The sequence below is a fragment of the Papio anubis genome, chromosome 7 (genome assembly GCF_008728515.1).
Source record: "Papio anubis isolate 15944 chromosome 7, Panubis1.0, whole genome shotgun sequence".
NCBI lineage: Eukaryota > Metazoa > Chordata > Mammalia > Primates > Cercopithecidae > Papio > Papio anubis.
The window spans coordinates 72,573,913-72,646,001 of record NC_044982.1 but is presented as its reverse complement, the minus strand read 5'-3'; the positions used below and the strand labels follow the sequence as shown (position 1 = coordinate 72,646,001).

General features: G+C 41.8%; 1 protein-coding gene across 1 annotated transcript; it reads right to left on the bottom strand.

The window, feature by feature from the left end:
- Positions 1–26,001: 26,001 nt before the first annotated feature.
- On the bottom strand, positions 26,002–53,541 carry EGLN3 (egl-9 family hypoxia inducible factor 3). The gene is made up of 5 exons (XM_021941110.2): positions 52,843–53,541; positions 33,255–33,374; positions 31,180–31,316; positions 28,794–28,867; positions 26,002–27,675 (listed from the first exon to the last, which is right to left on the bottom strand). Exons 1-5 carry the CDS (start codon positions 53,197–53,199, stop codon positions 27,644–27,646), a joined length of 720 nt encoding a protein of 239 aa, XP_021796802.2. The 5' UTR covers positions 53,200–53,541; the 3' UTR covers positions 26,002–27,643.
- Positions 53,542–72,089: the final 18,548 nt, after the last annotated feature.

The following is a 72,089-nucleotide window of genomic DNA, read 5'->3' as shown; positions in this document are numbered from 1 at the left end:
CACAAGAGAATGTCTGGCAGCAAATCAACTCCCTCCACTAGTGAAATACCAACCCCTGCACTAAGCAACCTTCAAAGTCTTTCCATGGCAGGGGAAGGCATTCAAGGCAGGAAGTACAGCACAGGCAGTTAAATGCGTAAGTTGTGCTCCCTTGATTTTGTAGTGTTAGAAAACTGGGCCATTCCATTACTACTAATAATGTAGGCAGAGAAGCAAAGACAAGAATGCTTTGCTTTTGAAGATAAATCCCTACAGGAAAGCTTCTTTGCTCTGTGTAGGTAGAAACAGACAAAAACTTGCAAGAAGATGGTCGCATCCTCTAACACTTTTATCTCCTTGCTGCCTAGCAACTTTCATAGATAGAGTGTGGAGAGGAAAAATTCTCGTGGAAGCCTGAGAATAAGCAGGCACCATGTCTGCAATGTCATGAAACACAGCCTCTGAAGAGCTGCCCTATGAGAGAGCAGGCTGCTCCCAGTTAATAAGGCTTGGGAGAGTGTCCTTACCTCTTCATGTAGAATCTGATTTCCCCTTGGCTCTTTTGGCTTCCTCCTAGGGATGCCAGAAGGAGGAGGAGGAAAGTTGTTGTGTTATTTGAAGCCAAAGAAATATTATGGTTTAAAAATGAGCAAGAACAAGCTTAACTGTATGTTTCCACCACCTTCTTATACCAGTATCTCAATGTCTCAGTCCCTGTTTCAGTTGGTGCTAATCCAGTGACAGGGAGAATAGCTTGCTCTTCTAGCTCCTATAAAGCACTCTAATCTTAAACCAAAATTTGACTCTCAGAGATTCTGAGAAAACAGTAATAAAAGACAGGAAAAAGAATAATTCAATAAAGAAAATTTCCTTCAGCAAGGATCAGAAGAATCCACTAACTACAAAGCAAAGATTAAAAAAAAAAAAAAAAAAAAAAAAAAAAAAAAAACACCTAAATCAGTCAGGCGCAGTGGCTCACAACTGTAATCCCAACACTTTGCGAGGCCGAGGCGGGCAGATCAGCTAAGGTCGGGAGTTCGAGACCAGCCTAACATGGAGAAACCCCGTCTCTACTAAAAATACAAAATTAGTCGGGCGTGGTGGTACATGTCTGTAATTCCAGCTACTCGGGAGGCTGAGGCAGTAGATGTGCTTGAACCTGGGGGGGAAGATGTTGTGGTGATCTGAGACTGCTCCATTGCACCCCAGCCTGGGCAACAAGAGCGAAACTCCATCTCCAAAAAAAAAAAAAAAAAAACCTAAATCCAAAATACATGTATCTAGAGACTGTAGAGAGTTTCTGATTTTCAGATCGAGTAGGCTAAAAAGTATAGAGTATTAGAAAATTAACATTAACGAGGATGATCTATATGTACACAAATAACTTTCTATTCTGTAGAAAATAAACACTCTCAAATGTTTCTGTAACAAAATTTGTTCAGGTATTAGATTACTGAAATCCTTATAAGACTTGTGGTTTTGAAATTTTTGTTACGTTTCTGTTTAAAATATGTAATAAACCTGGAAAAAGTAAAAATAAACACAAATATACTAATCACTTGGAAATTTTTCCAATAAAATTCTTGATTCAGAAAAACAACCCTGCAGTTAGAGACTATTCAGAAATAAACAATGAAAATATTAGTAAGAATAAGCATTAAATTGTTATCAATACTGTTTCAACTACTATACATTTAATCCTCATAATAACACTATGATAATAACACTGTGTCAAACACTGTTTCAACTACTTTACATTTAATCCTCCTCCTGACACTATGAGGTAGTTCCTGTTTCTCCATTTTTCAGCTGAGGAAACCAAGGCACATAAAGGTCAAATAATTTGCCCAAAGTCATAGAACTAGTAAGTAGCAGGGTCAGAATTTGAACCCAGGCAGCCTGGTTCTAAAGCCCACATTCTTAACCACTACAATGTATGGCTTCATATAAAAACCCACAGGAATGACAGAAGCCAAAAGGAATAAAATTCATACTCTTAACAGCTTTTCATATTTAAAAAAATTGATTAGTGAACCCAATTTGCAACATGATGGCAGACAGTAAATAACCTATTGCCTCCTTCTGCACTAAATGTCTAGAGAGAAGGAAAAAAAAAAAAAAAAAAAAAAAGAACAGAAAATAAATTGCGGAAGTGGTGTTGCCCTGGCCAAGGATTAGCCAATGTCTCTGCTGATGGTGCAAAGGTGAGAAGTGCAGCCCTGTGTATGTACACGGATACAAGGTAAATATGGGTGGAATCATGGCTTTGACTAGCAATGCCTTGAGTATTATAGCATCAGTACATATTGAGTCTATGATTTCTGTGCATATTGAGTCAAAATTGAGTTCGAAGTCACTAGATCTCTAATGATTTTAATTACAGTAACTGGCTACATCTCTGTAAATGGAAACTGCTGGGATGCAGTGGTTAAGAGCCAGGCTATGAGTGTCAGACCTTGGCTTGACTCTACGGCTTGGCCACCTGCTAGTTTTATGACCTTAGTGGAGTTACTTAACCTCATTTCCCTCTTACATAAAATGGGAATAACAATAGCCACCTCCAATTCTATCATCTCCCAGGGTTGTAGTAAAGACTAATTAATTATAAAAACACTTATGGTGCCTGGCACAGAAAAACTTCCTTCTCTCATTTTATATACATTCTATATACATACAGCACTGCAAAGTAACATTTGGCCTGCTTTATAACCAAAAATGGAAGCATACTAACCCTTCAAAATCAGAAAGCAGGCAGAAATAAATTGTTAGAGGAAACTGGAATACTTCAGATCATCTGTAATAATGGGCTAGGCCCTCTTGAAAACAGCAAAAACGAACCTCAAATCCCTGATTAAAACATTAAAAGAAGAAAGAAGAAATGCACACCTTTCTTAAAGGTAAGAGCAGCTAACAACACAGAAGTTATTAGAACAAAAGTAACTCTGGAGGTAAGTAAGTATAGAAAGCCAGTTTGTCTGGAAGGGATTTATTGCTCCCACTAGATTTGAACTTGCATGTTAATGCCTTTTGGCTATAAAAGGGACATATGTTAAAGCCCAGACCCACATAAGGTGGCAATGATCGCAGCAGTGGGCTGTCTAGAGCAGCCACTGCCCCATGATGCCAGCTGCAGTGGAGGAGATGCAGCTGGGGCTGTGCACTCCATGGACCTGGCCAGAGCTGGGAACAGGCCCTGCTCCTTTGAGTTGACAGGGCTGGAGCTTTGCACTCCTTAGGCACAGCAATGACTGTCCAGCCACAGCTGCAGACCCAGGCATCCCTATGCTCTTGGGGGCTGGGAGCAAGCAGGAATCCCACCCTCCCAGGCACAACTGCAGCTGCCCAGCCACTGCTGCAGATCCAGGCATCTCTGCATTCTCAACAAAGTGCAGAGAAGGCTTAGAAGTGCCTGCTCCCAGGTCGGGTGAGGTGGCTCACGCCTGTAATCCCAGCATTTTGGGAGGCCAAGGCAGGCGGATCATGAGGTCAAGAGATCAAGACCAGCCTGGCCAACACGGTGAAACATCATCTCTACTAAAAATACAAAAAATTAGCCGGGCGTAGTGGCGGGTGCCTGTAATCCCAGCTACTTGGGAGGCCAAGGCAGGAGAATTGCTTGAACCCGGGAAGCGGAGGTTGCAGTGAGCTAAGATCATGCCACTGTACTCTAGCCTGGGCAACAAGAATGAAACTCTATCTCCAAAAAAAAAAAAAAAAAAAGAAGAAGAAGAAGAAAGTGCCTGCTCCCACTGTCTGCCCTCTCCCCACTCCCAGTACTCACTTCAGTCTAGGGGAGCAAAGTTGAGGCCAAGCCCAGGTGCTGTTGCAACCCAGCCAGGTGTGAGCAAGCTCAGGGAAGCACTGACATGACAGCCCCCTGCTGCCTTGGCCTCCTCTGGACTTTGAGCACCAATGAGCATGGGAGGGAAGCTAAGGGGGTTGCTGAGAGGAGCTTGGTGCTGCCCTGCAGGCACCCATCAGCATGAACAGCTTGGGCACCTTAAGCAGCAGTAGGGGGCAAACAGGCTTCTGGGTAGAAATGGGCAGGTCCCCAGTGAAGCCTCACCTTCAATCCAGGGAAGGCCTAAAGCCTAGGGACCAGGCTGCCATTCCTGCAGACAGGAGTGGGAACTTATGGTACTCTTTCTGGGCCCACCCATGGAGACCCATGAACCAATCAGCATGCACATCCTCCCCTCTGAAGCCTATAAAAACCCTGGACTCAGCCAGACTCAGAAAGACATCAGGACAACCAGCTGCAGAGAGGTGCTACCCACTCCAGGGTCTCCTCCCTACTGAGAGCTGAACAGACATTGGGACAGCCAGCTGTGGAGAGGAGCTACCCACTCCACAGTCTCCTCTCTGCTGAGAGCTGAACACTCATCAGGACACCTTGGCTGCAGAGAGGAGCTACCCACTGTGAGTCTCCTCTGAGCTGTTCTATCACTCAGTAAACTTCCTCTTCTCCTTGCTCACCCTCTACTTGTCCAGGTACCTCATTCTTCCTTAGTGTGGGACAAGAACTTGGGACCTGCTGAATGGTGGGGCTGAAAGCTGTAACACAAATGGGGCTGAAACACACCCCTTGCTCACCACATTGCATGCTACAAGAAGGAGAGAAGAGTTGTGGCCCTTCAGGGAGACCAGACCTAGAAGCTCCCCAAGCCAGGGCTGTGACACCCTCTTTGGGGCTCTGCAGTTTCTGGCATCTCCAAGCTTCCAGGTGCCATGGCAGCTGTGAAAGTTGCTTGCAGGTCACCTGATTAAGCTGCAGCCTTGTAGGGAGTTGGCACCCATGCTGACACCTGGAGCTGCCTGCCCCACAGCATGCCTGGCTGTGTGCAGTGGCTTGGACCCCACACTGGCTCACTCACCTCACCACTCTGCTTACACTTTACAGGCATGGGATCCAGGCCAGGAGTGCGAGCTGAGCACAGCCTGCCAGGCCAAGTGGGCCCAGTGGGCCCAAGCAAAACTTGGGCAAAGGTGCCACTGGTCACAGAGGTTTCTGGCTGGTGAAGGGATACCCCAATGATTCCATAACAGCAAGTCTAATGGAAGCCTCTCCCCTCAATAACCTGAGGGCCCAAAGCTGAGAATGAACCAGAGGAATCCAGGCCTCCTGTGAGATCTTACATCCTGTGTAATACCAGAACCAAAACCTCTGGCTAAGGTGGTCCAGGACCAGATTTTCCCTCTGGTGCCTAGAAGAAGAAAACTCAAATGCTCTCCAGAAGACTGTAATTTTTTCTGGTTATCCACTTGTTTCAAGAGATATTTCCAAGACAATAGTCAGTAACCAGTGATGAGGATACATATTAAACACAAGTCAACATGAGGGGAAAAATCATTATCAGGTGTGCACATGCACACAAAGATACACACACCACCCCCCAGATTTTGACTGTCTATGAGAGAACTCTGAGAGAACTCTGATTATTAGGTTTAAAGAAATATGGAAGATATGCTTGAAAACATCTGCAGGGAGCAGGAAACTATTACAAACCAATTTAGCAAATAAGGAAAAGAACCAAACAGGATTTCTAGAATTAAGAAATGTGATGACCAAAGTTAATAACTCAGTAAATAGCACACACATACACACAATCAAAAGAAGTTATCAGAATGTATTCCAAAGACATAAACAGATAGAAAATGCAAAAGATTAAGAAGGCAGAGGTAAGGTCGAAGGCACTCAACGGGGGTTCCTGAAGAAGAGAGTGGAACAGAGACCACATTTGAAAAGACAATGGCTGAGAATTGTTCATAACCAATCCAGATTCAAGGAGTTCAGTGAATTTCAGTTGGAATAAGTGAAAATATGCCCATGCCTAGACACAGCATAGTGACACTGCTGGAAACCAAAGATAAGGTGAGCATTCCTAGATGAAGTCAAAGAAAAAAACAACCAATTTTCTTCAAAAGAGTGTCAGATCAACAGCAATAAGACAGAAAATGGTGGAATGATCTTTTCTTTTAGTAGGTTGAAGATAACTGTCAACCTAGAATTCTATTCCCAGCAAAAATATTTTTAGAACCAAGGTGAAATGAAGATATTTTCAGACAAACATAAACAGAGTTTGTCAACTAAATAAAGGAAAACTTAACCTCTATTGCTCAGGTAGAATTAACAATGATGCAACATGAAAATTAAGAGATGTGAGAAGGATTTGCAAGTTCATCTAAATAAAGATTGAATGAATATAATATGTCTTCAGGGTTTGAAATACAGAAATAAAATACATAACAATAGTATATAAATTGGGAGAGGGATATTTAGAGTTAAAATATTCCAAGATCATTGCATTTTCCAGACGGATGGTAAAGTTATCAAAGAACTTTAAACTTCGATGCATGCTGTAATTTCTAGGATAACATCTAAAAGGAGAAGAAAAAGAAGGTAGAAAGTCTAAACTAGTTGGGGAAAATATTGAATTATAAAATACTGAAAAATGCAAGAAGGCAGAAAATTTAACAAACAGGGTAAGTACAAAGCGCAAAATAAAATGTTAGATCTAAAAATCAACCAATGATCACACTTAAGCTACTGAAACATACAAAAAAATGAGGAGGATTTCTACGAGCTGTTACAGGTAGTTTTCAGGATATATTTTGAAGTGAAAAAACAAGGTGTAAAAAAAATTGTCATCTTTTGTGTAAGAAAGAAGAAATGGGAATATATATAAGTTTATTTTTGCAAAATAAAACAGAAAGGATGAAATAAAATTTGCTACCTAAGTGGTTAGAATGGAGAGAAAATGGAATCAGTTCTTGAGTATACTTTTTTATATAGTTTTGACTTTTGAACCATGTTAATGTTTTATGTATTTAAAAAATACATTGAAAACAAGAATGAGGAAACCCTAAAATCAAATGCAAACAGAAACTAAAGAACATAGCTATATGTCATATTGATACATAATTACATAGAAGGAAAAAAATAATCTAAATAACTTCTGAACATAGCACTCTGACAATACACCCTCAGTGAAATACAGTTTAATCTAAGGACAAAAAGAAAACTGCAAAGAAATCTTAAATTTGACTTACTGAGTTCGTTGTTGATGAAGCAATTATGAAATATTTTGAATTTCTTGCAGGACTGAGCAAATGTATTCTTGAGAACCCAGGTTTTCATTGTGGGAGAAGAGAGGTACAAATGTCAAATATGTGGAGAAAAGAAAAGAAATGCTATGATTTTAGAATGGAATCGAGGCATCATTAGTTAGTTCTTGCCACAGAAAGGACCTAGAAGCAATTAAATCTCTACAAGGAACACACCTAGTATCCAGATTTCAGTTTCTGAATCCATTCTCCACTACACAAGAGAAATGAACTGATTACAGGGCAGAGACAGGCTAGGTAAAAAGGAAGATCTTATACCAGAGAGTAAAGAAGTGTTCAAAAACTGGTGGGTACTATCAAAAGGACACAAGATCCCTTGACACAGGAGCTTCAAAGAGCTTTCACGGCCAAATATAGTATCATTTAAATCTTAAAATGAATCATGATAGGAATATATTATAACACTGAGTAAACAAAATCATTCATGAACCCATGCTGATACTAGAAATTTATTTTTTAAAAGATGAGGCAAAGGAGAAAGAAGGAGAAGCTCTTTCTTAGAGTAGACTACCAACTAACAAGTGTAGAAGCAACGATAGCAACAGATTCCTTTACAGCCAGAAAAGAAAAAAAGAAATCACCAATGGATGATAAAATATTGGGTAAACAACTGTTGGGAAGCAAAATGTGGAGAAATCTGACAGAAACCCACCGTAACCAATTGACCAAACTTAATATTACTAACAGTAAGGCCAGCTGTGTCACACACATCCCTATTATACCACACTGATAAGGACAGAACATTACCTATCTGTGTAGTACTCCTGCCAAAAATATATACCTAGAGCTAATCATGAAAGGGAAAAGCATCAGACAAATCCAAATAGAAGGATATCTATAAAACAACTGAGATGGATTTTAAAACACACACACACAAACACATACACACACACACACACACAGAGAGAGAGAGAGAGAGAGAGAGAGAGAGAGAGAGAGAAACAGAAAGAGAATGCCATGAAAAACTTTTAAAAAAGAATAACAAATGAAAAGGGGCTGGGGACCTGTCCCACATTACAGGAGACTAAAAGTAAATGAAATGTAGTTCGTGACCTTTGGTTGGATCCTGGGTAGCAGGGATATTGATAAAAATCCTTAATGGGACAATTAGGGAAATCTCAATATGGACTATATATTAGATGATAATATTATGTCAATATTAAAATGTTAGAGTGGATAGTTCTATCATTGTGAGAAAAATGTTCCTGATAGTCAACTCTCGTATAGTTCATAAAATTACGTATATGTATATATATTTATGAATTTTATGTATACCTAAATATGCATTTATGTAGAGACATATTTATTTAGAGAGAATGGGGTAAAATGTTAATAACTGACAAAACTAATTGGTGCTTACTATACTTGCAAATTTTCAGTAGATTTAAATTTTTCAAAATATAACTTCTATTAAAAAATTTAACTGAAAAATAATTAAACTGAAACATTTATCCATTTAAAAAACAAAGTTTATTATTTGAAAAAATCCAACTATGTGCAGTTAAGAGCCACTTTTAAGCCTAAGGATGCTCAAAGATTGACACTAAAGATGATTTTTTAAAAAGAATGCTGAAGTGGCTCTATCAATGTCAAATGAGAGATTTTTAAACAAAAAGCATCACCAGAGAAAGAGGATCATCTCAATGATTTTTCAAGAAGTTCAAATCACCAAGAAGATGTAAAAAGCTCTATAATTATATATGTTTAATAAAATGTTTGCTTTTCAATAAAGCAAAATGAATACAACTACATGAACAAATAGAAAAACCTACATTCATAATGAGAGATTTCAGCCTAAATCTCAGTTAATGATAGACCAAGCAGCCAAAGTAGCATTCAGAGGAGAGGAGTAAAATCCAGACATGCAAGGACTTTAAGTTTAACATCCACGGATATTTTCTGAAATACTGTTATAGGGTGTTTTCTTGCTAAAGAAAAAATAATGAATACAAAAGGAATACATGGAATATAAAAACAATGGCAATCTAGAAGGCAGTAAAAATTCTCTAAAAATTCTTTATTACAGAAAAAAACCCAGAACTAATATCTGAGATTATCTTTATTTGAGAGGTGGATGAAATACTGGAAGAAAACATGCAAACATTTTATGCAAGAAGAAGCTATACATTCTGATTAGAAGATAGAAAAATGTTAAATAGATGTCAAAAATTTAAGGTTAACTACTAGAAAAAAAGTCATATATTGTTTCTGAACCCCTAGAGTGAAAAACAGGAACAAGAATAAAAGCAAACAAAAAACTGATCAAAGACAAAAAGAAACAAAACAAACAGGAAAACAAACAAGGTAAAATATGGCATGTCAATCTAACACACAGTGCCTATAACAGATGGTTTATGTGAGGGGAAGTAAAGATATGGACTATTTATAAGAGATACCCCTAAAATGAAATACTATCTAAAAGTTGAAAATAGATTGATGGAAAAAAAAATTCTACCTAGAAGATGAGCATAATAATATTAATAGTTGCTTGAACTCTATGTTGTCTGTTATCACCAAAGGAAAAAAGAGGGAATTTTTAAAACTTATAATCCACAAAAATCATAACAGTCACAAAGAATTGTGCTTTTTCTCCAGGACTTCAAAGAATATAAAGCAAAAAGCCTTGTAAAAATACAAGGTGGAGAAAATCCAGAACCACAATAGGTAACACCCTTAGAATCCATTCCCATACTTACTCTCCAGGTTTCTCCTGATAGGTGTATTAGCAAAGTCCTGCAATTTGCTTAGTGTCTGAGTTATCTCCCTGCCCAATCCTAGTATATATCTGTCCTTAGAGCATGCTGAGAATTGACCTTAGTTATAGGGCTAATGGAACAAGGGATGGTCGTGGTGGGTCTTGAGAAGAACAAACATCCCCTTTCAAGGCATCTGCCCCAAATGAGGTTATAAAGGTTTTCAAGCTAAAGAAGTCTAGTCTATTCAGACAATGAAGGCCAAGGACTTTCACTGGCCAAGGAAGCTCAGCATGACTTGGGGTTTCAGGATTGTCAGTTTTATCTGAATCCAATCAGATATTCCAAGTTTCAGAATCCCATTCTTTCCCAGTCAATGCCGTAAATTTTAACACAAGAAATTTTGCAACACTGTGAATTTAACTATCCTAATTCCACAACCCATGCAATTAAATTTTATGTCTTATTTTCAGAAGTAGCAGCTCTGTGGTAATAAGAAACAGCAATTATTTTAGGGCTAAGATAGAAGCTCTCTGGTTCTCAGACTGTCACTTGAGCTGAAAGACATTAGAGGACCTGATTCCATCACTTTCTCTGTGTAAATACTCTAGTAAAGTCAGGAAAATCCACTCCACATCACAGCCCATGTAGTCATCACTACTGCTGGAACAGTCAGGTCAAGCAATTGCTTGGGATTCCAAGGAATCTGCTTCCTTTGACAGTTTCATCGCAATTAAACACAAGGACACAAGGGCTTAATTGTGATGCCACAGCATGCAATAGATTATTCACATCTCATTTCCAATTGGCAAGTAGCTGAGCATTGCACTTAGGCCCAAACAAAGCCCTCAAAAACCATGTATGTACGTGTGCACGCATGCTCGCTTTCAGGAGGAGCAGGAGGGATCTCCAGATACCAATTCTGTATCAGTCAGGGTCTAGGCAGGAGATGGAAACTAAGTAATTTGAACAGAGACACTGTAACATGAAGATATATGTATAGGGAGTATATGTTAATACATAAAAGATGTCCCAGGGCTGAAGAGGAGCAGCTGAGGGAGGAAGGAACTTGGAAGGGCAGACCCTTCACAAGGCTGGGCTGCAGCCCACTGGATGGTGGGCTGGAGCTGATCCAAATTCTGGGGGCTGAGGCTGGTTGGTGATCAGGAAACCTCGCACTAGGTGCCACAGGCCGAGCACACAGGCTGAGGACTAGCGCTAAAACTTGCTAAAGGGTAAGTGCCACCTGGTGCCCTGCAATGTATGCTACTGCAAAGCAAGGAGCAAGCCGAAATAGGTGCACACTGAAAACAGAAAGAGAGGTCCCTTCCTCCTGCGACATCCCTCCAGCACCCTCTACTGACAAAGTTTAACACTCTGTGAGATGGCAAGGGAGAAATTTTTCCAGGGCCTAGCTCCATCATGCAGGTAATGAAGGGTGGATATGGAGTCAACTGGTAACTGTTTAACTGTTGCACTTTTCAGTGGTTAAACAATTGTTTAACCATTACACTTTCCCTTCAACCAGCTCCACAGCTGTTCAGGGCTCTGTGCCTGGAAGAGTAACCCAACCCTCGTTCTCAATGGGGCTGAACTCCATGAAGTGCTGCCTGAGGAGTGTTGCTAGAGCTGTCTCTTAACCTTTATTATGGGGCACATTAGTCCAGGGATGGAATCCAGGGTAAGCCTTGATATCTTCCATCCTGTTTTTCTGAATCTTTTTTGGGCAACAGTGACTTTTACTTGCCCTTGGTAGTTTCATCGAATACTCCAGCCAACACTGGTTTTTGTTGTTCATGTTTGCCTACTTACCTAGTAGTAATTATTGAAGCCATAAACGGCCAGGTGGTGCTTTTAATATCCAAATTCAACAGAAGTATCACTGTACCTCCTGGTGGAAGTGTATGTCCTTTGGGCACTAAAGCCTCTAAGCCAGCAGAGCCCAGATTCATGGGGACAAGAAACATTTTGTAAGTTATTATGTAACCATTAAGAGTGGAGGCAAGGTGACAAAGGAGGAAGCTGAGGGATCTAGAGGTTAAATGATATACACAGCTTGCACAATTATAAACAGCTGAACTGGAGTTTAAAACTAGGTTTGACTCCAAAGTCCATGTTATTTCCAATACATGTTGTTTCTGACTCTCTGCCAAGCTACTACGAAGTAATGGTAATTAATTAACACAATTTCATACCCCAAACATCCGGTACTGTCTCTCAACGTCTAAGAGGCCCACCTACATGTCACACACACAACACGGATGGTTGTGCTTAGCTTCCTGCAGCATTCCCTGCCCATTTGTGTGTTTATCATCCAAAAAGCAGCACCATATACCCAAGGATGTCAAAATCGAGTGTACTTACCTTATCCCAGAGCTGAGACTTTTCCAAGCTTGAAAATACTGTAGCAAGGACTGGTTCTCAGGTCCAGAATGTTGGCAGTTGTCCGACCACACACTTCCAACCATGTGGGCAGTGGACCCTGCACTAGTCTGGCTTAAGTGTGGTTAGGCAGAAGGAAGGCACAGCTGGTAATGAGAAGGGGCAATCAGGCATCTGATGGAGGAGCGAGCTGACCTCTAAAGACCCCTCCAGTTTCAGGCATAGCAGTTTGTTCAGTAAAGCAGCAGCAGCTGTGGAGGAGCTCAGCCCTTATAGAGGGTTAAAGGTCATCAATGCCCCTTCTTCACAATCTTGGGATATCTCTCTTTTACAGTGATCTCTACCCCCATGGAAACACATGGCTGGGGTTTGGGGAAAACATTAACTGTGCACCTGATAGCAGTAATTTAAGCATACCCTTAGAATGACCCTGTATGGCAGATGCACCTGAATGTGTGTTTCGAGCTAGGGAATCCAGGCGCCCAACCCGGAGATTTGTTCCTTGCCTATGGTAAGACCATTAACGTTTAACTACGGTAAATACAGAGTCCTTCTTTTTATTTTTTATTAAGAGGCAGCTGGCCATAATTTAATAGGGAAAGAAATGGCCATGATGTAATTATTCTCCTTGAAGACGAAACTTCATAATAACATTACTTTCATTTGTACAGGTCATCACCAAGACCAGGCTCCTACGTGGGTTTCAGAGACATGATTGAATTTGTGTAGCTATAAGTGCTCACACAGGGTCAAGTATTACTCATATACTCATTCCATTTTCCCAATGAGTCAAGTGCAGTATAGAGGCAGAACGCACCTTGGGAAATGCGAAATGAGAAGAAGTGCCTTCAGCTGCTGCCCCATGACAAGGTGCCTCCCATTCCTCCACCCCTCCATCCAAGCTTCCTAAGCCAAGGTCTTATTCGGCTCTACTTGGGACTGTCTGAAACCCCTATTTCCTGCTCCTCATGCTCTCGGAGTCCAGGTGTCAAATGGCGAATCTGTTTCACAATCACTGCACATACAAGGAGGCAAATAGGTAGCTTCTCATTATTTAAATCTTTGGAGATAAGACACTAACTTCTTCTACCAGGGCAGTAGTTTCACAGTGTTTGTATTTATTAAACAAGCATGAATAGAATATGCTGGTCATCATGTGGCAGGCACTGTTGTAACCACTCCACAAATATTCACTCATTAAGCCTCATAAAAGTCAACAGGAAATATGTTCTATTATGAGCCCCATTTTATAGACAAGGAAGCTGAGGCACAGAGAGGGTAAGGAACTCACCTAAGGTTACACAGCTAGTAAGCTTAAGGCCAGTTTCAAAGGTTCAATACTTTCACCTATATGCTATAGGGTTAATGCACCTGATAGTAATAATTTAAGCATACCCTTAGAATGACCCTGTATGGCAGATGCCACCTGAATTCGTATTTTGAGCTAGGGAATCCAGGCATGCCCAACCCAGAGATTTGTTATTTGCCTATGGTAAATATCTGAGCCCTGGGTCCATCCCATGGAACATGGGCTGTACAGGGCATTGAGGCCCTTAGTTTTGGGTTAAAAGAAGGTGGCTAGGTAGAGGTTGTTGAGGAGAGGGTGTTAAGTGAAAATGCTACATAAACAGCAGGTTTGCAGGTGGTAGCAGTTCTCCTGGCCAGCCCACTGCCACTGGACTCTCTCCCCCGTACATAAGCACCTAATAAAACCCCATGTCTCATTTGTTGGTGCTGGGGTTCTTCTTTCACCTCTTAAACCTGGTGCCTTCTCTTATTAAGGTTAGTGGGGTTTCGACACAACATACCCACAAATACAAGTTTGGCTTTTACCATTCTAAATCCTCGGAACAGCAAGCCTACTCTCCACTTAAAATTAGAGGAGAGGTCCCTATTGCAGTCTCAAGAGATATGAAAGAGATGTTTGGGCAGAACCCAAATAAGGATGTATCATTTCCTTAGAAGCTAAGCCTGTCTTAGGCCTTTCTGTTCTGTTTGTTCCAAACAAGCAGTGACAGCAATCTCAAACTTCCCCTGTCATCTGAAGTCAGCCAGTATGCCATGTCACCATCTCTCCTTGCTTGCCAGTAATAACCAATGTGGAACTGACAATACCTAAGACTGTTACCTTTCCAATTTAACACAAACGAGAAACCTGTCCCTGCTGGGGACTGGCAAATACAGTCCATGGGATGAGACTGGTAAGATCTGTAGGGTCAGGGAGAATGCATCTGCCCTGGTCCCTCAGTCAGAGCACCAGTCCCCGGCTCCTTTCCTCTGTGTGTTCTGCAGCCACAGTCCAGGCAGCTGTGGGGGCAGCAGAGCCCAGTAATAAGAACGGAGGGAAATTCAGGGACACTGACCCTCAGCTGAGACCTCCACAAGCTGATGTAACAGACCTGTCTTCACCAAAATGTTTAACACTCCTGGAAGGATGAAAAAGTGTACTTTTAGCAAATCACAACTGTTCACCTCTTAAGTGACAAGTAATTTGAATTGCTTCAGTTCTGGTTTTTTAATGTAGTCAAATTTATTAATTATGTCTCTGAATTTTCAGTTATATTTAGAAAGGCTTTATGTACATCAAAGTTAGTGAGGAAATCACCCATTGCTTACATGCTATCACTGTTTACATTTAAATTTCGAACTCATTTGGAGATTTTTCTTGCCTGTGGTGTGAAATATGGGTCTGATTTTATTTTATTTTCCTTTTATTTTTAGTCGGCATGTAATAATTGTGCCTATTTATGGGATACAGAGTGATTTTCCATACATGTATACAATGTATAATAATGAAATCAGGGTAGTTAGTACATTCATCACCTGGAACATTTATCATTTTTTTGTGTGCTATGAACATTCAAAATCCTGTCTTCTAGCTTTCTGAAAAACATACACTAAATTGTTGCTAGCTATATTCACCCACAGTGCTACAAAATGCTGGAACTTGTTCTCCCATCAGCTGTCACTTTGTATCTGTCAACCAGTCTCTCTTCCCCTCCCCTCCCTACCAGCCTTCCTAGTCTCTAATAACCACAGTTCTACACTTTACCTCTATGAGCTCAATGGTTTTCTTAGCGCTACATATGAATGGGAACATTTGGTATTTTTCTGTGCCTGACTAATTTTACTTAAAATAAGGTCCTCCAGGCTCATTCATGTTGCCACGAATGACAGGATTTCATTCTTTTTTGAGACTGAGTAGTATTCCATTTTTTCTGTATATACCACATTTTCTTTATCAATTCTTCCACTGATGGACATAGGTTGCCTCCATATTTCTGCTATTGTGAATACAGCTGCAATAAACATGGGGATGCAGGTATCTCTTTCATACCCTGATTTACTTTCCTTTGGATAAACACCCAGTATTCATTTCTGTTGTTTTGTTTTGTTTTGTTTTGAGATGGAGTCTCGCTCTGTCACCCAGGCTGGAGTGCAGTGGCACAATCTCGGCTCACTGCAACCTCCGCCTCCTGGGTTCAAGCGATTCTCTTGCCTCAGCCTCCCAACTGCGTGGAATTACAGGCACCCGCCACCATGCATGGCTAATTTTTGTATTTTTAGTAGAAACGGGGTTTCGCCATTTTAGCCAGGCTGGTCTCAAACTCCTGACCTCATGATCCACCTGCCTCGGCCTCCCACAGTGCTGGGATTACAGGCATGAGCCACCATACCTGGCCTCATTTCTGTTTTTGACAGACCAAAAGAGGGAAAGTGCTCCTTTGTGATCTGGAGGGGATGGAATAGGTTCTTATACCTGAACCTAACCCTGGTGCTAAATGACTCTAGAGTCGGTGAATAAATATACTAGCCCTTCAGTGAATAATAACAGAAATTCAAGTCAGGTACTTCCTTCAGGGCCTGCAGGATATTTTAGGGGCAGACAGGATTCTTGAAACTTCTTATACTATGCCAGGCAAAGCACATCGGCTCTACTGCTTATATTCCTAGAAAAGGAATACCTGCCATCGCCTACTCTGCCCACATCCCCTTCTGAGAGAAACAGCTCTAAACAGCCCTATAGGATAGGATACCATAGGATTGTATCCCATCCCCTCCATCTACAGCACTTGTGAACATGTGGCCAAAGGGCAGGCAGTCCATCCAGACTTCTGGTCTGGCTCAAAAAGATGAACTTTGTATGGCCAGACGCGGTGGCTCACACCTGTAATCCCAGCACTTTGGGAAGCCGAGGCAGGTGGATCATGAGGTCAGGAGTTCAAGAGCAGCCTGGCCAACATGGTGAAACCCCGTCTCCACTAAAATTACAAAAAAAAAAAAAAAAAAATTAGCTGGGCATGGTGGCGCATGCCTGTAATTCCAGCTACTCAGGAGGCTGAGGCAGGAGAATTGCTTGAACTGGGACCCGGGAGGCAGAGGTAGCAGTGAGCCAAGATCACGCCACTGCAGTCCAGCCTGGGCTACAGAGCAAGACACTGTCTCAAGAAAACAAAAAAATGAACTTTGTAAATCATATTTTTTTTCTTGAGAATTGGAAAACTGAAAGCAGCTGGAATAGCTAGAAAGTCACGTGGGGCCCCAGGGTCCAAAAGAAACTGAGCAGCTGAGAAGAGTGAGGCAGCAGAGAGAGGCAGATGGCTGCCCTGAGAGGTTCCTCAGTCCTGACTGTTCTCTTAGCTTCCAGTTCTAGTCCAGTGTGGCTTTGGTCCCTGTTCTTAGATGTCCATGACATTTCCTCTTGAATCCAGACACTAGGAGAGCACCACCGGAGGACAAGCATGGTGGCCCACCAAGTAACAGCAGAATGTGGAATAAAACTTTGACCTCCAAACCAAAACAGATGTGTCTGTCCTCAAAAGCAGGTGTGATCATGAAGACACTTACAACTAGGTGGCACAGGCCCCACTGGTCAGAATGGAGGTCTGCCCTGCCACAGGCCGCTAGTGAAAGTGCAGGTGCATCCTGGCTGCCTGCTCAAGTCAGGAACATCATGGCACTTGGAGGAAGGCCATTGAGAACAGCTTCATGTCCATCTCTGAATGAGACAATGCTGCAAAAGTTCACCATAAATTATCAAGTGCGATACAATCTTCAAATTGCTCCCACCCAGGCTTGGCTCCTCAAACCTCACTCCTGGTGGATGATGCCTGAAAGGAATGGGACAGCGCCTTCTGAAAGACAAGGAAATGGCCCTGGTCTGCCACACAAACCAAATCCTTAGGTGGAACCAAAGTAGTCACTTCAAATTGTAGTTCTTTATATCCACCTGAGTTAGAATGGGCCAGGGTGTGGCCATCAGAGGGAGGTGGGAGCTCTCTGAAGCCTTGGAGGAGACTTTATAGGTCTTTGTAGATAAGGAAATGCAGTGCAGATCAACATGGTGAAAAGCACAGACATTCCCTTTTATGCCTCACTCCTTCCAGCAGGCCCTGTTGAGCGGTTATGCCCTGCCAGTGATGTCCACACGTCTTAGTTTGCACATTCCCAGAGAGGTTCATACAAACAGGTACCCACTGCATAATGTTAAGGTTGACATGTAGATTTTTCACCTTAAGCTTGAATAGCTACAACGAATTCGACTTCCAGTATATAGTAAACATCAACATTTTAAAATGAAACTGTTTCATTACTCTCTTAAATGTAAAACCTGGATAGTGAGACAGACCATGGGCGGGTGAAACAGAAGGAACATTAGGATGGAAATCCTTTTTAAGGAGCTGAGATCTAAATGGCCCATCATCATCCATGCAAAGTAGAAAAGGGAGGAACACTAGGCAGAGGGAAGAAGTGCAAAGGCCCTGAGGCAGAAACAACCTTGACTTGTTTGAAGAAGAGGAAAATGGCAGTGTGTCAGAAACATAGCAAATAGGGGATAGCCTAGTAGGAGAAAGGCTGTGAGGAACAGGCAGGGCTGGATCATGTGAAATCTGGAGGCCATCTGTGTCGACTGTTTTCCCTTTGCCTCTCCACATTCTGTATCCTTATGCCCACTCTGAGCCACAGGAGCTCAACCTGCATGGGCTATGTCAACAGACTCTGTTGACTGCTGACTTCTAGATGTGTTTAGCCCAGGGTGTGCTCCTGCAGGTCTGAAGAGGGAAGAGGGAAAGGCCAGGGTGTTTGTTCCCTTCCTTCTCTTCTTGTGGGCCTCTCTCTTTTCTGGTTACTGATTTCTTCCCATACCCCACACCCTTTCCTGCAGTCTAGTACTAGGGTTTTCCTAGACCCTCCCCACCTTGTGATTTTCCTGTACCCTCCCTACTGTGGTAAAATGTGCCTTTATTTAACTGTCTTCCAATTAGCCTAATTTGTATGTGTCTCCTAGGATCTGTTGGTACACCATGATGAGGTGTGTAATTTTGTTAGTAGTATTCTTAAGTCATTTGGTAATAATCTTTCATCCTGTGAAGCTACAACATGGATTTTTTTAAACTCTTGTTTCCAAGTGCCTAATGCAGTGTTATAGGAAATGCTTAGTGACTGCATACACCATGCACAACAGAGCTAAGTGTACTTGAGAGACAACTGGTCCATTGAGAACAAAATGTATTTGGAGGCCATGAAGTTCAAGTTGAGAGCAGCATTCCCATGCACACCCCTCTCTGGGGAATGCAGCCAGTCCCTGCAAACCCCATTCCCCTCTCCAGGTTAAAAAGTTCCTCTTCACCCTGATGTTAGTTTGAAAAGTTTCAGCCATAACCATATTTAGTTATATTTGGGGAGAGGGGAGTGGTGGGTCAAAGGCTAAAAAAAACCAAGAATGTATATATACTTAAGTAGCTAACAGTTTACTCCTAACATACTTGTCTGGGAAAGCCGCCATTGGAGATCACGTGACAACAAAACAAAACACCCTTTCTCTTCATTTGGGTGGAAAACTTGTTAGTATGATTAAATCTCAAACCAAGAATCATCATGTAAACTCATGGCTTAGTTGTCACACCGTGGAAGCCTTACGTAGCTACAAAACTGCTGCTGATGGGAGACTAGTCCACACTCATCACTGCAAGTCACAATGTCTTGTTGTTTTTTAAGTGGGTTTCCTTCATCAAGATAATATGAATTTATGATAAAATGAAATTTACAGACAGCCCAGAAGGGAAGCAGGAGGTAGGAGTGAATTGCCTGGTTAAAAACAGGAACATGTGCAGAGGAGAAAGTTTCCCTGCCCTTGGAAGCTGAGCCAGGTTCCCAGTACCCTGACCAGCTGCTCCCATTTGGAAAACCCCTGGCACAAGATACCATGCCAGACGTTTTGCACACGCCTCCTGAGAAAGCCAGAGAAGGCTGAGAAGTATATGCGCCCATGAAAATAAGAAGCAAAAAGGAAAGGGTGTAGAAGTTGGTTAAAAATAAAACTTATCAGATGAGAATTAGGTCCTGAGAATGTTATCTCTCCCCACAGGAGGGTGGAAAAAAAAATAGGCATGTCAAGGAGAACACAGGCCACAGGATGAATAAGCATAAAAATAGGAGGAAATGATCGAGCAAACGTGCCAAACAGCCAGAGGACGCCTCTCATCCTAGAAATGCTGACTTTCCAGGATTGCTCTCCTTCCCTCACCTACTCCCCCCAGAGAGTGAGTCAAGGCCAAAAATCCTGGCCAAGGAACTGTTTCCCGGGAAGACAGACTTTTTTTCCTCTATACCTTTTTGAACTATTTCCATTTTTCCCCCATGTGCATATATTACCTTTAAAAAAAAAAAGCGAATGTTTATGGAAACCGTTCTTGGAATATTCCTACTCCCAGCATTTTATGGTAGGGAATAGAGAATCTGGAAACTCCAGATAGTTGGTGAACATTTAAATCCTGCCCCAGCTGCTCCCTACTGCTCCCCTTGTCCACACCCAGTCCTGGCTGCAGCCCTGAAGAGGCTTGCTGGGACCCACCATGCTCCACCCCTGTAGCTTTTCAGAGATCTGTGAACTTGATCTCCTCCCTAAGCTCACTTCAAAACATGCACCCAGTCATAAGGGATATGCGGTTTCCCTCAAAAGGCACAAAACGAAGACTACAAGCATACCTCATTTCACTGCGCTCCACTTTCTTCTGCTTCGTAGTTATTTTTTACAAATTGAGGTTTCTAGCAACCCTGCATTAAGAAGACTATTGGAACCATTTTTCCACAGCACATGCTCACTTCATGTCTCTCTGTCACATTTTTGGTAATTCTTGCAGTATTTCAAACTTTTTCATGATTATATTATCTGTTATGGTTATCTGTGACCACTGACCTTTGATGTTACTATTGTAATTATCTTGGGGTCCCAAAAACTGTACCCATATAAGATGATGAACTTCACTGATAAATTTTGTCCATGTTCCAACTGCTCCACCAACTGGCTGTTGCCCTCTCTTGGCCTCCCTATTCCCTGAGACACAACAATCTTGCAATTAGGCCAATTAATAACCCTACAATGACCTCTAAGAGTTCAAGTGAAAGGAAGAGTCACACATCTCCAACTTTAGGTCACAAGTTAGTTGGTGAGGAAGGTGTGTCGAAAGCCAAGATAGGCCAAAAGTTAGGCCTCTTGCACCAGTTAACCAACTCGTGAATGCAAAGGAAAAAGTCCTGGAAGAAAACTAAAAGTGCTACTCCTGTGAACAAATAGGCAAGTGAAATAGCCTATGGCTGATATGGAGAAAGTTTGAGTGGACTGGATAGAAGATCAAGCCAGCTACAACATTCCCTTTAGCCAAAGCCTAATCCAGAGCAAGGCTCTTTTCAATTCTATAAAGGCAGAGAGAGGAGAGGAAGCTACAGAAGAAAAGTTGGAAGCTAATAGAGGTTGGCTCATGATGTTTAAGGTTAAGAAGCCATCTCTGTAACATAAAAGTGCAAAATGGAGCAGCAAGTGCTGATGTTGAAGCTGCAGCAAGTTCTCCAGAAGATCTATCTAAGATCATTGATAAAAGTGACTACACTAAACAACAGTGTAGATCAAACAGCCTTCTATTGGAAGAAGATGCCACGTAGGACTTTCACAGCTAGAGAAAAGTAGTCCATGCCCGATTTCAAAGCTTCAAAGGACAGGCTCTCTTGTTAGGAGCTAATGCAGCTGCTAACTTTAAGTTGAAGCCAATGCTCATTTGCCATTCTGAAAATCCTAATGCCTTTAAGAATGATGCTAAATCTACTCTGCCTGTGTTCTATAAATGGAACAAAGCCTGGATGACAGCACATCTGTTTACACCATGGTTTACTAAATATGTTAAGCCTACAGTTGAAACCTATTTCTCCGAAAAAAAAGATTTCTTTCAAAATATTACTCCTCACTGACAATGCACCTGGTCACCTAAGAGCTCTCTGATGGAGGTGCACAGAGATTAATGTTGTCTTCATGCCTGCTAACACAACTTCCATTCTACAGTCCATGGACCAAGGAATAATTTTGACTTTCAAGTCATATTTAAGAAATACATCTAATAAGGCCATAGCTGCCATAGTGATTCTTCTGATGAATGTGAGCCAAGTAAATTGAAAACCTTCTGGAAAGAATTCACTATTCAAGATGCCATTAAAAACACTGATTTGTGGAAGGAGGTCAAAATATCAACATTAACAGGAGTTTGGAAGAAGTTGATTGCAACACTCATGGACGACTTTGAGAGGTTCAAGACTCCAGTGGAGGAAGGAAGAGCAGATATAGTGGAAACAGCAAGAGAACTCGAATCAGAAGAGGAGACTGAAGTTGGGACTGAATTGCGCAATCTCATGATAAAACTTGAACAGATAAGTTGCTTTTCATGGATGAGTGAAGAATGTGGTTTCTTGAGATAGAATCTGCTTCTGGAAAAGACTCTGTTGAAATGACAAATAAAAACTCAGAATATTATGTAATTTTATTTTATTTCTTATAGAGACGAGGCCTCATCATCTTGCCTAGGCTAATCTTGAACACCTGGGCTCAAGTGATCCCTCTGCTTCGGCTTCCCAAAGTGCTGGGATTACAGGTGTGAACCACTGCACCCAGTCTATTATGTAATTTAGTTGATAAAGCAGCAGCAGATTTGAGAGGACTGACTCCTTCTACCATAAGTAAAAGGTTATCAAGGCCAGGCACGGTGGCTCACGCCTGTAATCCCAGCACTTTGGGAGGCCAAGGCAGACAGATTACCTGAGGTCAGGAGTTCGCGACCAGTTTGGCCAACATGGTGAAACACCATCTCTACTAAAACTACAAAAATTAGCTGGGCACAATGGCACACGCCTGTAACCCCAGCTACTCAGGAGGCTGAGGCAGGAGAATTGCTTGAGCCCGAGAGACGGTGGTTGCAATGAGCCAAGATTGTGCCACTGCACTCCAGCCTGGCCAACAGAGCAAGACTCTGTCTCAAAAAAAAAAAAAAAAAGCTATCAAATAGCATTGCATGCTGCAGAGAAGTCTTTCATGAAAGGACGAGTTAATTAATATGGCAAATTTCACTGTTGTCTTCTTTTTTAAATTGCCACAGCCACCACAATCTTCAGCAACCACCACCCTGATCAGTCAGCAGCTATCCACATGGAGGAAAGACCCTCTACCAGCAAAAAGATTATGACTTGCTGAAGGTTCAGATGATCATTAGCATTTTTTAGCAATAAGGTGTTTTTTATTAAGGTATGTACGTTGTTTTTTCAGGCATAATGCTATTGCATATAGATCCCATTGCACGCCGAATAGACACAGTATAGTATAAACATAACTTTTACATGTACTGGGAAACCAAACAATTGTGTGACTCACTTTAGTAATTTTCGCTTTACTGTGGTTGTCTGGAACCAAACCTGCAATACCTCTGAGGTATGTACCTGTTAAATTAATTTGTAATGACCCAGTGTTTAGCCACTCCTAAAATAATGAATTTCACTCAACTGCTCTTAAATCTTCTTGCAAAATTGTGACAATAAAATATAACAGCCATTGTCTGTTTCTCTGACTTTTAAAAAAGAATCACAAAATGACCTTTATTTTCTGAAAAATTTCAGCCCTCAGGAGCATAAGCAGCAGGTACTTCCAGAAAAGTTGACTTTTCTATGTACTGTTTTTAAAAGATCAAACAAGCAAGATCCAAGGAAAAAATGTGATTTTTCAATATTCATAGTTTTTCATGGTGTTTAAGTAAGGCAAAGAGCTGTGTTTTAAAGAAATTAAAATAGCATCTTTCCACAGGCTACCATAAAAAAATAGGTAGACATGGCTCAAATGGTTTTAAGAATTAAAAATGTTTGTCCATCTCTACTTAATGTCCCTCAGAGGTGACAAAAGTAGGCCATTTAACTTATTTGATGGAGAATTGTAACAGAACTCCACTGACATCTCAGCTCTACCTTAAGTGCAAGCTGGAAAGTTATGTGTATCAAAAAGAAAGGAAATCTGTTTCCTTTCCTCCCTCTAAGTGCATCTGACACAAGGACACGAGGGCAGCAGCTTGCACATTGTCTAACTGTCCCAGTGTGCTGTGGCCTGATGGAAGGCCTCCAAATTGCACCCAGGAAATCTCAGCTTGCTTTCTCTTCCAGATGGCCTACACCGCTTAACTCTGATACGTGAGTGAGGGCACGCTTCATACAACCCATGCTCAGCATTCGCCCAAGAGGCCAATGCTGGATGTAAACCCAAAGTTCCTCCACAATCTGTGAGGCATATGGGAAAGATCCCATTGCAAAGTCAGGAGAGAATCCAGCTGATGTTTTCTGCTTGTGTGGTTTTTATTGAATGACTGACACTCTTTTAGGATGGCATGACACCCTTGCTCATAACCATAACATTATATAAAAATATCAAGCAGCAAGCATTTAAAACTCCCCCTCTCCCAACTCCACTCATTCCTGCTCTTTTGGCAGGAAGGAGATTCCAAAGACAACAAATACTGAGGAGCTGGAAGTCTTCTGTCAAATCCTGGTGTGCTACTCCATCACTGCATAACCTTGGACAAGCCACCTAACCGTTCTGAGTACGTTTCCTCAGCTGTGAAAGAGGAAGAGCTGACTCACAGTGGTTGCAAAGAATAAATATGTGGGAGCACGTAGCACAGGGCCTGGCATATAGGTATTCCCTGAGTATTGCGAGTCATCTTACCCATTGTTCTCAGCTTCTTTACATCACAACTCTTTAACCTCTCTAGCCATGGCCTTGCAAATGTAAAGGTGGTGAACCATGGTAAATCCTGACCTAGCAACACAACAAGAAAATAGCGTACTAAAACCCATACTGGGATGAGAGTAGATTGGGTCTGAAAGTAGACTGGGTCTTTAATATAAACCAGCATATATTATCCAACAGAGTTCAACTATAGACAGCTTCATTTGAAAAGTTTATTTCCTCTGGGCACGGTGGCTCATGCCTGTAATCCCAACACTTTGGGAGGCCGAAGCGGGTGGATCACGAGGTCAGGAGTTTGAGACCAGCCTGGCCAAGATGGTGAAACCCCGTCTCTACTAAAAATACAAGAATTAGCCAGGCGTCGTGGCGGGGGTCTGTAATCACAGCTACTCAGTAGGCTGAGGCAGAGAACTGCTTGAACTCGGGAATCAGAGGTTGCAGTGAGCCGAGATCACGCCACTGCACTCCAGCCTGGGTGACAGAGCAAGACTCTGTCTCAAAAAAAAAGAGTTTATTTCTATTCTGTTCTAACAATAGTCCCTAACCACCTTACTAACCAACTCTTCATGCCATTCAAAAGATTCAAGACTGAAGCTAAGTCAATGTTGTATCATTTTTAAAATAACTTTACTAAGAATATCCCTTCTGCTTGTCCTCATAGTCAATCAAATATATAAGTACCTGACATGTCCAAACTCCTATCTTATACAAACTGCTGACCCAGCGTGGTGTTTCCCATCATTGCTTTTTAAAACACAGGAAATTTCAATACTGAATGGGCAAAAGAAATTAGGACAAGCCAGCCTCTAAAAAACCTGAGTTAAAGAAAAACAAAATCATGTCTGAATGGATAATTCATGATTCTGACAGTCCAGCATTTAATGGTATTAAGCACTCTACTAAGGATCTATCTAATGCACTTAGGTAAGACTTTTTATTTCCATGAAATTGGATCTTTGGTTCAAAATTTAATCTCCTACCAAGAACTCTGGACTCTATAAGTGACATAATGGTGAGGTAGGCTCTTAATATTTCATTGCCGGGAATATAAATAAAATTGATCAGATTATTTGCCAAATAATGTTTCTTTAGCAGGGCTAACTCCTCCCCTAAGTGGGCTGTCAAAGAGAGGAGCAAAAAACAGACTCTGAGCATTAAAGTTGTATTTTCCAGCTTAATTTTCCAGGATTCAAATTCAGCCATTAAAAAAAAAAAAAAATCAGTACACATAAAAAAATTGGTTTGTTAGCTTGTAGGACCTTTGTCCGGAAGGAACAAGCAAAGCCTTGGAGGTCACCTCTTTGGCATATTGACTAAAGTGAAAGATACAAGACATGCTTTTGGAACTATATGATCCTCCTTCAGAATACTGTCACTATCATTCTTATGACATTAGGAATCATGAAAAATACATAGTTACAATTTTACAGAATATAAAATTCTTAATAAACTTCCTCCTTTCTTTCCTATTGAAATTTTTCAAAATTGTTTGAAAAAGGGAATTTACTCTGTCCTATCTGAAACTAATGTTATTTTACTAATGTTGTTTCCAGGATATGGAAGGGCAAAATATAATTTGTTCAATTTTCAGATTCATAGTGGTCAGTGAATAACCTATTCATGGGTAAACAAATATGAAGTGACACTATGACCAAAGCTTTCTAAAACTCTTAGCGTAAATGTATAAGTCAACAATGTTACAAAGATGTGTGTAAAAATTCTAGCAAGCCCTTCCTGCCAAAGATGGAATAGATTAATCAAACCATAGAATGCTAATGTAGGAGATTGAGTTTATTCAACAAGTATTTACTGAGCCCTCACTATGTTCCAGGCACTATTTTAGGTGCTGAGAGTATATTGCATTGGTTAAAAATACACAAAATTCCTGTCTTCATTGTGCTTACACTCTAGAGAAAGGATACAAGACAATAAACGTAATAAATAAGTAAATTACGTAGTGATTTAGAAGGTGGTAACTATTACCATACAACAAAATACAGCAGTCATGAGAATGAATGGTGACATATCTTATCTGGAAATTTTCCAAAACCAGAAGAGGAAAAAGTAAACTTCTATCTTGGAAGACTATATATATATATCCGTACATAACAAAGGAAAATATTTCTGGCTCTTTAATGTTCATGGGATTTTCAAGCAAGAAATTAAAGGGATTTTTAAAACATGAAAGTAGTACTGAAAACTAAGAAAAGTAGCTTTTGTAAAATACGTGCTCAATACCGAGTTATTGAGGCAATGCGATCTGTGCTTACTGCAGGAGTAGAAGCTTCCACAGTTCTAGCAAATTCCATGATTCTGGCCATACTGCCAACCACAGCGGATCTGGAGAGCCAAGTGGGCGAAGAAAGGCTGCTAGGGACAGACAAGAACTCAAATAGCTTTGAGATTTTTTTTATTTCCATTTCCTTTTTTAAAATACAGCACCCTGTTTTTTATTGTGTTAAAGGGTGAGCTCATTAAAAAGGAAAACTGAAAAAAAAAAAAAAAACAGGAACACCCACATTTCCAACTCCACCTCCCCTCTCAAATTGTTCAAGATGCACACATGTTTATTGTATATCAGTAGACCTAGCTCTTTCCACAGTTATCAGAGGTTAACACAAAACTACCAGGGAGATATTTTTCCTTTGATTTAAATTCAAATTCCATTCCAACAAAGCAACCAAAACAACTAATATCTAGTTTTTTAGTTTTTCTAAGAACTGAAAATGGAGAAAAAATTGTGTTGCCATCTTTATTCAGAAAGTCATTATTTTCAGCAAAATGGGGCTGAGGCAGAAAATCCAGGTTGCACGACTGGGAAAAAAGGAGTGTCTGCCCCATGGGACACTTATAAATTGTTCACTCTGACAGCAGCCCTTTCTAGAGGTATTAATGTCATTAGGTTGTGATAATTCTCCAGAAAGCCCAACAGCCCTGGATTAAGAACATCTGGAAATTGTTCAGATGACACAGATTTCTGTTTCCTGCTGTTAAGACTTCCATGATGCCTCTCTGTGGCATCTACCCCCTCATTTTTTTCTTTACAAACCTCCTCCTTTCAAATCAGGAAGTATACATAAAGTGCAAGTAAGGTTCATTCCCTCGCTATGCTCCTAGGCTCTTCTCTTGACAGTCAGTATTACCGAATCTATCAGTTCAACCGCTGGCCGAGTAGGAAGTCTGCAGGAATTTCTGGAGTTAGCAAATGAGTTCATCTGGCAAAGAATATCTGAAGATCAACAGTCTTGGCAAGAAAACATGAAGTACCACACACAAGACAGGGATGTGAAGGATGCAAGAAGTAGCAGGGAGATTGTTGTCACTGAAGAGGCCATCTTTGGATCTCAAAGAATTTAAGAGAATTCAGGAACCATTACTAAAATGAACAAGGCCAGCGGATTTCAGAGCACGGTCAGTCTTCAGTGAGGGCAGATTCAGTTTTCCCTGGGTTGGGGATAGAAAGGAAAATAAAGAGGGTATGGAGTCAGCTCTGATGAGTTTTATGTCACAGATGTCACCAAAAAGCCTCCAGTAAACACTTCCCATCTTATATAAGCCTCCTAATAGAGCTCTGCAAAAGGATCCTCTCTTGACTTTGCAATGGGATCTTTCCCATATGCCTCACAGATTGTGAAGGAACTTTGGGTTTACATCAGCACTGGCCTCTTGGGCTAATGTGTTGAGCATAAGTTGTATGAAATGTGGCCTCACTCACATATCAGAGTTAAGCAGTGGAGGCCATCTGGAAGAGAAAACAAACAGATATCCTGGGTGCAATTTGGAGACCACTTTGGTATTTGAGAGGTATACAGTCCAAATGGGCTATGGGCTAGGCAATATTATATATGTGTCCTTACCGCAGGATCTCTTAGAGCCTTAATTTAATATGCTAGTGAGCACTGTGACTCTTTAAGACAGGCATACAGTATGCAACATTTCCCACATTTCTGGGACCAGGAATTTACCAACTTCGCAGGATTTGTGTTTTAATGCAACATATTTTGGGAAATGCTGCCTTCTAATACTGGTTGGATGGGATAGGAATAGTTATATGAGTTTATATAGTTATATGAGTTATATGGGATAGGAATATGTTATATTAGGAATAGTTATATGAGCTATATGGGATAGGAATATGTTATATTCAGTTTATATTACATGAGCCCTGCTGTTATACTGAGAGTCACAGTCTCACCCAATATAATAAATTTTGCCATCATAACTGGGTTCCATTACATTTCCTTTGCAATATGCCAAAAATCATGGGCAAAATTTAATGTTACATTTGACTGGTTAACACTAATAAGAAAAAGTTAACTATTTCCCATCTATCATAAACCATCATACATTCAGTGGGCATTCTCAGGGGAAGCCCCTTGCATTGTTTCTGATTTTTCTAAGAGCCCTGAGGCCAAGGTTTCAGGATAAAACCCATCAAGATGTCATTATATATAAAGTTAGGCTGTAACAGATTGAACAGAGCATGTTTAAAAATATATAAAATTGAATAAAAGTCAAGGATTAACTTGATCAAAAGTCACAGAAAATTATCAAATACATACTAGTTAAATTCCTGAATTTCTTTTTGGCTTCTGCCCTTTCTTCAGCATCAAAGTACCAGACAGTCATAGCATATCTGTGAAAGATAAGCAGATATAAGGAAAGAGGTTTAATACTACTACTAAAAACACAAATGTCCTATAAATCTCACATTAAAACTTTTAAAGTTTTCCATATTATTGTAAGTCTACTCTAATTTTTTTTATTTTTTATTTTTTTTATTTATTTTTTTTGAGATAGAGCCTCGCTCTGTCGCCCATGCTGGAGTGCAGTGGCGCAATCTTGGCTCACTCCAAGCTCTGCCTCCCAGGTTCTCCTGCCTCAGCCTCCCGAGTAGCTGGGACTACAGGCGGCCACCACCACGCCCGGCTAATTTTTTATATTTTTAGTAGAGACGGGGTTTCACCATGTTAGCCAGGATGGTCTTGATCTCCTGAGCTTGTGATCCACCTGCCTCGGCCTCCCAAAGTGCTGGGATTACGGGCATGAGCCGTTGCGTCCAGCCAATTTTTTTTATTTTTTTATTTTTTTATTTTTTTTGAGATGGAGTCTTACTCTGTTGCCAGGCAGAGGCACGATCTCGGCTCACTGCAATCTCCGCTTCCCAGGTTCAAGCGATTCCCCTGCCTCAGTCTCCCAAGTAGCTGGGACTACAGGTGCATGCTACCACATCGAGCTAATTTTTGTATTTTTAGTAGAGATGGGGTTTCACCATGTTGACCAGGATGGTCTCGATCTCTTGACCTGCCCGCCTCGGCCTGCCAAAGTGCTGGAATTACATGTGTGATCCACTGTGCCCGGCCTGTCTACCCTGATTTTAATTTAAAATTAACTTCTCTGGATTTAATTCTATTTCAGTGTAATAAAATGCATAAGGAATTCCAGGTATGTGCCAGAAATTTTCTTGGGCATTAGGAATTCAAATGACCCTGTGATCAGATCTTCCTCTGTGATCTCAGGCTCAAAGTAGGGGAGACAGGTGATTTTGCAATAAGGTAACAGGTAAACATGGTCTCTACAGAAAGGACTAGAAGGGAGTCATTCTGCTAAAGACTGGGAGACCCAAGTCGGTAGCGAGAACATAGAGGAGAGATGACATTTGAGTGAAGCTTTGAAAAACAACTTATGTAAATCACAGTATGTTTAAAACTCTTGGCTTGCTTTCTTTAGTTTTGGACATTGAGGCAAAATTGCAATTGAATAATAATAATGCCCCAGAGCTTTCTACTGCATCCCCCACTAATTTGCTTTATCCCATTCATTGGATAGACTGTAATGGGAGCCATTTCATACTTGGTTTTTTTTAAAGTTTCATTTTGTAATGATTGTTAGCTACTGAAATTTCTACAGCACTTGAGTTTTTTTCAAGGGCTTCTCATCAACATTTGCTAATGTCTTCCCTGTAAGGCCAGTCATCATGATACTGGGGAATAACCAAAGGCTTCTGCCACAAACAACAGGGTTTAGTTACATACCCCATAAAACACAAAAGCTGACTTCAGTGGTAGAATTCGTTCCCTGCTCATCTAGAAGACATTCCAATGTGGCAGTAATATGTAACTGGGTTTAGGGCTAAGCTGTGTGATTTTGGGAGGACACATGTGATCTTAATTTAATTAGGCTTGTCAGGGTTTAATTATCATCCTATCAAAACTCTCTCCTCCTGCCCCTGAATGCTAGTCTCAGTATAAGCTGCACTCCGTAGCCCTCCAATGCTGCCTGGTTTATTGCTTTAGACACAGACAAAGGTAAATAAGAAGCACAATTGAGAATGAAGATTTTTATCAAGATTGTCTAAGTTGGTCCTAAACAATACTAAGGTGCTCAGCTACTCTGAGAATCTTCATGTGCACATAAAGAAAAGATTAATAAAACATTCAACTGTTGGACCATGGATACAGCAAGCCCAAGCCAATTTCAAACCAAGGAATAGACAAAAAGAGAAAGTCAAAACAAATTACTCTTTCTTTTCTCAAGGTTCTTTCTCTGCTTGCAACTAGTGGCTTGTAAACTCATCCAAAGTAACCAGACAGAATTCCTGATATGTGACAGCCAACATTCTCTAGGCATAGGTTTTTGTTAAAAAGGGAAAGAGAGGTAAGAGAAAGGAGGAACGGAGAGAAGAGAAAAATACTCTTGAGAAATTGGAATCCAATATGCTCACCTAATAGAAAACAACTTGTTAATAGTACTTTCAAACTGAGGTTAGCTTTGGTATGCTAAAGAATGCAAAGCCTCCCCTTTAATTTTTGTAGACTCCAAACAAGTTCGCTATCAGCTATGGGGTGTGATCAATCCCCTACATGCACAGGACACATTTAGAGAGTTCTCTGGAACTAGGGTTTATACAACGAACTCCGGAAGAGGAATCATGGCTCCGGCTATTACCTGGTTGCGTAAGAAGGCTGCACTTCGTGTGGGTTCCTGCGATCTGACCAGAAGAACAGGAGTCTGTCAAAAATGGGCTCCACATCTGCTATGAATGATTTCCCCTCTGGAAATATCCGCAGGATCCCACCATGTAGCTTAAAGACACAAAGAAGGGGGATTACTTCTTACCTCTCATATAGTTTATCGACAACCATATTTCAGCCCCATTTAGAAACATGCCATCTGCTAACCACCACTCCAAATGCATGGTGCCCCAGATTTTTACTTCAACCTCATACTTTGTACAAATTTTTTTTTTTTTTTTTTTTTTTTTTTTTTTTTTTGGTTTTTTTTTTTTTTTTTCGGCTGAAGTGCAATGGCATGATCTCGTTTCACTGCAACTCCACCTCCCTGGTTCAAGCAATTCTCTTGCCTCAGCCTCCTGAGTAGCTGGGATTACAGGCATGTGCCACTATGCCCAGCTAATTTTGTATTTTTAGTAGAGATGGGGTTTCCCCCATGTTGGTCAGGCTGGTCTCGAACCCCCGACCTCAGGTCATCCACCCACCTGGGCCTCCTAAAGTGCTGGGATTATGGGCATGAGCCACCACACCTGGCCACTTTGTACCAAATTTTATACCAAACTTGGCTAGAGATATCTCCTTATTCACCTTAAACCAAAAAAAGCATTCCCACCGCCCCCCACAGTCATAAAGCCCATGGACGTAAAATAGAGTACTCTTAGATTGAATCATACAGATTTGCTAAAATTTGAGTGTTTTTGACTTTAAAAAAATACCCAGCAATTTCACATGGTTCCATCTAACCATTAACAACTTTCTAAGAAAATCATCACAGGTAATTTCCCCTTCAATTAGAATTTACAGCTCTTCTGAATTCCCTTAACTCCTATCTGACCTCGTTAGTTGGAAGTTACATGCTCTTTATTCTGAACTCTCAGACCACCTAATCTGCACCTTTTATGACATATATCACTCTTTTCCTTGAATTACTTTTTCTTTTACATGTCAACCTATTTCATCCTACTAGAATAACATTATTCAGTGTAGAGTTCAGGCCTCACACATCAGTGTTTCTTCATAATACAATGACTGACACTAGCAGGAACTCAAATATTTGTTGAATGATTGCAGACCTTCCAATTTGTCATTACCAATCTGATAACTTTATTCTCTTGTCTCTATTAGCACTTCTCAAGATTTTAAAGAAGACCTAATGGATGTATTCCAGTCATGTTACCAATGTATTCCAGAGATGTTACCAAACAGGGAGAAGAGATAGGCCTTTTCACTGATTCGATGGTTTCCCAAGTTTCGTTTTTCTGACTTTGGATAAAATATTATTGCTTTATGACAGCCAGTATTTGCCTAATGAACAGGAAATGGAGATGCAGAAGGTTCAAAAGCCAAATAAGCTTGAAAAGTTATCTGACTTCCCAGACTCCTAAATCATTCTTAACTTTCGGAAAGCATACAGAGTCCACACAAATGTCTGTAAGCATGGAACCAGGCTTCATATCTCCATCTATCTATAAGTTCTATAACACAAAAATAAGCCACAAAGCCTTTGGCATTCACAAACCATAGTAAGCCATGGCAAGCAGCCATCAACGAGACATATCACCCTGAGGGAGAGGACTGTGTGGGAAATCTCTCTTGGGGATGGTTTTATATCCTACAGTTCTATTTTTGTGGAACTTTCCCAATGCTGCTTCTGGGAGGGAAAAGTGTACATCTTATTCTGCATTGAGAGTCAGAGCAACTCTGATTTAAACTGAAAAAAATTAATCATTAATTCTAATATCAAATTACCTTCTCTTCATCAACCACCCTTCTCTGAGGTAGGGTTAATAATCACCCTACCTATCCCCCTCCAAATTAACTTCATTATTTTCTTCTTAACAACTTTAGTACTAATTCCACTGTCGCAGGAGGTTATGAAGTGGAAATAGAAATGTTTCATCAGTGGGAGATAGGGCAACTATGAACCCAATATAAACTCTCCTCTAAGTTATCTGAATCATTTTCCTATAGTTTTTAACCCCACACTCTACTCCCATTATTCAAGAGTACCTTGGCATCCCAATTCTTGTTCAGATAGTAGATGCAGGTGATGCAGCGACCATCACCGTTGGGGTTGTCCACATGGCGAACATAACCTGTTCCATTTCCCGGATAGCAAGCCACCATTGCCTATGGAGAAATCCCAAGAAAGCTGGTTAACAAAGCTGAGACAGACAATCTTCTCCTCCCACTGGTGAGCAGATAAGTAACACAGTCTCCTTGGGTGCTATGTGACATTTACAGGTAGTTGCTGGCTTCTTAATTTCATGTATGGTACATAAATTTGGACCCTTCTGTGCATAAGAGTAATGGCCAGGTCATACTATGGCTCTGTCCAGTAGAAAGTAGTTCAACAATATTCCCAAAGTTCTAGAACATTTTATACAGTCTTTCTTAAAGTAACCTAACTACATGCCCTATTTGCATAACCTATTTGGATGCCCTGCCTTTCTTCAATACTCCTTTTTGGAAAAGCAGTTTCTAGTTTCCCATGCTAGACCTACAAAATCAGAGTCACTAGGTGTGGAGCTTAAGGATTATGACTGTTTAGCAAGTGCCCCTGAATCACTCACACTGTTTCAGAACAATGGCTAAAGGTACTTGCATACACAAAGTGACAGAACCAATCACCAAAGGAGGAAAAGGTCAGGCTTACTCAATAAAATGCTTAGGATAGAAGGAACAGAGGAAGATCAATAGGAAGCCACGCCCTAACTTGTTAACAAAGACAATACAGGGAGATTCCTTTCAGGAAAAAAGCCATGCATGTATCTTAATATGTGTTTCTTAATGCATGTCTTCTTCCTAATAATTATCAAATCAGGTGATAATCTGAAGCTCTCTTTGTCTAACTGCTACCTGTATCAATCAGGTGGAGGAATAAAGTAGAAAGCCATACCAAAAATCCTACTGAAAATTACTATTAGAGAAAACAAACCTCTAATTGTTCCACGGGAAAAACTGTAACAGAGAGTGGGGAGAGGGAAGAAGGCAAAGTATAGAAAGCCAGTTCTTTTCTTCACAGGATACTGCCATGTTTTAACAATATTTTTTATAGGGATGCAGTAGGTGCAAGGAAAATATTGGAACCAACAACATAAGATTAGAACAGGGAATTTTTTTCCTATTCTACTCACTGATGTATTCTTAGCACCTAGGACAGTGCCTGACATATAGAAGGTATCCATCTAAAATGTGATAAATAAATCAATGAACTAGTGAATGGCTCTTTCTCTAAAGAGTAAATTCACGTTTTACCAAGATCAATAGCTATTTCTGTCATTTTAAAAGACCTATCTTCAAACATACATGTAAGGATCCAGTCCATAGATTTCCTGATAAATGGCAGCATTGCTTCATCGGTAAAATGACCATTTGAGTACAGCCCCAAGCTAATGGGCTAGTGGTTCAATGAATCAACTTGAACGTGGCTGCCGAGTCACTCTCAATAGTAGCATGAAACTACTGCTCCTATGACATGGAACTAGGCATCACACACCTTGCATACTAGATCGTGCATACCAGATCGACAATAAGGCTGAATAGTAACTTGACTTCACAACAATTTTAAATCTTAAATCACCATCTCTCTCAAACTTCATATCCTCATGCAGCAAACAATCCCCATATCCTGCCTTTGAACATGAAAATGTCAATGCAATGTCATCCTTAGAGCTCAAGTTAGGCTGTTAGCTTGAGCATCTTTCAGAAGGTGAAACTGTGAGGCAACATCAGCAATAAAGGTTTAACAAATGAAGGTACCACTAAGCAAAGCATGGCTTGAGGAAGGGTGATTGGTAGCAAACAGAATTGAAGGGCCTAGCAAGAGAAGAAGAGATAAATAAAGTCACCTATAATGACTAAAGAATTACCTACCCCTGGAAGCAGCTATTAGGATTATAAGAGCCACCACAGAGCCAATAATGAAAGTCGCTTAAGCCACAAACAATTACAGGCTGGATTCACTATTATCTCACGCTCCCCCCACTGAGTGTGTCTGAAAAGAAAAAGTACGACATCAATGCTATAATCTTATATGCTGAAACAGCTCTTCTCTAAGGAAAAGGTCAGTGGTCTGGATGCCTACCATAGTTCACTCTGCAACTAACTGTGATCCCAGGCTGTCTCTTTCCTATAAAGAGGGGATTGGGTTACACATCTGTCAAAGGCCCAAGAAGATCTAAGACTTGATCTAAGCATCAACCCTTGAAAAAGCAACATCGTTCTTCAGGTCATTAAGGAGTGTTTCTCTGCCTCAGAACTCAGCTCAGATTAAAATATTGGAAAAAAAAAAAAAAGATGGATACAAACTCACAAAAGTACACCCTCTACTAAATGCTGCATCTATAAAACACACAGAGACAAAGAGCCAATTCCAGAGGACTTACTATTAGGACAAAACCCCTACATGTCAGCAAAGTATCTGTCTGCTTAAGGGAGAGGAACAGAGATAATTTTTCTGGCCAGAGTGAATATTCACCCTCTCTCCTGGTTCCAGAAACCACATGCATCAAGTTGGAAACAATGGAAGGAAATCATTTCAAGCATCAGTGGGCCAGTTGAGGCTACATTCGGCCAATTTTATCAGTGTGTTTTCTGGATGAGTGCCATAGGAGATGGGTCTTTGCTTGGGCACATTCCCAACTATTTGCTCGTCTTTGACAGGGTCTAAAACCATGAGGCTAAGGATGCACCAAGAAGCAAGCCTGACTTCAATAACTAGCCATTCACTTCTGTGCCAATTTGTGCACGGGGCAGTAACAAACTCCGGAAGCAGATCCGTCCAACTGAGTTGCTATCTAAACCTCATCAAGCCGGCGAAGGGATTTAGTGTTTAACAGAAGAGAAGTCTTCAATGCTGTATTGTTAAAAGAACGGGCCAGAACAATTTAATGATCATATAACAAACATGCCAAGCAATAAACTGACACATGTCAAGAGGATGCCTACTTTAGTACAGGCTTTTTTATTTTCTAAAACTTCCTGACTAGATTAATATTTGAAATTTACAGAAGTTTAACACTTTAGTGTCATCTCCAGCAGCCAATACAGTATAGTCCTATAGTTCTATTCTTGGATATGCTGCTAAATCCACGTGTCCCCCTACACATTTACCGTTCCGTCCACTGACATTATACAGTGTACCCACCCCACCTCCCACCATCCCCATTCCCAGAGGCCTCTCCTTAGCTCTGTAGCAATAAGAAATGAGTGGAGAGGTGAATCAGGCAGGCCCAGGCTGGCTCTAGACCAGAATATGTGCTCTAGACACGTATGCAGCCATGTCCAGACAAGAAATGTGTATGTATTCTTTGAATATATACACAGATATATAGAACCGTAACAGTCAAAACCCAGTATAAAAATGTGGTCCCCAAATGCCACAGGTGGAAAAGAAAACAGTGGTTCTGGTAAGAGTTACCAGTAAGCTGACTTCATTAAAAACAAAACAAAACAAACAAACAAAAAACACCTATCTCATCAAGTCCAAAGGTAAAGTTGAAAAATAAAAGTCCAGGATTTCCATTCCAATGCCTAAACAGAATGCTCCTGAATGCCATCAACCGCAGCTTGACCGCATATAAAAGCCACTTCAAAAACTCAGCATCAGTGACCTCCACCATCCACTCAGCAATGCCCATCATTTTTTCAGACCCACAGGTAAGAAGGGGGTACACCCACCCTGTGGTTAGACTTACCACTTCTCTACTAACAGTTACAACATGTATTTTCATAGAAATGTATTTTCAATTGCTCATGATGTGAGACAGATTCGCTAGTATGACTCAATCTTGAACAAGTTATAATAAAGTGGCATTTTATACAAAATTTAACCTACCAAATTAAAGTATTAATTACATCTCATTTTATTTGCAAAATTTGCAATAAATGAAAATCCATTGTTTAAGATTTGTTGAGCATAGCATGATTTCAAAACTATGTGGTTAAAAAAAAAAAAACAAACTATGTGGTTGAAGGAGCTTTAAACTAGTATTCTGATCTGCCGACAAATGCTAGATCCCCTCTAGCTGCCAAGCAGAAATACCAGCCAACCTCTGTGAGGATTCATTTCGAAGTAAGCAGGGTCTCGAGCAAAGCGTACTTTAAATAAAATGCAACCTAAGTACGGGAAAATCTGCATTTAACTTATTTACACCTTGGTTTGTTCATCTGTGAAATGGGTTTATGAAGACTCAAGGAGATAATCCACGCAAAATGCTTAGTGCATGGCCTGGCACACAAAGTGCTTAATAAATGTTAGCTATTTTTAAAGATGATGTGTTATGTTTGTCTTCCCCTCAACTGAAGCTGTAGAATGTCTCTTCTTCAGAGATCCAATTCTACTTAAGTGTTTTGTAGTTTTGAATCCAGGACTGGCAAACTAAAATAGCTTTTGATGTTTGCCAGTAACAAATGATTGAAGCCAATCAGGTCTACATGAGTCAGAACTCTGGAGTGTGTGTTATGCCACCTACACTGAGGGGACTTGCTGTTACTTTCAAAGAGCGCAAATCTTCCGATTTTATGAGAGTAGCAGGTGATCAGATTTTTATGTAAACTCTCCTGAATATTGTTGATCCCAACTTTTTAATCAGGGCCATAAATACATACATATAAAATATATACACATATATAAATACATATACATATACATATATATCAGGCTATATTTTGAGATCACTGTGTGAGGCCTTCCAAGAAGTGAAGCTACTTTGAGACAGCTGCTGAGTGGGCCCCTTCCCCATCTGTCTCCACCAGACTCAAACACATCCTGTCCAAAGACAATGCCTCATCCTTAATGCCATCCACATTCCAATTGCATCCTCATACCTCGCTCCATCAAGTCCTTCCCCCATGTCCACCCAGTACAGAGCAACAGAGACCCAGGATCCTTCCCTTCTTCACCATAAGGTACGACGACACAGACAACTAGATGTGTAAAGAGTTGGGGGCTGGGCGCAGTAATCCCTGCACTTTGGGAGGCCAAGGTGTGTGGATCACAATGTCAGGAGTTCAAGACCAGCCTGACCAACATGGTGAAACCCTGTCTCTACTAAAAATACAAAAATTAGCCGGGCATGGTGGGGTGCACCTGTAATCCCAGCTACTCAGGAGGCTGAGGCAGGAGAATCACTTGAACCTGGGAGGCGGAGGTTGCAGTGAGCCGAGATCGCACCACTGCACTCCTGCCTGGGTGACAGAGCGAGACTCTGTCTCAAAAAATATAAATAAGTAAATAAATAAATAAGAGTTGGGAAGAAATACATGAGACCATGCACCTTCTTTTGCTTGGTAAAACAGCCAAGCAACTCATCACAATGTAGAATGCGATAGCTGAGGCTTCTGGCCAGAAATGGGTCTCATTTATATTCGGGTGACAACAGCCTAGGTGACAAACTTGCCAATGTTTTTAGTCAGCTGTGGGTAGAGGAGCTAAAGGCTGCACTTCCAGGGCTATTTTTCTGGGGGGTTTATGTTCAGCACATATTTTAACACACACCTTGACTGCAGCCAGTGAGCAGGGCATCCCCATGATCACATACTTTAGGTCCTGCCTTCATCAAGGCACCCTGCTGCAGTAGGGGCCCCATTTGGTAATTCATCTGAGGGAGAAGAAAGGGGATTAGTAACTGGAACAAAGGCAATATATGTGCTAGTGACAGCTCTAAAACTGAAATTCTCCTATTTAAAAAGAAAGAAAAACCGAAAACCCCTTTAGGTATTCAAACTGCTATATGCAGGCATACTGGAGGAAAGGCTGGAGTGAGAAAAAACAACCTGAAAGAGACATGCTCTTTACAAGTTTTATTTTAAAAAAAAAAAAAATCTAAAGACAAATTAAGCCAAAATGTCCAATTCCATTATTTTCCACTTGGCTCTGACAAGCAGTAAGAGAAAAGAACTCAAAAAATTATTTGCCACTTAAATCTGGAGGACATGAAGAGCAAACTGGAATTACTACTTTAGCCTTCTATCATCTCCCTTGTCCAGGGATATGTGATCTTCAAGGACATTTTGTGGGATCTACTCTTGTCAAATAAATTAAATTCCTACAGAACAATGTTCGCAGGGCCTCTTTACAAGACGATGGCAACTATGCAAAGCTTTCTCCAAGTTTTAAGAAAATGTCACTGACACAAAGTTCACATTTGCTGCCAGCTGGATTTATCCTTTATACAGAATTGGACAAAAAAGGTCTCAATGTGATGATGAAGCAGTGCTAACTAGTAAGTATTAAAAGTGCTTTAGAATTTTTATGCATTCAAACTTCACCTAGACAGGCATGAAGAAAATAGTTGTAGCTAACGTGAGCTCTTAGAAAGGTAGGAAATTTTGTGTAAACTGTCATCAGTTATCTTGGCATCTTGCTGGTTATCTTTGTTGTTGGTTAAGAGCAAGCCTAGCTATTCTATTTCCTGATTTCCAGTGCCTCTAGTTACAGACTGATTTAACGAAATGAGGGGGAAAGAGAAAATACACTTTTGGTGGGCCATAACACAAGCCATGTCCAGCCACCATGTTCACCTTCCCAAAGCTTCACCATCTCACCAGACCATTTGGAAGATTCAGAATACCAGACAAATCCCTGTCAGGTAGGTAATCCTTTCAATACACCCCAAATTATTCATGAAAATATTTTTTACTACTCTATTTCCACAATGCAGACTACTTCTGCCTTCCTCATTTGTCCTAAATCCACACTAAAAATAATTCCTCTCGCAGAACCTACTTACCCAGAACACTACACATGACCTCCCTCCCAAGGTAGAACAACAGTCATCATACACCTACACCTGAATTTTCTAATACTGTAGAAACTTCAGAACTTCTGAAAATAAAAAATAAGAAGTAATAACCAACTCTTGGTTGCTTTAGTGAAGTGGGTCTGCCCACGCCCTCCTGGTCAGGCGAGAGCACCGTGCCTGAATAGCAGACAATTTACCATCTTCACTTTAAAACCTGTCCTCAGATGAACTTGGTCCTAGCTTCAGGATCATTAACTACCCAGAGACTGGAAGCATCCATCTAGTTCTCCTGGGTCAGTGATGATCGTTCTACCAGGCACAATAGCCCTTTGAGATTCTTACACTAAAAGGATGTAAGAAATATGCATGCACACATAGAAGTCTGCACAAAAGTCCAGGGGGTTCTAAGGCCTCTAAAGTTGAACTGTGCTGGATGAGATTCTATTCCAGGAGATCCCGCACTTCATGCACAACCTTCTGAGTGAATCACCCTCCCCCAAGAAGCCACTGAAAGGCTCAGAGACCAGGAATTTAAGAGACTATTGTCATTCCTTTCTGCATTGTGGTTAATTCTTCTCCTTGGAGGGGATTCAGCCAGAGCCCATGCAATTAGGCACAGTAAACAGGCCCGGTGACATTGCCATATTAATACAGGGTGTTTGGGTTTGGGCAGGCCGCCCTTCCCGTGGAGGACTGGCTCTAAGCCAGCAGGGTGATGGCTGAGTGACAGGGCTACGTGCGCTGCGTGAGGGTGGCAGCCAGCCCACACCCGAGCACACTGCCAGGCAGCCTAAGCTGGGAACGGACATTGGGAACCATCCCCCTCCCCCATCGCTACCCCAGTCACCAGAGAAATGTTTTCAACCAGGCTTCCTCACAATTATAAAATCAGCAAAGGTCAGTCCAGCCCAGGGATAAGGACATCGAGACGCATTTAACCATTTCCTTTCTGCTGCCTTTCCCCAAATATTAACAGCTGCTGTTTCCTGAGAATTCATGTAGCCTGGTGGCATTTTGCACATACCTTGTTTAATTTCCTGGTTACTGGGAAGGTGAGCAGCAGTGTGTGCCCTGAGTCACACCGCTCACAAGTCCTTGGTTGAAGTCATTAACCCTAGAAGTTACCCTATGGACCTAGAAGTTATCACAGGTTATTTCTTTAGAGAAACATAATATTCAACTTGATATGAGAAAACAGCCTTATCAGAACAATAAAACATCACCTATGGCTCTCTAAAGGCTTTGAGCATAACAGAGACAAGGAATACTTGTGACTGCAGGCCCGTCGGAGAATGGAGTATTTGAAATTTTCATCTGAACTTAATCCTAAAATACTTAAAGAATCCATAACTCAAAATAATTGGTAAGACAAGACTTTATTAATGGATAATGTACCAAAAAATGAAGTTACCAATCAAAACATCATGAAAAATGCCTTGAAACAATCATCTTAAAACAGGAGAAACCTACATATGCATTTCGGCACTTGGAAAAACAGATCTGCTGAATGAAAAAAATGACACACAGCAAGTCAGCGTAGATTAGAACTCATGAAATTCAGTGGCTATATTTATTTACTAAACAAACATTTGTATAGAGTTTACTATGTGCCCGACACTGTTCTGTGTGCTTCACAAATCGGACCCTCCTTCATACTTCCTAACAACCGCATGAGGTAGGAACATTATCTCCATTTTACAGATGAGGAAATGGAGGCACAGACAGCTTGGGTAAGTTGCCTTTTTGAACCCAGTCGGTCTGGCTGAAGAGTGCGAGGTCTTAAGTCATGCTTTACCAACTCAGTTTATCTAATGTCTAACATTGGCAAATTCACCCCCACCTCATTTTTTAGGGAACTAAGATCTTTGGTTCTACTTGAAATATTTGACTCCATCTACCTCATCCTTGCCTATCACCCTTCCGGAGTGACAGAAAAATCACAAAATACAAAAAATTGCAAGAATATTTTTTAAAAGAGTATGCTTGGTATTCAGTCTGTAAACTCAAAGGTCCAAAGGGGGAATTTTAACAAAGGCTCTTAAGAGGCCAAGAAAATTGACACTTGTACAAGTTGTCTTGTCTTTGCTTTGGTTATTCCCAGTGCAGGTCAACCTCAAGCCCACCAAAAACTCTCTGTAGCCCCTGCAGGGCCCACATGGGTCTCAAATGCAGTTGTCTTGCCAAAGGCCAGACATTCACCTCCGTTCACCATAACAGGAGGGAATTGGTTCCAAAATTTGCTTCAATTCTGGTTCTGGAAAATTAAATATATTGGTACAAATAATAGGCTATAAATGTGTGTGTTTCAACACGTAGATTTTTCTCAAAGATTTCCCAAGTGAACTAAAAATCTGTTTTTTGGTTTTTTAGTTTTAGCAATAAATAATCTAAAGTCTGATCAACTGACGTCTGACTTTCTTGTTAACAAGGAAACTGTAGGAAGATACGCCACCGTCCCTATCTAATCTCTTCTTAATGCATTAACTTTACTCAATGGTTCTCAAACTTTAGCATGTATGAGATCAGCTGGAGAATGTGTGAATTTCCAACTCAGGAGGTTTGGGGAGAAGCTGAAGCATTTGACTTTGCTGCATGTTTCCAGATAATGGTGATGCTTCTTATCCAGGGACCACAGAGAACAACGGCCGTATATGGCAAAGTCAAGAGTTTTTGTGCAGTGCCTCACCCTAAATGATAAAGGTAAAGAGGAATTAGTCAACTGCACTAATTAATTTGGGGAGCTGAAAGTGGGTGGGTAGAGCAGTAATGAGGAGAATGACTCTGGCAGTTTCTGGCACCAGCTTTGCAGTGTCATTCCTGAAGCTGGCAGGAAACTTTCCAATTGTAACTTTCTAGCATTGCTGTTTTGTGTGGGCCTCTGCCTCTGAGGATTACTGTCATATCAGCGCTGGGGTTGAATGTTGGTGCGAGTCTACTCTCTCCAGGAATCAAATAAGAGGCACTGAAAGCAACTATTTTCCTTCTCAAATGGAAATGTCATCTCAATTTTAATGCCTTATAATCCTAGAGGTAGACATACAGTATTATTGTGCCTATGTCATAGATGATGAAAGTGGGCTCAGAGAACTGACTTGCCCAAGACCATAGGAAGACGAAATAAAATCTGAAGTGTCCATCCTAGTGTCAAGTGGTAGGTGCTGACCAAATTTAAGTTCAAAAATGAAAACAAATATCTAACTCAACCATAAAGAAGTAGAAATGGAAGACCATGAAACTTGCCAGGGGCTGAGCTAGGACCAGAACCTGGGGTCCTAAGCCTCATGACCCTGGCATCTCTGAGCCAGACCTGTAGGTATGAGCTGCCAGGATCCAGGTGTGACTCAGGTATTTCTAGGGTGAAGCCTAGGATTTCGAAACTGAGAAAAAAAAAACTTAACAAAGCTAAGCTCCTCCTTTGAGATGGTCTCACATAACATGTCACTCTAATAAAATATTTAAATACTTAGGCATCAAATTAGAGACCGAGCTGCAGCCACCCATCTTCCCCCATCATTTCCCCCCACCCCCCCAAAAAAATTCTAGCTTTTTTTTTAACACTCAAATATCCATCAAAATCAAAGTTCCTTTTGAAGATGAAATTAAGCCAACAAGCACCTATGAAGTATAAGGGACTGTTCTAGGCACTAAAAGTAGATACAAAGCGTAACAGTCTCTGCATTCAAGGAATTTCTGAGCACACGGTGGGCAGCATAAACAGCCCAACAAACCCAGGAACTGCGCAGCCTGGATTGAGCCAGCAGAGTTCTGGGGAGCAGAAGGGAAGACTTCAGGGAACAGGTACTAGAAGGCGGTAGAGATGGATTTTTGATGAGTGGGAGACAATGGGGAAGCTCATTATGCCTGGCAAGTTAGTTTCTGGCATTTCAGGGACTGGGAGGAAAGGAAGGCAGTGGTGGGAAAGTAAGTGTAGAAAGGTCAGATGTGGTCAGATATAGAGGGCTGTCAACGCTGGCTAAGTTTACAGTCTTTACAGTGTTGTACAGTAGATAATGAAGAAAGAACATGATTGGATTTTTGGATTATTTTGTTTTAAGCACGGAGACGACATGATTAGAATTGGGTTTGGGACTACTACACTCTAGCTAAAGTACATAAAATGGATTACAGGGAGAACAAGAACCAACGGCAAGTGATTTATGGTTACAGCAAGTTACTTTTAAAAAAATTCCCCACTCAAGGATTTTTCTACTAAGAAAGGGATGAAAATTTAGTTTAAAAAAAAGACAACTTGAGGTTCTGTAGTGAACCTAAAAAGCAAAACTAAACAAAACAAGCACAATAGGCCCTTCACAAGCAATACTGCATGTTCTTGCCTGAGTCTTCAATATTTTGTGTTTAAAAGGGGTTTTGTTGGCCTGGCCTGGTGGCTCACACCTGTAGTTTCAGCACCTTGGGAGGCCTGGGCAACATGGCAAAACCCCATCTCTATAAAAATAAGTAAAAGGGGTTTTATTTATTCCACTCCAGTCATTCAGTTTAACCTGCAAAACAATATGAACATTAAAGAAGTCATTTCCCTTCCCAAAAAAAGGACTCATCAGTCATGTGGGTGGCATTGAGATTTCTGAATGATGGTCCCTCAGGTATGACCAGATAGATGAGTAGAAATGAGAGGGAAGCTAGAGGGAGGGCATGGGCTGAATCTTTGTTCTCAGTGTCCGGAGAACACACAGCAAGCTCCTTAAGATGTACAAACTGTCCCAAACAGTATATCCTTACAGCTTCCAAGCAATGCTCAAATGCAATTATTCTGACAACTTCAAAACAACTTCAGGTTCTCATATTAGAATAAAAAAGAGATGTTACTGGCACCTGGAATTGAGTTTTTCATTTTGTCTTCTTCCCACTGACAAAGAATTGAGGTTACTATCATATTATTTGATTCTTTATATTCTGGAATTATTTTTGTATAGCAACAGTAAGTATTTTGGCCTCATTTTGGAAAGAAAAAATAATGTTTAATATGAGATAGGCACATGTACTCCAGAACTTGAGAATCATTGTACCTTCTAAAGAATCAAAAATTAGCTTGATCTAATAAGGCGGTATTGACACTGTACTGAACACGGAGAACACTAAGTAACAAGGTACCAAATGAATCCAATACAAGATCTGAAAGCCTGCATTATACACCAGCAAACCCAGGGTCTGTAAGGCTGGGATTGTGTTGGGACCAGGGCAGGAAAACATGTAGTCACTACAGACTCACCAAAAACAGGGACAGAAACTCACTCACAAATCAATATCGAAACAAGATGCAAAATTAAAGCAAGTGTCATACTGGTTTAAGATGGAAATAATCGAGAGAAAGGGGGTACAAATTCTATGTATAATTAACCAAGACAACTAATCTTGCTTGGCAAACAGACACATAGCACGGAATCTGGGCCAAATCAACGGCTCCTGGCAAGCTGCCAAAGCTGAACTCCTTAGTCTGGCATCATAAAATGATTTGTCTGTTGTATTTACAATTCCAGTGCCTCTGGATTCAGCTACCCGCTGGGCACCCCTGGCAGATGCCCAGCAAAATACATCTGAACTATCATTACTGTCAGAACATGTGCATTTGACAAACACTAGAGAAAAGCGACACCCGTTTCTTAGAGCAATATTAGTTAACAGCTACAAAGTGCTGCTACCAAGGAATTGTCGAGTCTGTTGCCGTAATAATTAACAAAAAATTAATAACTTTCTCCATAATGGTAACCTGCAAGCTACTCCTTGGTCTTCAGTGGGCACAGATCAAAATGTAATTTAATTTACCTACGGCTGCAAAGTTGGGTCAAAAGCAGAGGCCTTGCCAAACCAAATGTGGCCCGCAGGTGAGCAACCTTCCCAGCTTTATCCTGAAATACACAAGATGCTGGGGGTGCTTAAACTCTGCTCATCAGAGGTTGGGTAGAACTGCACCCTGACCTTTAAGCTTCCTCAGAGAAGTCTTTCACACATGGTGTGTTCTTGGGATAGGGTCATAAAATGGAGGGCTGTTTGTTACTTATGAAGTTACAAGTTTTTCCAGCCAGATTCAGGAATCAGAAAAATTTTACCAGTTTTGCTTGAGCTGAAGCAGAAAGGTTAGAAAGGGAAATAATTCATGATACTCCAAAGCCTAATGCAGAGACAGGCTTGCATAAACTCCACCTAAGGGTGTTTATCGATTTGCAGTCAGAATTATATTTAAAATTCCCAAATAAAATGGTGACGCCACTGAATTAACCTACTGACCCTGGGCCCAGTCTATCTGACTCATGGACCAACCCCAGCCAGTGTAGCCCCTTCTCTTTTTTTTTTTTAATTATTATTATTATTATTATTTTTTTTTTTTTTTTTGAGACAGAGTCTCGCTCTGTCACAGAGGCTGGAGTGCAATGGTGCAATCTTGGCTCACTGCAAGCTCCACCTCCCGGGTTCAAGCACTTCTCCTGCCTCAGTCTCCTGAGTAGCTGAGATTACAGGCACAAACCACCATGCCTGGCTAGTTTTTGTATTTTTAGTAGAAATGGGGTTTCACCACATTGGTCAGGCTGGTCTGGAACTCCTGACCTTGTGATCTGCCCGCCTTGACCTCCCAAAGTGCTGGGATTACAGGCATGAGCCACCACACCAGGCCACCCCTTCTCTATTAAAGTACCTTTTACCCATCCCTTCCCAAGGACCTGCTCGAGATATCTCTCCAAATATGAAAACAACGGCTGAATGACTGAGACATTGGATAGATGTGATTTCTAATATCTCTCTAGCCCTAAAAACCCATATTATTAACATCCTGTATAGTTTTGATCACTTGTTCTGGTTGCTTCATTTTAAGTTAACAGAGAAATTGGAGAAAACCCAAAGAAAAACAATGACTGGCCGGGCGCGGTGGCTCACGCCTGTAATCCCAGCACTTTGGGAGGCCGAGGCGGGCGGATCACGAGGTCAGGAGATCGAGACCATCCTGGCTAACATGGTGAAACCCCGTCTCTACTAAAAATGCAAAATATTAGCCGGGCGAGGCGGCGGGCGCCTGTAGTCCCACCTACTCGGGAGGCTAAGGCAGGAGAATGGCGTGAACCCGGGAGGCGGAGCTTGCAGTGAGCCGAGATCGCGCCACTGCACTCCAGCCTGGGCGACTAAGCGAGACTCTGTCTCAAAAAAAAAAAAAAAAAAGAAAAACAATGACTAATGAGTGTAAACGTGCACTTTCTAACCAGAAAAAGAGAAAGAGTTGGTGACAACCACTGCACCCTACACTCAACTCTCAGCTTAGTTCTTCAGGTGGTTTTATAATCACTCGGCACCTCCCTTCCCCCATCCACGGACAGGTCTCCCGCAGTGCACAGCACTGAGTCATCTGGGAATGAATTAAATCGATATCCCTGATTATCCACTTCACTGAAGCAGATAAGGTTATAGTGAAGTGGCCAGTGGCCCAAAATTGAGCAAAAGAAATTACAAATTAAACACACACACCCCCCTGCCTTCTTTGTTTCCAATTGTCATTCACAAAGTAGACAAAAAACCCCATGAAAACTTGCCCATTGGAGAGACTTGTTTCACTGTCACTGGGGCTGTATTCTGTAAATTACTGTGGAGTAATTTCCTTCCTCCAGGAGCTAAGTTATTTTTAATACAAAAGCTTTTATAGGAATCCCTTACATCCTTACAGAAAGATGATCCAGAGCTTCAAACTCAACACTCCTTCTCCCCAAAATACCTTATTCACAGATAGATTTTTAAGATTCTAATTGCAGAGATACCATTTATGGTATCCAGCTCTCCAACTCTGTGCTCTAAAAACTCTAACTCTCATGGGCCCTGGCAACCATCTTTGTGACACATGGTTTCCACATGCCTCCCACCATGCCTGACTACGGCTGATAGGTCCCTTGAGCCGAGGTGAGACAATCAGACTTACTCCCAGGCAATGAAAATAGGGATTCGGGAATGTTACTCAAGTCTCTGCTCATCTGGAACTAAAGGCTGAGGTGGCCATTGTGGGGCAGCCATCTTGAGCCCATGTGCATGGGAGGGCAGCAAAAGCTGGATTGAAAAGAGGGGAAGAAATGAAGAGCAAAAGCAGGGAAGCAAAGATGGAGGTCATGAGGCTTCTGAGAAAAGAACACACCAGCTGTCCTGGATGTTAAGGACTTTCTGGTTCCTAGTTCATACCTCTAAGCTTGTGAGAACCCTGGCTGCATTTCTTGCACTTGGGTCCTGAGAGATCACTTCATAGTACAGTATCTCATTTTTCCCTTAAAGTAGCTTGCAACCATGATAAGCTCCATTAAATAATGTATATTCCTGACCTCACATGAGAAGGGTGGGCCAAAACTGTTATTGCTCAACAGCAAGGAATAAACACACCACCTTGCAACACATCTTCTTTTATTCATAAATGTTTTGCTGTTTCATCATTCCTCTTTATTGTTTCCAGGGGAGGACCAATCTGTCTGTTCACAATGCAGTCCTTACAATGTCATCTTCCAGAGCTAGTCTGGTCAGGAATCCTACAAACAAACCCTATCAATAAATGTTTTCCTAAAAATAACAGTAGGGGCAGGGCGCGGTGGCTCACACCTGTAATCCCAGCATGATGGGAGGCACCAAGGCGGGCGGATCACCTGAGGTCGGGAGTTAGAGAACAGCCTGACCAACATGGTGAAACCCCATCTCTACTAAAAATACAAAATTAGCCGGGCGTAGTGGTACACGCCTGTAATCCCAGCTACTCAGGAGGCTGAGGCAGGAGAATCGCTTGAACCTGGGAGGCGGAGGTTACGGTGGGCCAAGATTGCACCATTGGACTCCAACATGTGCAACAGGAGCAAAACTCTGTCTCAAAAAATAAATAAAAATAACAGTAGGAAAACATCAGCACAGTACTCCATTTTCTCTTCAGATGTACTCAACTGACCCACTTCAGTGTTTGAGGGTTTTCTTAAGCCTGAGAATTAGTCAAGTGTGAATGAGATGATCCTACAATTCGAAGTATACGAAAGTATAAATTCGTTCATCATTGCACTATCACCCTGCACAGTTCACACAGGGTGAACACTCCATAAACATTTGCTGAATAAATGAAAAGTCAGAAGTAGGAGAGAATAAAAGGAAAGAACACAGCCTCTGGATTTAAACAAATCTAGGTTAGCATCCCAAATTTCCCCTCTGGAGACTTAAAACACTGATGAAGGCTCAGAATGCTGCTAAAAATTTCATATACATCATCTTATTGAATGCTTCTTCCCCCAGCAGCTTTAAGGCATTATTTCCCCTCATTTTACACCTGGCGTAAACCAAGCAACTTGCCTAAAGCCACAAGGTTAGTAACACTGAGCCTAAGCTGGTAGCCCCCACTTAAACTGTTTCTTACCACTGACTTTGAAACTTTGGGCAAAGTATTTAATCACTCAATGTGTTTAAGACTGTGTTTCTGAAGATTAAGCAAGATAGCATCTGTAAAGTGCTTAGCACAGTGCCAGACAATACAAACTGCTCAATAAAAGGTAGTTCTTATTATTAGTGTCACTAACTAGTGAGTCTACAGTGAACTGTTTGAAGCAGAAGGACTTTTGGTTCTAAAAATTATACATTCTCTGGAAAACAGCCATTTTTCAAGATCTAGGCAGCCAAGAAAAAGGAGCAAAATATGACCAATATTTATCTTGGATATGGTCTAAAATCTCCAAAAGGGAGTAGCAGATAAATCCATTGCTAGCCTGAAAGCAATGATCATGCGTGAAGTTAGGGGGCGCCATACTGCTGTACATTACAGCAACCACTTCCCAAGGGGTCTTCAACACCCTTGGAATTTTCTCCAGCAAAGACGAGGTACATAAATTCTGACCATTAACCACTTTCTTGGCAGGAAGCGGAACCATCTAATATTTCTTTCTATATTCTTCCACAATTTCAATTTTAGGTACAGTGCGTCTTTCTGTTTTACTCCCAATGCCTTTGCTATTGCTTCATTGAGATAAAGGACAATATTATATTATCCAATGACCTTTCGAAGTCCAGCAAAGAACCAAAAAAAAAAAACCCAAATTTAGGTAAGTGTATGAATAAGCAAAACCTCAAATAATTTTAAGTAGCTAAAAAACAATTGTTCTAAAATAAATGTACATATTGGCAATTGTTGAAATTGGGTGATGGGGGCTTATTAGCCTCTTATATTTATGTGTGTTTGAAAATAACCTTAATTAAAACTTAAAAATAAAGTTAAGGACCAAGCACAGTGGCTCACACCTGTAATCCCAGAACTTTGGGAGGCTGAGGCGGGCAGATCATGAGGTCAAGAGATCGAGACCAGCCTGGCCAACATGGTGAAACCCCATCTCTACTAAAAATACAAAAACTAGCTGGGTGTGGTGGCCTTCCTGTAGTTGCAGCTATGCGGGAGTCTGAGGCAGGAGAATCGCTTGAACCCAGGAGGCGGAGGTTGCGGTGAGCCAAGATCACGCCACTGCACAACATCCTTGGGATAGAGCAAGACTCTGTCTCAAAAAATAATAATAATAAATAAATTTAAAACTTTAGTTTTTCTTGAAAACGTGTGAAGGATGCACCAGTAAACTGGGTCTCTGTCACTGCTCTGGAAAGCAGCACAAAATAAGGAGCTCAGTTGAGGGATAAAAAGTGAGTGAAGAAAAAGAAGGAATAAATTAAGGTGAAACCAAAATAAATCATGTAGAAACGGAAAGTGTTTCTATGATGACTTTAATAATGAACTTCAAACAAGAAACCCAAGACCACAAGACATCACTAAGGAGACTTCTGTATACAAGCAAAGCACACTTAAAAAACATTTAGCTACACTAATTGTTTGCTCAAGCCTGGTTTGCATTTGGTTCTAATTGGCCAGGGAATATTCCAATCGAAAGGTGATTTATCTAAAGGGCAGGGAGCTTTGTGACAAACCAGCCAAAGTAAACCTGGAAATCTGGGGGTGGGACAGGATAAATTTTCTTTTCAACTCATGATCACCTTCTGACAGGGTCACCTGAAAAGTTTTTCATTCCACCCAAAAGATAACCTAAAATTGATGAATCATATCTACAAGATCTTTCCCTTACCCTTACACAGTGTTTTTCATTCCACTTGAGTTAAATTCTAGTCTGAAATCCTATCCCTATCCATTAAGTCAAAGCTAAATAAAAATATTTAACTTTCAATGTCAGTGGCCTCTTTCTATACCAATTAATTCTGACGTCCCTCAGAGCAAATTCAGCTCCTAGGATGGTGAAGAAAAATTCCTAACACCTGAGTTTACAAGAGACATTCAAAAACCCGATAAGAAGCCGTCTGCTCTTCAGGTAAAACTACCAGCACCTCAGCAACACTGAAGCTGACCCTTCCCCTCCCCCGCCCCACCCCCACCACAGAAGACAGCAAGGTCATTTAATGCAAAAACCAAACTAGTCAAAGACAAATGACTAGTCCACCACCAACACAATGGAAGAAGAGTGAAGAAACACTTTAACATCAATCTTCTACAGAGTTCCGCTAACATAATTTTTTTCCCCAAAGTAAAATTTAGAAAGCAGAATCTTCTAAGATTTACTTTACTTGGGTGCACTAATAACGATGCTTTCAGATACTCTATTCATGGCCTCTTGGCTTGGAAGTTGTACAACAAACTATGACTCCCCACTGCACTCATCCATCTCCACCCCTTCACTCCCACACGTTTCCAATTCTCACCACTTAGCCTTTATTCAGAGTGTTCCTCTCCGTGTACTAGAGAAAGGAGAGAACAATGGTCTGTTTTGAGACAGGATCAGTCTTGAGACTGATTTGAGAAATACTATATTTATTGTCAAAGAGTGGTACATAGGTGTCAGAGAGTGGTACCTCTCATGCCATGGTATACTCTGCTTCGCTGTTTCAGTAAAAGTTTTCCATAGTTCTGAATGTCCCTTGACCACACCATAAGACAAGCGCAAGTCACTCAGAATTGCCACTGGAAAACTGGCTCAACTATCATTTGAGGAAAGACTGAGAAAGCCTATCCCAAAGTAATGTACATGCACCAACATCGCGGTACCTACATGTTCCCGTTTTCCTGCCAATCTACCTGTGTTTCCAAGATAAATTACCACCCAGGGAGTCACTTCCTGCTATGTGAACAAAAACACTGTTTCTTTCCGGAGGTGCTTGACTACTCTCTCGTGAGCACTTAACTGGTTGTTTTGAGTGGACTTTGTTGTCACTTGATAGTTAGGAAAAGGAAGGTGGTGGTGTAGGGCTAAGCACCAGGAGAGAATTTTCGGTCAAGAAGATGGTCTAATGTGCTGGGTCCCAGAGGGCAGAAGCAGCATTCAGAAGTAGCGTTTTACACTTTCACACCTGCCCAACTCCACAAACCAACTGCCACATGGCAAAATCACAACTGCCTCCAGAATTCTGAGTGCTTTTGTAGAAATCTCTTCTGACCACAATGAAGGGCAGTATTAGGTGGCCTTAAAGTAGGTATTTAAGATCATAAGGACACCTGTGTCTCAGATGATACACAGTGTTTCTAATACCCTTTCCCTCCTTTGGATCTTTGAGAACCTCTTGTCTTAAAAGCGGACCAAAGCCTTGTCTGGCTTTTGTCACCCACAAGAGCCAATATTTCAAAGTCAACAGAAGGTCATCATCATGATTCACCTGAGCCCCTTAACGTGGACTTTCGCTCAGAGGAGCTGGGGCGAGGGGTGGGGTGAAGCAGCAAGTAGAGACAAACCAGGCTGACTTCTTGGTTAAAAAACAAAGTTCGCTTGCAGCCCTGGGAAGGCGACAGACAACGGACTCCGAGTGCCTCCCGTCCCCGCGGGGGCAGCTGCGGCAGGGCGCCGAGCGCGTCCTACCTTAGACCTCTCCTTGACGTAGTAGTTGCCCAGCCGGCTCCCGCAGTAAAGGACCAGCCTGTCGATGAGGGACAAGAGGAAGCTGATGGCCTCGCAGCCCTCCTCGTTGCCCCCGATCCACGTGATCTGGTCTCCCCGCAGGTGTCGCTTGGAGACGCCGGCGCGCGGCCCCGCCAGCTGGCCGTCCCGCAGGGCCCCGGTGCAGTGCAGCTGCTTGACGCGCTCCAGGACGCAGTCGCCCACCACCTCGCCCAGGAAGTTGTCCAGGTAGCAGAAGCCCACCTCGTGCAGACAGGGCACGATGTACTCCAGGGCAATTTTCTCCAGGTCCAGCCTCATGATGTGTCCCAGGGGCATCTCGCCCGCAGAATCGAGGTCCGGGATCCCCAGCGTGCAACCAGACAGGGAACGATCTACACGAGCGCGAAGCCGAGGCACGGGGAGAGTGGCCCAGGGTTCAGAAACCTGCGGCTGCCACGGTCCCCGAGCCGCTGCAGCGCCAGGGACAAGGGAAAGTTGCTCGCAACTCTCAGAAGAAGGGATCCGCGTTCGGGAACCAGCGGGAGTGGTGCGGGGCTCCACGACCTATTTCCGGACTGGCCCGGCGAGCAGCGCGGCGCCAGGAGTCGGAGGGCGCCTTTTGGAGATAGGAAGCCACCACTGCCGCGACTGCAGCCAGACTCCGGGAGACGCTGAGGTCCGGCCCTTAAGCCGGCCGAGTCCGCGCGTCACGGGCCCCGCCCCGGGACCGCCTCCCAGACCGCCCCTTCCCCCGCCCCCCGGCCCGTCACCCCCGCCTGCTCTGCCCCTCCGCGAAGGATCCCAAAGAGACCGGCGCCAACCTTAGTTGTTTGTGACCAGGGGAGCGGCTGGGGAACAGACTGAATTTTTAGAATGCGCTGGATTTGCATATTGTTTTGCATAAAATCACATAATGAACTTGAAAACCTGGATCCTACACTGAAAATGTAAATGGAATTAACTGCCACATTCTGGGCTGGTCATCTCATAGACTTTTGAGCAAAATAATAACCCCAAAAACAAATATATTTATTAAGCAGTGGTCTTGTTCTACCTTTACCTGGTGTCTTTCCTTATTTACCCCATTCCTCTGCTGTTTGACCCAGTTCAAGCCACTGAGAGATTAGGAGGTATCTAGTTTTAACTACAATTAATGCACTAACAAATATTTCCCTCAGCCCCTACTGTGCGCAAGGCACTATGTGCTTGAGGAGCTGGGGATGAGCACAATGAAGAAATGCTGAGTCATATCTGATTGAACTCTGCAAATGGTGTATTTTGCTTTGCTTGATGTTTTCCTCTACTTATCTTTCAAGCTTCCTATTAAAATATGATGTTCCGAAATTCTACCTTCAAAATTAATCACATGCTTCTGTAACAGAAGTATGTCCCCCAAAAGGTACACTGTATTCTAGGTCTCTTACTTTTCCCACAAGCAGCTGTACTTTCACAAGAGGGACAGACACCACTGAAAAGACTTTGGTTATCTACAGATAAGTCAATTTGCTTTATGGAGTTTTGATTCCCTTTCCTACTGAACACTAGCGATCAGAATCAGGAAAAAAAAAGAAAAGAAAAATTCATAAATTGCATGCAAAGCTATTTGCACTTTTTAAAAAAAAAAAAAAAGAAAAGAAAAAAAGAAAAAAAAAAGGACCTTTAATTAATTTATTTATTTATTCTGAGACAGAGTTTTGCTCTTGTTGCCCAGGCTGGAGTGCAGTGGTGTGATCTCTGCTCACCACAACCTCCGCCTCCCAGGTTCAAGCGATTCTCCTGCCTCAGCCTCCCAAGTAGCTGGGATTACAGGCATGCGCCACCATGCCCGGCTAATTTTGTATTTTTAGTAGAGATGAGGTTTCTCCATATTGGACAGGGTGGTCTGGAACTCCTGACTTCAGGTGATCCGCCCACTCGGCCTCCCAAAGTGCTGGGATTACAGGCGTGAGCCACTGTGCCCGGCCTATTTGCACCTTTTTTACTTCATATTAGTGTACACTCAGGTTCTTTATTTAAGTTGAAGAAAAGAATGTACAGGCTTTTCAGATATTGTTTATTGTGGAAACAAATTTCTACAGCTTTTTCACTTTTCTTCTTCCTCCAGCAGCCCTTTCCTCTCTGCCTCTGAGGGGAGAAAGGGAATGACATCCAGGACAAGAACAAAGAGTAGAAGAGGAAAGGTACTGCTACAAGTTGGAAAGAAGGAGACAGAGGCACGTGGTTGAGTAATAACCTGGGGGATGTTGAGGGGAAGCAGTCAATGGTGGAGTGCTTGAGAAACTTTGATGAAACGTCTAGTTATATTGAGAGGTTCTCTGCCAAGTGAGTGATTAGTTGGCACCTTTGGTATTACCTTTGAGCAGGAGGTACCCCTCCTTGGGGTAAAGGCTTGAATAGGCCATCACTGCTCAAAGAGCTCTTGTCTAAATTCCCAAGGCAGCTCCATGATGAGAGGAGACCATCATCCTTGGAACCCCAGTGTTTAGCACATAGTGCATGGCTAATAAATAGTTACTGGGAACTCAATGTCTAACCCTGAGCCATAGCAGCCTCCACTTGGGATTCAGTATGTCTGGGCTTATCTGGAAGGATCTATTTGCAAAAGGGGCTGGGAGCCTCCCCAAAGAGAAGTCACTGGAAAAGAGTCAGGCAAATTAGCCTGACCCAGCACAAAACAGAGGCCAGTGGAGGGAGCAGTTAGGAGTTCTACAGGGCATTTGTCTCTCGGCTTTGTCTGTCTGAGCGGTGGACATTTGAGTGGTGGGAGCCAGAGACGTAAAGTGAAAGCTGGAGGACTGTTAAATTGCAGCAAGAGGCCAGGCGCAGTGGCTCACGCCTGTAATCCCAGCACTTTGGGAGGCCGAGGCGGGCAGATCGCCTGAGGTCAGGAGTCTGAGACCAGCCTAGCCAACGTGGTGAAACCCCGCCTCTACTAAAAATACAAAACTTAGCCACGCGTGGTGGCAGGCATCTGTACTCCCAGCTACTCAGGAGGCTGAGGCAGGAGAATCACTTGAACGCGGGAGGTGGAGCTTGCAGTGAGCTGAGATTATGGCACTGCACTCCAGCCTGGGCAACAAAAGTGAAATTGGCCTCAAAAAAAAAAAAAAAAAAAAAAAAATTGCAGCAAGGAGTGAAATGGAGTGCAGTACCAAAAAGGAGGCAAGCCCTCCTCTCCACTTCTGCTTGAACCCTGCACAGAAGGAACAGATTTGCCTCCTGCAGTGATCTCCTCCAGGGGCACTCTGGATAACAGGGTGACCAGGAGAAACCTGGTCTAAGGCAGCCTGAATGTAGACCCTGGTTGGCATTGGGTTGTGCGTTTTGCAGCTTTGGGGACTGTGTAAATCTCAGAAGTAGATATCCCTGAAGAGGGACAGAATCAAAAAAGGGGAAGGTGACAGATAATCCTTAGTAACTGGCTGAAATGTTTCTAGCTGAAGGTTTTTTGTAGATACACCTTATATTCCTAGGAATGAGAAGGAGGGAATTTACAAAGCAATGGAAGCCTACAATCACTGGTAGAGGGGTGGTGGTCAATAAAATACAGAAAATTATACACCCACCTTCCAGAATGAACATGTTGACCCAAGACTTCAAAGTAAAATTGTAACTAGTTAAAACTAGAGCAATAGTCTAAGCGAGTTCTAGTGACAACCGTTCTAGATTACATTGGTTGTAAAGCATGGGCAGTTTAGAGAGGAATTCAGTCCCTTGGCACCATCCCTGCTTGGCAAGGGCACTCATTAATCAATCAAGGACCTCCCGATCAGCTCAGGGCTGCCAGCACTGCATTTGGCAGAGGAATCAGAGATACTGTGACTGGCAAAAATCATAGTGTGTGATTGCACGGAGGAACACAGACAGGCTGGAGCCAGGCACAGGCTCTGGATCTGAGCATCAGAGAGGGAAAACCCAAGCTAATTGTTAAAGTGCATTTGCTTTAGTTATTTGTCCACTAATTTGTGTCATAATAATGAATATTAAAATACCTTTCCATAATAACTAAAACAAATTAATTTCCCTGTAATTTAATTATAGCAACATTGTCTTCCAGTGTGCATCTGCAGTACAGATGCAGTCATTTTCAAGCATGTGGAGGAGTAGAGGAGAAAGAAAAATGTTGAGTTTCCTTACCTTTGAATTTGAACTGGAAGGGATATTAGTGGTCACCTAATTCAACTTCATTTTCCTACAGATGAGGAAACCAAAGAGTCTCAGTTGAGTGGAAGAGGAAGCATAGGACGCTTCTGCCTTCTCAACTGTAACACTGTCCTATGTATGTATGTATGTATTCTTACTTTAATGAGGTAAAATTCACAAAGCATAAAATTTATGATGTTTTAATGAACAATTCATTAGCATTTAGTACATTCACAATGTTATGCAACCACCACCTCTCTCTAGTTCCAAAACATTTTTACCACCCCAAAAGAAGACTGTACCTATTAAGCAGTTATTCCCCATTGCCTCCTCTCCCAAGCCCCTAGCAACCACCAATCTGCTTTCTCTATGGATTTGCCCATTCTAGATATTTCCTAATTATGGAATCATATAATCTGCAACCTTTTGTGACTGGCTTCTTTCACTTAGCATGATGTTTTGTACCATTTACCAGGACTTTCTTTCTTTTTATGGCTGAGTGATAATTCCGTTGTGTAGATAGAACACAATTTGTTTATCCACTCATCCACTGATGAGTATTTGGGTTATTGCCACTTTTTGGCTATTATAATAGTGCTGTTATTAACAGGCATGCATAAGTATTTTGAGTACCTGTTTTCAATTCTTTGGGGAATATAACTAGGAGTACAGTTTTGGGGGTATACGGTAATTTTATAACTTTTTTTTTTTTTTTTTTTTTGAAATGGAGGTTTGCTCTTGTCGCCCAGGCTACAGTGCAATGGCGCAATCTCGGCTCACTGCAACCTCCACCTCCTGGATTCAAGCGATTCTCCTGCCTCAGCCTCCCAAGTAGCTGGGATTACAGGCACCTACCACCACACCCAGCCAATTGTTTGTTTGTTTGTTTGTTGTTTGTTTTGAGACAGAGTTTCACTCCTGTTGCCCAGGCTGGAGTGCAATGGTGCCATCTCAGTTTACTGCAACCTCCACCTCCTGAGTTCAAGCAATTCTCCTGCCTCAGCCTCCCAAGTAGCTGGGTGGTAGGTGCCTGCCACCATGCCCACCTAATTTTTGCATTTTTAGTAGAGACGAACTTTCACCTTGTTGGCTAGGCTGGTCTCAAACTCCTGACCTCAAGTGATCCACCCACCTTGGGCTCTCAAAGTGCTGGGATTACAGGCATGAGCTACTGCACTCGGCCAATGTTTAACTTTTTAGGAACCACCAAACTGTTTTTCACAATAGGTGTACCATTTTACATTTCCAATGGAAATATGGGAAGGTTCCATCATGTCGTTTTTTATTTCTAATGAAAACTGTCTACGTATCTTCTTTTCCATCAAAGTACTGCCATACCTGAGGTTCTCTTCCTCCTAGCTGGTACCTGAATATTTTTTGTGTGTGTTTTTGCCATCCTATATCATCAGAAGGTTTATCATTATTTTGCATGACTTCATTGTGAGCAAAGGCAATCTTATTTATTGATCCATTAAACGTTTTTGCAACACTTGGTACTGTGCTAAAAGTTTACAAACATTACTTCAATTAATTCTTATAGCACCACCAAGAAATCGGTACTATTATTCTTCCCCATTGTGAAGATGACAAAAATGGGAAATAAAGAGGCTAAGGAACTTGCCCAAGGTCACACTGCAAGAGTATAACAATGTAGGACAAAATTTGAGAGATTCCAAGGTAGTAACATGGGGGTGCGGAGGGAGAATCATTTTGAGCCACCTGTCTGGCATAAAAATGTTTCTGCCCTTAAGTACTCTCTTTCTTGTTGTAACTCCAGTTAGAACACTTTCACCTGTATGACTAGTTTAATTATTGATTTCTTTACTGATATTTGGTGCAGAAGGAAGATAAGCAAAACTTCCCGTAAATTATATAGTACACTACGTTAAGAGTCATTTTCCAAACTACAAATTAGGTTTTGCTCCTTGCTCCATTCCAATTATGGCCCAGGATTTCCAGGAATCAACATAGATTTAGTGATGCGCAGGTCTGTGGAGAACAGTTGGTAATGAGCTGCCCCTCAGTGTGGTGGAGTGTGTGGTCCACCCCTCAGGACGCAGGAGTGAATTTATTTTAGCGGAGCTGATGAAATAAGAAGAAAGTGCCTGTAGTAAATTTATGGTCTGGAGCTCACTGGTATAAAGTGGGTTTAGAGAAGGAAGGATCTGATTATGTCCCTTTCTCTCTGAGGAGTTGAGCTATCCTACCCTTTCCCAGGTCTAAGAGGATGGCAAAGAAAGTTACTTTCTCTATCAGTTCTTGTTTCTCAGCACATAGACAAGTTTCAGCCTCTCTCATCTGCTCTTTGATCATTCTGGCCGCGTGCAGATTCTGGGAAGTGTGACAGTATCAGAAATGTTCATTAATGTTTTCCAACTCAGCTCTCATTTAAGCTGAAAGTGTCTAAAAAGCCTTTGCATAGATCATTAAAATACTGTCAAATTGTGTCTTTGTACAGTGTTCATTGTATCTTTTTTGGAGTAAACTTTTTATTTTAGAACACTTTTAGACTTAGTCAAGTTGGGAAGGTTGATACACAGAGTGCCTGTCTACCCCACTTCCCCTGTTGTTACCATCTGACATTAGTATAGTACGTGTGTCATATTTTATGAACCCATACTGATACATCGTTAACGAAAGTCCTGATTTTGTTCAGATTTCTTTGTTTTTTACCTAGTGGCCTTTTTCTTTTCCCAGATCCTGTTGAAGTTTGCAGAGGTAGAAATAAGTTTGTAGGGTTTTTAGGGAAGTGATACCAAATTCTTCGTAGCCCTTTAGCCCTACAGAAACGGTTCCCAAAATCCCCAGGGTCAAAATGAATGATTACCTACAGAATGTGCCTTCTTCCTTTCCTAACAGTTCATATCAGTGGCTGAAGGTCAGTAGCACCATTGCTGTGGGGCCCTCTTTCTACAGCCAGGGGTCTCTGGGGTTCAGGTAGCTGATCCCGCCCTTTCCTGCTCCTGGCCTGGAAGTGGGAGTAGGCAGTGCTAAGCTCCACTGGCCCTGGACTTCCCAGTTCCCACAGACCTCTCTGCTTTTGGCCATATATTTACCTTCTCCCTCCCTCCAGAGAAAGAGCCTGATTGCTCTAAGGCAGTGGGTCTCAAACTCTAGGGGCCGTTAGAATCACCTGGCCAGCTTGTTAAACCACAAAGCGCTATGCCTTACCCCTAGTTTCTGATTCAGTAGATCTGGGATGGGGCCTGATAATTTGCATTTCTGACAAGTTTCCAGGAGCTACTTCCGCTGGCCTGAGACCATATTTTGAGACCCACCATTCCAAGCCAATCAGTTTATGTCATTACCCTGGTAACTGTTAGTGGTCTAGAGGTGGGCAGGTGACCTGCACCAGCCAAATCCAGTGATTGAAAACCCTGGTTGTACCCTAGAATCACTTGGGAGCTTCTGAAAAATGACTCTCAGCTGGACCCCACCCCAGATTAATAAATTAATGTTTTTGAAGATAAAGCTTTAGGTATCTGCAGTTTGAAAAGAAAAAATAAATAAATAATGCTACATACTACGTTATTAAATAAACAAAATAAAAATAAAATAATAGCAATAAACAAGTGCAGTCATGCATTACTTAACAAAGGAGATACGTTTGGAGAAATGCATCACTAAGCAATTTCGTTGTTGAGAACATCATAGAGTGCACTTACACAAACCTAGATGGCATAGCGCACTATATCCCAGGCTCTGTGGTATGGCCTAATGCTCCTAGGCTACCAACCTGTACAGCATGTTACTGTACTGAATACTGTAGGCAACTGTAACACAATAGTACTTGTGTATCTAAATATATCTAAACAGAGAAAAGGTACAGTAACAATACAGTACTATATTATAATCTTATGGGACTACCATCCTACATGTGGTTTGTCGTTGACCAAAATGTTATTTTGCAGAGCATGACTGTAATGAATACAGCTTTAGCACTTTGGTGACTTCAATGTGCAACAGTGCTGAGAACTACTGGCCTGCTTGAACTGAAGAGAATTGATACAAAGGGAGAGGTCTCTCCCTTTCTTTCTCTTTCTTGCTGCACATGAAGAAGGGAAACAGACAGCCCAGTGGCCTCTGGCAGCCATCACATCCCTGTGAAGGGAGTCAGTCTCAGGATGCAGCCAACATGGAGGAAGGCAGAGCAGAGTACTGAAAGAAATTGGGACCTTGGTGACATCACTGAGCTGCCTATCTTACTGTCCCTGGAGCCTCTCCTACCTCTGGACTTCCAGTTATGTGAGATAATACATTTCCTTATTTGTAAAGCCAAATTAAGTTGTGGCTTTCAGCTACTAGCACTCAAAAGCATTCTAACAGATAACACCAAAGAAATCTGTGGTCACCCCATAGCCATAATAAACAGTCCCTGCCCTTAAAGACACTTTGCCCGGGTGTCTTGCGTTCTGCACATTCCAGAGGACCAGCTTCCCCATCAGAAGTCTGACTCCATGGAAACCAGATGGGGCAACGGGGTGGTTCTAGTGCAGACTGTAGCTGCAGCTCCTCTCCACCTCTAGCCTGTTCATTTCCAGCTCAGAAATTCTGCTAATGGCGTTTTTTCTTCCTCAAAAAGGAAATGAACAGGATAAGATGTGATGTTTTACCTTATAGTTAAAATAAATAGTTTTTTGTCTTTTACCTAAGCAAACAATCACATAATAGTCAAATTGGAGGTTACAATTGTATCATTCACAAATGGCTTCCTTAAATAGCAAATTTGTTTCCCGACAATTCCTTTCTTAATATTTATATTTAGATAGGAAATTTTTATATTTATAAAATATATTTTTAATAGGAAAATATTTATAATTTATAATAGGAAAATGTTGGTAGAACATAAATAACACTGGAAGCTAGATGAAACAAAGCCAATGTTTTATTGAATGTATCTAGTATAATGGGTTATAAGATGGAATATAAGGTAAGAGTCCGTGTGTGAGAGACAGAGAGAGGTGCCAAGATGTTATTAATGATTGTTTCTGAGTAAGTGGGAATATGGACCTTCTTATGTTCTGTTGTTTATGTTTTCTAATATTTTTCTAATGGGCACATATTGCTTTTGTAGAAAGAAAGAAAAAGAACTTTTTTAAGGATATGGGATTGTTTTGCTACTTAAAAACAAATCTTTCATTCCTCCATGGGTCATTGGCTTATTTGAGCTAAGTACCATTCCCAGCATCCTGTGCACTGCTTTGCTGGAGGTGGCTGAAATCCTGTGAACTACATTTCCCAGATTCCCTTGCCAGCCAGCCCAGTTAGATGCTCCAATGGGAAGCACTGGTGAGAAGATGCATGAAATGAGAGACCCATTTTTCTTGTTGTTGTTGTTGTTTGTTTTTAGGCTCTTCTGGAAAGGGGTGCCACAGTGACTGGCAGCTGCAGGGGCTCCAGTAGCCTTTAGCAGTTCCAGCAGCCGCATAGGTGTCAGGCAGTGGCCAGCTCCAGCAGCATCGGTAGCTTCCTGCACTGTCAGATGCCAGACACTCCTGGGCTCTGATAACATCACCCCCTCCCTGGTATTCCTCCTGCCTTTCAAGTGGCAGTGATTTTCTGCAGATACTTATCTCTAGGTTAACACATCTTCCCCTTTTGGTTCCTCCAAACTTCCCAACACTTCTAAGACTGATTTCTTATGTTAAATTCCTTCTATTTAAAAATACTAGAATGAAGCTGGGCGTGGTGGCTCACGCCTGTAATCCCAGCACTTTGGGAAGCCCAGGCAGGCGGATCACGAGGTCAGGAGATCGAGACCATCCTGGCTAACACGGTGAAACCCCGTCTCTACTAAAAATACAAAAAAATTAGCCAGGCTTGATGGCGGGCACCCGTAGTCCCAGGTACTTGGGAGGCTGAGACAGGAGAATGGCGTGCACCCGGGAGGCAGAGGTTGCAGTGAGCCAAGCACTCCAGCCTGGGTGACAGAGCAAGACTCCGTCTCAAAAAAAAAAAAAAAAGAAAGAAAGAAAAGAAAAAAGAAAGTAATGGCTAAAACAGCAACTACTTTTGCACCAACCTAATAGGATGTCAGCATTATCCATCTCAGCTCCTTGTTTATTTCCTATGTAGTCCCTACTAAAACATGACATTTTTGTTTGTCTGTTTGGTTAAATGGATCTTTTTATGTTTCTCTCCCACAGGAGTATGAGGGCAGGGACCTGTTCACCACAGTATTTCCAGTGCCCAACACAGTGCCTGACACAAATCAGCTGTTCACTATATGCTGAATGAATGCTCTGCATATTTCTTTACATATTCATGCCTAGAAATGAAGAAAATGTGATTTAATTTCAGTACATTCTGTATTTGTTAGATGCTTCAATTGCTGTGTTTCTCTAGAGAATAAGCCACAAGTTAATTAAAATCTTAAAAAGCAGGAATTTAAAAAATAAACATTTTTGGAAAATAGACCAAGTGGATAAAAGATAAATAAAGAGCTGAAAGCATTTTCTGAAGATGTCATAGCAAAATTTTCTACCAAGTGTAATTTGGCCTAAATCCAAATTCTTCGGTTGACAAATTTGCTTTGACCTAAATTGATTTAACTCTATTAGGTAAAGTCGATGCAGTTCTCTAAACTAGTTTCTAAGTCACTTTTAAGACTCTGTGAAGGACAACCAGAGATTTTCACTTATAATCAGATCAAGTTCTAGAAGCAGTTTTAGCTGTTGCGTTCTTCAGTTAGGCATCTGTCCCATTCATTCAGTCAACAAATGTTTTCTTTCATTCTTTCCATGTGCCAGGCACCGTACTCAGTGCCAGATGCACACACAAAGAAGACAGACAAGATCCCTGTGCTTCTGAGAACCACATGCAAAAGAAAGACAATAAACAAGGAAGGGGCCGGGCACGGTGGCTCACGCCTATAATCCCAGCACTTCGGGAGGCCAAGGCTGGCAGATTATCTGAGGTCAGGAGTTTGAGACCAGAATTACCAACATGGAGAAACCCCGTCTCTACTAAAAATACAAAATTAGCCGGGCGTGGTGGGACATGCCTGTCATCCCAGCTACTCGGGAGACTGAGGCAGGAGAATCACTTGAACCTGGGAGGCGGAGGTTGCAGTAAGCCAAGATCGTGACATTGCACTCCAGCCTGGGCAACAAGACCAAAACTCCATCTCAAATAAATAAATAAATAAACAAACAAGAAAGTACATGAATGAACACAACAATTTCAAGTTTGATTGAATGCTGTGAGAAAGTGAAACAGCTAAATGCAATAGGTGTGGAGGGATACCACCAAGTCTGTAGTGGGAAAAACTTTGCCTGAGAAGGCAACACTTGCTGTGAGGCCAGAGTTACCAGAAGGAGCCAGCAGGGCCACATTGAGACTTTAGAGGTCTTACATGCACACAAATGTTCATTGCAACACTATTCACAATAGCAAGGACATGGAATCAACCTAATTGCCTGTCAATGACAGATTGGATAAAGAAAGTGTGGTATATATATACCATGGAATACATATATACCATGATAATGTCTTTTGTGGGAACATGGTTGGAGCTGAAGGCTATTATCCCTAGCAAACTAATGCAGCAATAGCAAACCAAATACCACATGTTCTCACTTGTATGTGAGAGCTAAATGATAAGAACTTATGAACACAAGAAGGAAACAACAGACACTGGGGTCTACTTGATGGGGAAGTGTGGGAGAAGGGAGAGGAGGAGAAAAGACAACTACTGGGTACTGGGCTTAATACCTGGGTGAGGACATAATACGTACAACAAATTCCTGTGACATGTGTTTACCTATGTAAGAAAACTTTCACATGTACCTCTAAACCTAAAATAAAAGTTTAAAACAATTATTTTTAAAGAGAGACTTTCGATGTCTTAAACATGATGATATTATAGGGTCTTCTCTCTCTTCTACCCCAAGTAATTCAAAATAAAAATAATCAACCAAGCCTTAAAATAAATGCAAACAGCCGTGCGTGGTGGCTCACACCTGTAATCCCAGAACTTTGGGAGGCCAAGGCTGGTGGATCATTTGAGTTCAGGAGTTTAAGACCAGCCTGGCCAACATGGTAGAGAAACCCCATCTCTACCAAAAATACAAAAATTAGCCAAGCATAGCGGCATGCCCCTGTAATCCCAATTACTCAGGAGGCTGAGGCAGGAGAATCGCTTGAGTCTGGGAGGCAGAGGTTGTGGTGAGCCAAAATCGCGCCACTGCACTCTAGTCTGGGTGACAGAGTGAGACCCTATTTAAAAAAAAAAAAAGTTGCAAACAAGGTCAACACAGTTCTGCTTTCTTCCCAATGGCAACTACTTGAATACTTCTATGGTAATATCTAAAAACTCTTTTAAAATTATTTTCTTGTTTTAGGACCCTGCTGATTCTCCAAATATATGTCTAATCTGTTTACTGAGTTACCTAGCACTTGGAGTCATCCATGCAAAAATTTGTAGAAGAGCATCCAGGAAGAGGGAAGAGCAAATGCAAAGATGGACGTGAGAGCTTGGTGCATACAGCCATGGGCCAAATAAAGTTTCCTTGAAATAGCCTTGCCTGTTCTTTCACATGTTGTCTGTGGCTACTTTCTCACTTGCATGACCCTGAGAGTGATTGCCTCAAACTTTGTTTCTTTTATGGTCTCACTCTCGTGTAGTCAATCGCTGCAGCACAACAGTACAGTAGACACGGTATCGGGCTAAACCTAAAATATGTGGTCCGTTACAGAAAATATTTGCTGAGCCCTGGGCTTGCTTATTTATTTATTTATGAAGTGAGATTAGGAGCTGTTGGAGACTTTTCAGTTGTGGGGGATGCAGGACTTCATTTTTATTGTTTAAAAAGTGGCATTGGTCGCGGTGTAGAGAATGGATTTGGGGGTAGGCACCACAGAGGCAAAGAGAACAGGATGAAGGTTTGGTGCTAGCTGCTGGGGCTTGGAGTTGGGTGAGAGCTATAAGCATCAAATCTCCTGAAGGGATCAACCCTCACGTAGCTACAACATGGGCTCATTTTTCTCTTGAAAGAGCTCTCAGAGTCCTTCACACAGTGTCCAGCTCTTCTCAGTATAGGGCACAGTCCCACAGGACTGCTCCCACTTTGCAAGCAATTGGTTGTCACCTATACTTCTGATCAACTGGCTATAAATCGGGGTTCCCACCAGTCACTCCTCCGGTTTGACTAATTTGCTAGGATGGCTCACAGAACTCAATGAAGCACACTATGTGAATAGCCAGAGGAAGAGGTGGAGGGGGCAGGGTATGGGGGAGGTGCTATGGAGCTCCCAAGTGCTCTCCAGGAACACCACCCTCCCAGCACCTATGCATGTTCAGTGACCCGGAAGCTCATTGAGGATTGTTCAAGTGTTTCTACAGAGCTTAATCTCCATCGCCCCTCTCCCCTTCCAGGAAGCTGGAGGGTGGGGCTGAAATATCCTACTCTCTAATCCTCTCCACACTTGGTCTTTCTGGTGACTGGCCCCACCCTGACTTATCTCATCTCAGGTATGATCAAAAGGGGCTTCTTATGAATAACAAAAGATGCTCTTATCAGGAAATTCCAAGGGTTTTAGGAGCCTATGATAGGTACTGAAGACAAGGATCAAATATACATATTTTTTCTTTTTACTTGATATAACTAAGCAACTTTTTTTTGGTGTTCTATAAGAATTTATTTCTTATTATGCCACAAATACCTTTTGAGTCTTCCCATTGATTAGCCTTCTTATTTTAGAGGCCTTTGACAGTGTTTCTGCCGACTTTAGGCCTTAGGAAAAGCCTCTGAAACTTTGGTATCCCATTCAGGTACCAGATGTCTTGAAAAGCCCCCTAGAGCCTCTGTAAGCCCTCAGAGCCACAAGGAACACACCGTGGCTGCTGGTACTCGTTCTTCAGCTCCTCATGGTGACAAGCTCGTGAAAACCCTGGGGGCTGGTGCTGAGACTACTCCTTGCCACCCCAACCCCACCCCAACCCACACTATGCCCCTGTTCCAAGGTCCTCATGGCAGAGCGCACAGCCTTCTGGGCTTGGCGGATGCACCTACCTGTGTGGGCTTCCCTGCTCGAGCACTGAGTCCTGATGGGAGGCAGGCCCGTGCCCCTTTAGTGTGATCCCCAGCAACGCAGCCTCTTTTCTCTAACTTGAGTCAACCGCCTTTCTGGTAGCTGGCACCCCATTCTGCCTCTACTTTTTTCTGCCAGTACAGTTGGCCCTCCATACCTGTGGGTTCCACATCCTCAGATTCGACTGATCACAGGTCAAAAATGTAGTTACACCTGCGATGGTTGCTACTGTCCTGAACATATGCAGGCTTTTTTCTTGTCATCATTCCCAAAACAACACAACAACTATATACATAGCATTCACTTTATATTAGGTGTTATAAGTAATCTAGAGGTGACTTAAAGTGTACAGCAGGATGTGCGTAGGTTATGTGAACCCAAAAGTATCTGAGACAGGTCTCAATCAATTTAGAAAATTTACTCTGCCAAGGTTAAAGACACGCCCGTGACAGCCTCAGGAGGTCCTGAGGACATGTGCCCAAGGTGATGGGGACACAGCTTGGTTGTATACATTTTAGGAAGACATGAGCCATCAATCAGCATGTGTGAGATGTATATTGGTCCGGTCTAAAAAGACGGGACATCTCAAAGTGAGGGCTTCTAGGTCATAGGTAGATAAGGGACAAATGGTTGCAGTCTTTTGAGTCTTTGGTCAGCCTTGCACTGAATATGCAATTTACATTTGAGAGGGGGTGGCAGAATAGTCACTTATGCCTTAGTCTGGCTCAGTGAATCTGCATTTTTACATAAACAATAGGGAGGAGGAATCAATCAGATATGCAGATATCGGGTGAGCAGAGAAATGACTTTTTAGTTCTATCCTTTGTCTGTGCCTGTTAAGATAAATTATCAATTTACATTGCCAGGGTAAAATTCAACAGAACCATTTTAGGGAAAAGAACTTGACGCCCACAAGGAATTTCCTTGTGAAGAAATTGTGAGGGAGGTGTGTAGCTTTTTTATCTTTGTAGCTATCTTATTTAGGAATAAAATGAGAGGCAGGTTTGCCTGACTTCATTTGGCTTAGTGATTTTGGAGTCCTGAGATATATTTTCCTTTCACAATTATATGCAAATCCTACATGATTTTATAACAGGGTGTATTAGTCTATTCTCATGCTGCTATGAATAAATACCCGAGTCTGCATAATTTGTAAAGAAAAGAAGTTTAGCCAGGCGTGATGGCTCACACCTGTAATCCCAGCACTTTGGGAGGCCGAGGACGGCATATCACCTGAGGGCAGGAGTTCAAGAGCCTGGCCAACATAGTGAAACCTCGTCTCTACTAAAAATACAAAAATTAGCCAGGTATGGTGGCATGTGCCTGTAGTCCCAGCTACTAGGGAGGCTGAGGCACGAGAATTGCTTGAACAGGGCAGGCGGAGGTTGCAGTGAGTTGAAATCGTGCCCCTGCACTCTGGCCTGGGCGATAGACTGAGACTCCATCTCAAAAAAAAAAAAAGAAAGAAAGAAAAAGAAAAGAGGTTTAATTGACTCACAGTTCCACATGCCTGGGGAGGGATCAAGACATTTAAAATCATGACAGAAGACACCCCTTCACAGGGCAGCAGGAGACAAAATGAGTGCCAGCAGGGGAAATGCCAGACCTTTCTAAAACCATCGGATCTCATGAGAAATCACTCACTATCACAAGACCAGCATGGGGAAAACTGCCCCCATGAATCACTTACCTTCCACTGTGTCCCTCCCACATTATGTGAAGATAATGGGGATTACAATTCAAGATGAAATTTGGGTGGGGACACAGCCAAACCATATCACAGGGACCTGAGCATCCTCAGAGTTTGGTATCTGCAGGGGTCCTGGAACCAACACCCCACAGATGAAGAGGGAAGACGATTGGGAAAAAAAGTGGAGGGGGCTGCAGAGGGTGATGGAGGTTGACGGGTCTGACAAAATTCTTTGACTGATCAGGAGTGGCTGGTTTCTGCCATATTTCTTTTGTTCACGCTCAATATAACTATATTCAAGGTGGAATTCAATTTTAAAGGAAGAAACCACTTTCTCCCAAATCATTGTGGATTTGAATTGGAATCTTTAGTGTGGGCACCCCCTGAAGGTGCCTTCATTTTATAAGTCTGAAGGCAAATCAGATGAAGGCAGAGCCTCAGAAACACCACAAAATCATATTAATAACAAAAGAAACTTATACAAAATATTTTTAGGTATTTTTATTCATTAAAGGTAAGTCAGGAAGGGGAAGGAAGGAAGGAAAGCAGGCAGGCAGAAAGGAAGGAAAGAAGGAAGGGAGCCGGGGAGGAAGGAAGGAAGGACTAAAACAAATTTAGCCTAAAGCTGTCTCCTTACATATTTAAGTTCGGCCTAAAGGTTTTTCTGTATATCATAAACTAACAAGAAGAGGTGTAAACAGACTGTAGCCTACACTTGTGCCAATCACCGAGTTTTGGCCAATCAAATGTAGCCAACTGCTCTGACTGTGTTCAAAGAAGGCAAACACTGAGCTGTAACCAATTCAGCTGTTTCTGTACCTCATTTCCATTTTCTGTATGTCACTTTCCTTTTTTTGTCCACAAATCTTCTTCCACCACGTGGCTGTGCTGGAGTCTCTGAGTCTATTCTGGCTTGGAAGGCTTCCCGATTTGCAAATCGTTCATTGCTCAATTAAACGTCTTTAAATTGCATTTGGCTGAAGTTTGTTTTGTCTTGTTTTGTTTTGAGATGGAGTCTTGCTCTGTTGCCCAGGCCGGAGTGAAATGGCGTGATCTTGGCTCACCACAACCTCCACCTCCTGGGTTCAAGCAATTCTCTTGCCTCAGCCTCCCAAGTAGCTGGAATTACAGGCACGTGCCACCACACCCAGCTGATTTTTGTATTTTTAGTAGAGATGGGGTTTCACCATGTTGGCCAGGCTGGTCTGGAACTCCTGGCTTCAGGTGATCCACCCGCCTTGGCCCCCCAAAGTGCTGGGATTACAGGAGTGAGCCACCGCACCTGGGCAAGCTGAGTTGAAGTTTTTGTTTCATCAGAAGGAAGGAAAGAAGGAAAGAAGGAAAATCAGAAAAGTAAATGGAATCATGTCTTACTAAACACAGTGGCACTACTCTTAAGCCTGCCTCTCCATTTTTCAAATGTTCCATGCCTCACCTCCCTTGCTTTTTAAAAAAATTGTGGTTGAAAAAACCCCGCACAACTTCACTTCTTGATTTACGTGACTGTGACGCTTCCTGCTAGCCTGCTTACTACTCATTTGGCCTCCTCAAAATTTCTCCAAACCTTCCCAGCAGCAGCGTCAGTTTTGTCAGACAACTGGCAAAAAGGAAACACATAAAAAGTGAATACTTACGCCATTTTTAAAAGATAAGAACTGTTTAGAGGCTGCTTGCCTCCAAGAAGACTGAGGAGCTTAGAGAGTGATCTGGGAATGTCTTCAGCGTATTGCTATCTTCTTTATAAACATGAGATGAAGAAGAGTAGCTGCATTTCAAATTAGAGATCAGAAAACCCAGGGAGAGGAAACGACTCTGGAATTAGGATCCACTAGTCTGAGCTCCTTAGCGGCACTTCAAGGGCTGGAAGAACTAGGCTGATAAAGGCAGGGAGTTGTGATTAAATGGATGAAGGACACCTGAACTTTACCTGCAGCGTTTAGTCTTCATGTGAAAGTGAGAGTGGTTTTGAAGCCTTAAGGAGAATGGGGTGGAGGGCTATGCAGGATTGGGGACTCATGCATTGAACAGAGTAGTAGTGGATTTCAAAGTGGTGGAGCATATCATAATCACCTGTGGTACGTTTTTCAAACTCTCAGTTTTGTTCCATCCCTGTTCTCTATTGCACCCCACTGCCCATGTTCTCTTTTTTGGTTAAACAGATCAATTTTCCTTAGAAAACTAAAAATAGTACTACCATATCCCCCTCCTATCACTGTGCAATGGAGCCTCTGTTACTCATAGGAGATTATCTATCTCCCAGTTTTGTTAAGGTTAGGAGTGTATCCAAGCTTTGTGGGTCCTGAAACTGATACAATTTTAGGGAGCCACTTTAAGAAAATAAATACAATTTCTATAAAAATTATAAAACATTGATGTGAGAAATTAAAGAGGACACACAGAAATGAAGAAATTTCATGTTCATGGATTGGAAGAATCAATATTTTTTTTTTTTTTTTTTTTTTTTTTTTGAGACGGAGTCTCGCTCTGTCGCCCAGGCTGGAGTGCAGTGGCCGGATCTCAGCTCACTGCAAGCTCCTCCTCTAGGGTTCACGCCATTCTCCTGCCTCAGCCTCCCGAGTAGCTGGGACTACAGGCAACCGCCACTTCGCCCGGCTAGTTTTTTGTATTTTTTAGTAGAGACGGGGTTTCACCGTGTTAGCCAGGATGGTCTCGATCTCCTGACCTCGTGATCCGCCCGTCTCGGCCTCCCAAAGTGCTGGGATTACAGGCTTGAGCCACCGTGCCCGGCTGAATCAATATTATTAAAATGTTCATACTACCAAAGCAATCTAGACATTACAATCCCTATCTAAATGCAAATGACATTCTTCACAGAAATAGAAAAAAAAAAAATCCTGAACTTGATATGGAACCACAAAAGATCCAAAATAGCCAAAACTATCCTAAGCAAAAAGAACAAAACTGGAGGAATCACGTTATCTGATTTCAAATTATAGTACAGAACTATAGTAACCAAAACAGCATGGTACTGGCATAAAAACAGACACTGACCAATGGAACACAATATAGAACACAGAAACGAATTCACACATCTACCGTGAACTCATTTTCAACAAAGGTGCCAAGAGCATACATCAGGGAAAAGACAGTCTCTCAATCAGCAGTGCTGAAAAACTGGATATCCATATGCTGAAGAATGAAGCTAGCCCCCATCTCTTGCCATATGCAAAATCAAATCAAAATGGATTAAATAATTAAATCTAAGACTTTAAACTATGAAACTATTCAAAACAACATTGGGGAAACTCTCCAAGACATTGGACTGAGTGAAGATTTCTTAAGTAATACCCCACAAGCACAGGCAAACAAAGCAAAACTGGACAAATGGGATTACACCAAG

Coding starts and splice junctions, on each gene's coding strand:
- EGLN3 (XM_021941110.2), bottom strand. CDS start 53,199: ATGCCCCTGGGACACATCATGAGGCTGGACCTGGAGAAAATTGCCCTG. Junction 33,375..52,842: donor ACGTCAAGGAGAGGTCTAAG/GTAGGACGCGCT, acceptor ATTTCTCCATAG/GCAATGGTGGCTTGCTATCC. Junction 28,868..31,179: donor CAGCCTTCTTACGCAACCAG/GTAATAGCCGGA, acceptor TATCTTTCACAG/ATATGCTATGACTGTCTGGT.